Source organism: Arachis ipaensis, chromosome B2 (assembly GCF_059453495.1).
Source record: "Arachis ipaensis isolate K30076 ecotype BB chromosome B2, ASM5945349v1, whole genome shotgun sequence".
NCBI lineage: Eukaryota > Viridiplantae > Streptophyta > Magnoliopsida > Fabales > Fabaceae > Arachis > Arachis ipaensis.
The window spans coordinates 81105965-81178053 of NC_142437.1; positions in this window are offsets into that span (position 1 = coordinate 81105965).

Genomic DNA, 72089 nt, shown 5'->3' on the forward strand with positions numbered 1-72089 from the left:
TGGAGTTGAACGCCAGTTTTTATGCCAGTTTGGGCGTTCAACTCCAGCTTTTGATACTTTTCTGGCGCTGGACGCCAGAATTGGGCAGAGAACTGGCGTTGAACGCCAGTTTACGTCGTCTATCCTTGTGCAAAGTATGGACTATTATATATTGCTGGAAAGCCCTGGATGTCTACTTTCCAACTCAATTGGAAGCACGCCATTTCGAGTTCTGTAGCTCCAGAAAATCCACTTTGAGTGCAGGGAGGTCAGAATCCAACAGCATCAGCAGTCCTTTTTCAGCCTGAATCAGATTTTTGCTCAGCTCCTTCAATTTCAGCCAGAAAAATACCTGAAATTACAGAGAAACACACAACTCATAGTAAAGTCCAGAAATATGAATTTTTCCTAAAAACTAATAAAAATAGACTAAAAACTAACTAAAACATACTCAAAACTATATGAAATTATCCCCAAAAAGCGTATAAAATATCCGCTCATCACAATACCAAACTTAAACTGTTGCTTGTCCTCAAGCAACTAGACAAATAAAATAGAAGACTAATAGGTTGAGAAGCAATAATATCTCAGATTCTAATTAGATGAGCGGGGCTAGTAGCTTTTTGCTTCTGAACAGTTTTGGCATCTCACTTTATCCATTGAAGCTCAGAGTGATTGGCATCTATAGGGACTCAGAATTCAGATAGTGTTATTGATTCTCTTAGTTCAGTGTGATGATTCTTGAACACAGCTTCTTTATGAGTCTTGGCCGTGGCCCTAAGCACTTTGTTTTCCGGTATTACTACCGGATACATAAATGCCACAGACACATAACTGGGTGAACCTTTTCAGATTGTGACTTAGCTTTGCTAAAGTCCCCAATTAGAGGTGTCCAGAGTTCTTAAGCACACTCTTCTTTTTTGCTTTGGACCTTGACTTTAACCGCTCAGTCTCAAGTTTTCACTTGACACCTGCACGCCACAAGCACATGGTTAGGGACAGCTTGGTTTAGCCGCTTAGACCAGGATTTTATTCCTTTTTGGCCCTCCTATCCACTGATGCTCAAAGCCTTGGGATCCTTTTTATTACCCTTGCCTTTTGGTTTTAAGGGCTTTGGCTTTTTGCTCTTGCCTTTTGGTTTTAAGAGCTTTGGCTTTTTCTGCTTGCTTTCTCTTTTTTTTTTTTTCTGCAAGCTTTGTTCTTTGCTGCTTTTTCTTGCTTCAAGAATCATTTTTATGATTTTTCAGATTCTCAATAACATGTCTCATGTTCATCATTCTTTCAAGAGCCAACATATTTAACAGTCTTAAACAACAAATTCAAAAGATATATGCACTGTTCAAGCATTCATTCAGAAGACAGAAAGCATTGCCACCACATTTAACTAATTAGAATTTCTCTTATTAAAACTCGAAATTTTATTGCTTCTTATTCAAAAGATCTACTACTTTATTCATGTTTGCTGATGATGAGAAAAATAAACTATAGCTTAATTGGAGATAAAATCAAAATAGATACTAATTACTACTATATGACTCCTAAGGTAAAATTAAAATAAGAACAGTTATCACAGAGTTAAGGCTAAGATTAGAACTCAACAACCTTGAGGTTTGGGAAGTGGATGTTCCTCTAGTCTGTGAGGTGCTTGGTCCTTCAAGAGAGAATTTCTGGCGCTTCAGTTCCTTTAAATCACGCCCTTGCTCCTCTTGGAGTGGGTTGTTTTTCTGTAGGGGCCATGATCTTAGTGATCACGGATAAGCACACCAAACTTAGAGCTTTGCTTGTCCTCAAGCAAAAGAAAAAGAAGGAGATGGGTAGAAGGAGAGCTCCTCCCCACCATCCTGGCGTTTGAACGCCCAAACACTGCTTGTTTTGGGCGTTCAGCGCCCAAATGCTGATCTCCTGGGCGTTCAGCGCCCATCTGCTGCCATTCCTGGCGTTCAACGCCCAGTGGGTGGCCATTTCTGGCGTTGAACGCCCAATTTGCTACCATTCTGGCGTTCAGCGCCCAGTGGATGCCCATTTTGGGCGCTGAACGCCCAAAATGCCCCTTTTCTGGCGTTTTCTTGCCATTGAGCTCCCTATCTCTATTTTGTGTGCAATTTCCTTCTGTAACCCTGCAAACTTATGCAATTGATTCTTTACCTTAGTGTCAGTGAACTTTATATAAACAAATAAAAAAGAAAAATAGGGCAAAATGCTTAGAGGATTAATGCCCCATGGCTGGGTTGCCTCCCAGCAAGCGCTTCTTTATTGTCTTTAGCTGGACCTTGCTGAGCTTTTAATCTAGCTTCAGCCTTGAGCATTCTTGCTCAATGTTGCCTTCAAGATAATGCTTGATTCTCTGTCCATTGACAATGAACTTCTTATCAGAATCAATATCTTGAAGCTCCACATAACCATATGGTGACACACTTGTAATCACGTATGGTCCCCTCCACCGGGATTTCAGTTTCCCGGGGAATAGCCTGAGTCTAGAGTTAAACAACAGGACCTTTTGTCCTGGTTCAAAGATTCTAGATGACAGCTTTCTGTCATGCCATTTTTTTTATTTTTCTTTATAAAGCTTGGCATTTTCGAAAGCTGTGAATCTGAATTCTTCTAGCTCATTTAGCTGGAGCAATCGTTTTTGTCCTGCTAATTTGGCATCTAAGTTTAGGAATCTGGTTGCCCAGTAGGCCTTATGTTCCAGTTCCACGGGCAAGTGGCACGCCTTACCATACACGAGTTGGTATGGAGAGGTCCCTATAGGGGTCTTGAATGCTGTTCTGTAAGCCCACAGAGCATCATCCAAGCTCCTTGCCCAATCCTTTCTACGGGTATTTACTGTCCGTTCCACGATTCTCTTTAATTCTCTGTTAGAGACTTCAGCTTGCCCATTGGTTTGTGGATGATATGGGGTGGCCACTTTGTGGCGAATTCCATACCGAACCATGGCAGAGTAAAGCTGTTTATTGCAGAAGTGAGTGCCCCCATCACTGATTAACACTCTAGGGACACCAAACCTGCTAAAGATATGTTTCTGGAGGAACTTCAGCACTGTTTTAGTATCATTAGTGGGAGTGGCAATAGCCTCAACCCATTTTGATACATAGTCAACTGCCACCAGAATATAAGTGTTTGAGTATGATGGTGGGAAAGGTCCCATGAAGTCAATTCCCCATACATCAAACAACTCTATTTCCAAGATTCCTTGTTGAGGCATGGCGTAACCATGAGGCAGATTACCAGCTCTTTGGCAACTGTCACAATTACGTACAAACTCTCGGGAATCTTTATAGAGTGTGGGCCAATAGAAGCCACATTGGAGGACCTTGGTGGCTGTTCGCTCACCTCCGAAATGGCCTCCATATTGAGATCCATGGCAATGCCATAGGATTCTCTGTGCTTCCTCTCTGGGGACACACCTACGGATGATTCCGTCTGCACATCTCTTAAAGAGATAGGGTTCATCCCACAAGTAGTACTTTGCATCAGTAACTAATTTTTTCTTTTGTATTCGATTGTACTCTTTGGGTATGAACCTTGCAGCTTTATAGTTTGCAATATCGGCAAACCATGGTGCTTCCTGAATGGCAAATAGATGCTCATCAGGGAACGTCTCAGAGATCTCAAGAAAGGGGAGGGACGTCCCTTCCACTGGCTCTATCCGGGATAGATGATCAGCTAGTTGGTTCTCTGTCCCTTTTCTGTCTCTTATTTATATATCAAACTCTTGCAGAAGCAATACCCATCTAATGAGCCTGGGTTTTGAATCCTGCTTTGTGAGTAGATACTTAAGAGCAGCATGGTCAGTGTACACAATCACCTTTGATCCTACTAAGTAGGATCTGAACTTGTCAATGGCGTAAACCACTGCAAGTAATTCCTTTTTTGTGGTTGTGTAATTTTTCTGGGCATCATTTAAAACGCGACTGGCATAATAAATGACATGCAGAAGCTTGTCATGCCTTTGTCCCAATACTGCACCAATGGCATGATCACTGGCATCACACATTAACTCAAATGGCAATGTCCAGTCTGGTGCAGAAATGACTGGTGCTGTGACCAGCTTAGCTTTCAGCGTTTCAAACGCCTGCAGGCATGCTGTGTCAAACACAAATGGCGTGTCAGCAGCTAGCAGGTTGCTTAGAGGTTTTGCGATTTTTGAAAAATCCTTTATGAACCTCCTATAGAATCCTGCATGCCCCAGAAAGCTTCTGATTGCCTTAACATTGGCAGGTGGTGGTAATTTTTCAATTACCTCTATTTTTGCTTGATCCACCTCTATTCCCTTGTTTGAGATTTTATGCCCAAGAACAATTCCTTCAGTCACCATGAAGTGACACTTTTCCCAGTTTAAAACTAGGTTGGTTTCTTGGCATCTTTTCAGAACAAGTTTCAGGTGATCAAGACAGGAGCTGAATGAGTCTCCATATACTGAGAAGTCATCCATGAAGACTTCCAGAAATTTTTCCACCATGTCAGAGAAAATAGAGAGCATGCATCTGTAGAAGGTTGCAGGCGCATTACATAGCCCAAATGGCATCCTTCTATAAGCAAACACTCCAGATGGACATGTGAATGCTGTTTTCTCTTAATCCTAGGGATCCACTACAATCTGGTTATAGCCTGAGTAGCCATCCAAAAAGCAGTAATAATCATGACCTGCTAGTCTCTCTAGCATCTGGTCTATGAATGGTAAAGGAAAATGATCCTTTCTGGTGGCTGTATTGAGCCTTCTGTAGTCAATACACATGCGCCACCCTGTAACTGTTCTTGTGGGAACCAGTTCATTTTTTTCATTATGAATCACTGTCATGACTCCCTTTTTTGGGATGACTTGAACAGGGCTCACCCAGGGGCTATCAGAAATAGGATAAATAATCCCAGCCTCTAGTAACTTGGTGACCTCTTTCTGCACCACTTCCTTTATGGCTGGATTTAGCCGCCTCTGTGGTTGAACCATTGGTTTGGCATTATCCTCCAATAGGATTTTGTGCATGCATCTAGCTGGGCTTATGCCCTTAAGGTCACCTATGGACCACCCAAGAGCTGTCTTGTGTGTCCTTAGCACTTGAATAAGTGCTTCCTCTTCCTGTGAATTTAAAGTAGAGCTTATGATCACTGGAAAAGTGTCACCTTCTCCCAGAAATGCATATTTCAAGGATGGTGGTAGTGGCTTGAGCTCGGGTTTAGGAGGTTTTTCCTCTTTCAGAAGAAAGTTCAGAGGCTCTTTCATGTCCTCTGAATCCTCCAAATCAGGCTGAACATCTTTAAAGATGTCTTCCAACTCTGATTCGAGACTCTCAGCCATGTTGATCTCTTCTACCAAAGAGTCAATGAGATCAACTTTCATGCAGTCTGTTGATGTGTCTGGATGCTGCATGGCTTTGACAGCGTTCAACTTGAACTCATCATCATTGACTCTCAGGGTTATTTCCCCCTGCTAGACGTCAATGAGGGATCGTCCAGTTGCTAGGAAGGGTCTTCCTAGAATGAGAGTAGCACTCTTGTGCTCCTCCATTTCCAGCACAACAAAGTCAGTGGGAAAGGCGAATGGCCCAACTCTGACAATCATGTCCTCAATCACGCCTGATGGGTATTTAGTGGAACCATCAACAAGTTGGAGACATATCCGGGTTGGTTTAACTTCTTCAGTTAAGCCAAGCTTCCTGATAGTGGATGCAGGAATTAGGCTGATGCTTGCCCCAAGATCGCATAAAGCTGTCTTGGTGCAATCACCTTCCAATATGCATGGTATCAGAAAACTCCCAGGGTCTTTAAGCTTTTCAGGAAAGCTTTTCAGAATGACTGCACTGCATTCTTCAGTGAGGAGAACTCTTTCTGTTTCTCTCCACTCCTTTTTATGACTCAAGATCTCTTTCATGAACTTGGCATAAGAAGGTATTTGCTCAAGTGCCTCTGCAAATGGAATCTTTATTTCAAGAGTCCTTAGATAATCTGCAAAGCGAGCAAATTGCTTATCCTGCTCCTCTTTCCGGAGTTTTTGAGGATAAGGTATCTTGGCTTTATATTCCTCAACCTTAGTGGTTAAAGAAGCCTTTTTAGAGGGGTTGTTATCAGCACTTGTGTGTGTCTGATCCCTCACTGGCATTTGAGTGCCAGAGTCAGAGGCTGGAGTGACGTTAGACGCCAGCTCACTGTCTGTTCCTGGCGCCTGAACGCCAGAAATGTGCCCATTTTGGGCGTTCAACGCTGGATTCTGCCCCATTTGGGCGTTCAACACCAGATTCTTGCCCATTTCTGGCGTTGAGCGCCAATCCTGCCTTGTTTCTGGCGCTGAACGCCAGTTTTGGGCATGGTCTGGGCGTTCAGCGCCAGCCTTCCACCCATTCTCTGGCGTTTTAGTGCCAGAATTATTTTTCCCTGGGCTCTTACTGTCCTCAGGGTAATCTTTGGTGGGTCGCTCATTTCTTGAATTTTTGATGCCTTGAGGTGGGGTATTTAATGTTTTCCCACTTCTTAATTGAACTGCTTGGCATTCTTCTGCTATTTGCTTTGATAGCTGCTGCTTTGTTTGCTTAAACTGTTCGTCCATATGTATATTAGCTATCTTTGTCTCCTGTAACCTGTCTTTGAATTCAGCTAGCTGTTTTGTTAGAAAATCTAATTGCTGATTGAATTCAGCAGCTTGTTTTACAGTACTGAATTCAGCAGTTACTGTTTTAACCTCTTCATTCATGGAAGGGTTGCTGCTTAGATACAGATGCTGATTCCTGGCAACTGTATCAATGAGCTCTTGAGCTTCTTCAATTCTCTTTCTCATATGGATAGATCCACCAGCTGAGTAATCTAAAGACATCTGAGCTCCTTCTGCAAGCCCATAGTAGGAGATGTCTAACTGAACCCACTCTGAAAACATTTCAGAGGGGCATTTTCGTAGCATCTCTCTGTATCTCTCCCAGACATCATAAAGAGATTCATTATCTCCTTGTTTAAAGCCTTGGATGTCCAGCCTTAGCTGTGTCATCCTTTTTGGAGGGAAATATTGATTCAGGAATTTTTCTGTCAGCTGTTTCCATGTTCTTATGCTGGCCTTAGGTTGGTTATTTAACCACCTCATGGCTTGATCTTTTACAGCAAATGGAAACAGTAATAGTCTGTAGACATCCTGATCTATTTCCTTATCATGTACTGTGTCAGCAATTTGTAAAAATTGTGCCAGAAACTCTGTAGGTTCTTCCTGTGGAAGACCAGAATACTGGCAACTTTGCTGCACCATGATAATGAGCTGAGGATTCAACTCAAAGCTACTGACTCCAATGGAGGGTATGCAGATGCTACTCCCATATGAAGCAGTAGAGGGGTTAGAATATGACCCCAGAGTCCTCCTGGACTGATCATTTCCACTTATGTCCATGATGGATCTATGGATATAACTTGGACTGATTTACCTTTTTATTTATTTTATTTATAAGAAGTAAATACTTAAATAAAATAAAATAACTAAAAAGAATTTGAATTTTGAAGTTAAATATTTTTTTTTCGTTTATATAAAAAAAAAGAAATTAATTAGTTAATAAAAAAGAAATTTTTGAAAAAGAGGGAAGATATTTTCGAAATTTAGAGAGAGGGAGAGTTAGTTAGGTAGTTTTGAAAAAGTTAAGAAACAAACAAAAAGTTAGTTAGTTAGTTGAAACAAATTTTGAAAAGATAAGAAGTTAGGAAGTTAGAAGAGATATTTTGAAAAGATATTTTTTTTTTTTGAATTTAGTGAGGAGAGAGAAAAACAATAAGATAGTACAAGATTTAAAATTTTTAGATCTAATGCTCCTTGTTTTCGAAAAATTTGGAGGGAAAACACCAAGGAACACCAAACTTAAAAATTTTTAAGATCAAGACACAAGGAAAACTCAAGAACACTTTGAAGACTCACAAGAACACAAGAACATGAAGGAAGAACACCAAACTTAAAATTTTTAGAAAACCAAACCAAAATTTTCAAAATTCAAAGGGAAATCAACAAGAAAACACCAAACTTAAAGTTTGGCACAGGATTTAATAGAAAAATTATTTTTGAAAAAGGTTTTTTAAAAAAAAAAATTATGATAGCCAATTATCATGAACATAAACACCACGTTCTAAATAACTGAGCTATAAGTTTAAAGTATTTTAACAAGGGATAAATAATAAAAGACTCTAAACCAAAAAAAAGAAAGATTTTTCCTAATCTAAGCAACAAAATAATCCGTCAGATGTTCAAACACGAACAATCCCCGGCAACGGCGCCAAAAACTTGGTGCACGAATTGTGAATCACACTTTTCACAACGCGTACCACTAACCAGCAAGTGCACTGGGTCGTCCAAGTAATACCTTACGTGAGTAAGGGTCGAATCCCACGGAGATTGTTGGTTTGAAGCAATCTATGGTTATCTTGTAAATCTTAGTCAGGAAGTCAATTATGTTTATCAGTTGAATTGTGAATAACCAAGAGAGCATAAATTAAAGGTTACTTGTTGTGCAGTAAAGGAGAATATGTTGGAGTTTTGGAGATGCTTTGTCTTCTGAATCTCTGCTTTCCTCTGTCTTCTAATTCACGCACGCACGTCCTCCTATGGCAAGCTGTGTGTTGGTGGATCACCGTTGTCAATGGCTACCTTCCATCCTTCCAGTGAAAACTACGCTCACGCGCTCTGTCACAGCACGGCTAATCACCGGTTGGTTCTCGATCCGGTTGGAATAGGATTTACTATCCTTTTGCGTCTGTCACTAACGCCCAGCCTTCAGGAGTTTGAAGCTCGTCACAGTCATTCAATCATTGAATCCTACTCGGAATACCACAGACAAGGTTTAGACTTTCCGGATTCTCATGAATGCCGCCATCAGTTCTAGCTTATACCACGGAGATTCTGATTAAGGAATCTAAGAGATACTCATTCAATCGGATATAGAACGGAGGTGGTTGTCAGGCACACGTTCATGGTTTGAGGAAGGTGATGAATGTCACGAATCATCACCTTCATCACAGTTAAGCGCGAATGAACATCTTAGATAGGAACAAGCGTGTTTGAATGGAAAACAGAAATACTTGCATTAATTCATTGAGACACAGCAGAGCTCCTCACCCCCAACAATGGGGTTTAGAGACTCATGCCGTCAAAGAATACAAAGTTTAGATCTAAAATGTCATGAGATACAAAATAAGTCTCTAAAAGTTGTTTAAATACTAAACTAGTAGCCTAGGGTTACAAAATATGAGTAGACTATGATGGATGATGCAGAGATCCACTTCTGGGGCCCACTTGGTGTGTGCTGGGCTGAGACTTAAGCAATCCACGTGCAGAGGCCATTTGTGGAGTTGAACGCCAGTTTTTATGCCAGTTTGGGCGTTCAACTCCAGCTTTTGATCCTTTTCTGGCGCTGGACGCCAGAACTGGGCAGAGAACTGGCGTTGAACGCCAGTTTACGTCATCTATCCTTGTGCAAAGTATGGACTATTATATATGGCTGGAAAGCCCTGGATGTCTACTTTCCAACGCAATTGAAAGCACGCCATTTCTAGTTCTGTAGCTCCAGAAAATCCACTTTGAGTGCAGGGAGGTCAGAATCCAACAGCATCAGCAGTCCTTTTTCAGCCTGAATCAGATTTTTGCTCAGCTCCTTCAATTTCAGCCAGAAAAATACCTGAAATTACAGAAAAACATACAACTCATAGTAAAGTCCAGAAATATGAATTTTTCCTAAAAACTAATAAAAATAGACTAAAAACTAACTAAAACATACTCAAAACTATATGAAATTATCCCCAAAAAGCGTATAAAATATCCGCTCATCAGTAGTGCCATCGTACAAAGTCATATCTGGAAGTTTGAAGTCCTTAGGGATTTTGGTTTTCATGATTTCCCTAGTGAATGGATCTTGATCCTTGCGAGAGTTATCCTCAGGGGTGGACCGAGTAGCTTTGGCATTGAGATCGGTTTCGAGTTTTAGAAGTTTATCTTCTAATTCTCGGCGTCGCCTTACCTCTCTTTGTAGATCCATCCCAATTTCTTGTTGGTACTGGGTTTCTTTTTCAAGTTTCTTTAAACGATCTTGAAGCGCTTCTATCACTCCCGGATTTGATGAGTTTTTGTCCCCGTTAGATTCCGGGGTATCTTTCAGCGTATTGCCCGCGTTTTTGTGTGGTGTTCTATCCTCTAGATCTGAATCGTGGTCGTTGTCATGGTCGTCCGCCATGGTGATGGGATGACTTCCAAGGTCCCCAACAACGGCGCCAATGTTCCGAGGGTTACTTGAAACTGTAGGTCGATCTCGGACGAGATCTTCTGTGCTGGTCGGAGATGATGTGTCCGGCTGTTGAGTGGCGGCCGGAGCTGTCGTGTCCGACGTGTTGATCTAGCTGCACTGCTGATCCCTTGTCACCGGAGGGTAGGGGGTACCTGCAAGGGACTCCAATGCTTAAGTTAGCAAGGGTATTAGCAGGTTTTTATGTAGAATCAGAGTATGAGTTATACCTGGGTGCTCCAGTGTATTTATAATAGTGTGGAGTGACCTTCTTTAGATAAGATAAGTTAGTTATTTTATCTTTATCTTATCTTATCTTTGAGTGAGGTCAGCTTATCTTCAAGGGAACCTCCCTTCTCTCTGTAGGCTTGGGATGCCTTTGGATTTGGGTCGTATTCCTTAAGTTGGGCCCCTTTTTGGGCTTTCCTGTCGATTTGACCGAGCTCTTTGAGAAGAGGTCGGATAGCCTGACCTGAAGAGGTCGGTCGCTTTGTTACTGAACATCCCGGATCGGATATCTCGACCCAGGGTGTGAACAGGAGGTGAGTATGGTCTTAGATTTTTGCCCCTTATAGTGATCTTTCTTCTTGTCTTCTCATGAATGAGCTCCACATGCTCTAGAGACAGGATATGACTCACTGTATGTGGTATGACTGGTTTCTTAGTGAAGACAACTCTTATTCCAGGTGAGAGGCCTTCAGTTGGGACTTTCTTGTCCCTCCAGCCTTTAGGTACTTTCTGCCTAGTACCTTTGTTCTTAGAACTTGTTGATGGCTGCCCAATACCAAACTTAAAATTGATGTTTGGGGGCTCTGCAAAGCTCTGTACAGAAAGAGAGGGTTGGAACACTAGGTATTACACCATTGTCTCAGAATCGGGATTCGACATCTTGATCAAGATGTAGTCCTCCCCTAGTTGGAAAACCATTTCTCCCTTTGCCACATTAACCATGGCTTTTGCAGTTGATGAGTGGATATTTTATACGCTTTTTGGCATCACTTTCATATAGTTTTTAGTAGTTTTTATTGAGTTTTTATTAAGTTTTTATAGGTTTTAGTGTTAAATTCACATTTTTGGATTCTACTATGAGTTTTTGTGTTTTTGTACAATTTTAGGTATTTGCTGGCTGAAATTAAGGAGCTGAAGCAGAAGTTAGATTCAGAGACAGAGAAAGCACTGCAGATGCAATCCGGATCTGACCTCCTTGCAGTTGGAAGAGCTTTTCTGGAGCTATGGTGGGTGCAAAAATTTGATCAATTAAGAAATCAATATAAGAAATACGTTGCGAGTATAGCTCTTAACCAGCAAAAATTTGCCTCGTCAATTTAGAAAGGTTGTCACAAAATTAGAATAAAAATACTGGGAGTATGAGTCCCAGGTCGTCTCCCAACAAGTTGACAAAAAGGGTGCTATCTTATTAATCAGGAGTTTTCCGAGAAATTTGAGAGTTGAATGACAGAAAATAAATAATTGTAAATTAAAAGGAAATTATATATTCTAATTAAAAAGCCTTGACTGGGAAATGATTAATTAGAAGTTCCATCCTTGTTGGAATTCTCTCAAGTGTAGTGTAAAGAGGTTGTTATTTTCACTTAGTTAACCCTTACTAAATAAAGGAAAGCCAAGTGATTGAGCTAACTCTTATTCGCAAATCCTAGTCCTCTCCCTTGAGAAGGTCTAGCGTTTGTAAATACAGAATTAGCCAACAACTTCCAATTTAACTGATCACTTGAGCATTCCAACTCAAGTGTCTCCTTTTAATCAACCCCCATGTCAAGTTGGAAATCTACTCCATTGACATGAGAATTACTTGCATAGATTTAAATAAGGAATAAAAGGAAGACATGATAAACAATAACTACAATTTAATTAAAAGTAAAAGTAATCCATTGCATTAATAAATTCTAAAGATAATCCAATTGTAACTCTAAACAAGAATTAAGAATATAGAATAATAAAAGAGTAAGAAAACAAACTAGAATAGTATCTTCAATGGAGGTAATGACTCTTCAATATCCAAAGCAAAAGCAATAAACTATGAAACTATGAATGTAAAGAAAACCTAGAGGAAGAGTAATTTTCTCTCTAGATTCTGATCTAAAAACTAAAACTATACTAATGAGAATGTGTCTTGAGTCTCTGCTTGTTCCCTAGCTCTAGTATGTGTTTTTGGGCCGAAAATTGGGTCAAAACTCGGCCCGAAATTGCCCCCAGCATTTTCTGTTAATTCTGCAGATTGCACATGTCACGCGTACGCGTCGCTGGTCGTCTTGGTGTGTCACGCGTACGCGTCAAGCACGCGCACGCGTCTTCTAGCAGAACTCCAATCCACGCGTACGCGTCAGCCACGCGCACGCGACACTGCAAATTTTTCCATGTCGCTCGCACGCGTGAGCCATGCGTGCGCGTCGATGCTCGCTGGTTATCTCCTTAGTTTCTTGTGTTCCTTCCATTTTTGCAAGCCTCCTCTCCATTCTCTAAGCCATTCCTGCCCTATAAAGCCTGAAACACTTAATACATGGATCACGGCATCGAATGGTATAAAGGAGAATTAAAATACACAAATTAAAGACTTCTAAGAAGCAAGTTTTCAACCATAGAACAAAACTATGAAGGAATTATAAAATCATGCAAATCATATGAATAAGTGAGTAAAGACTTGATAAAAACCACTCAAATGAGCACAAGATAAACCATAAAATAGTGGTTTATCAACCTCCCCACACTTAAACATTAGCATGTCCTCATGCTTAGCTCAAGGAGATAAAATAAATGAGTAGCGAAAAGTAAGACTCATGCAATGCAATGCAACCTATGTATGAATGCAACTACATGCTAAGATGATTCTGTCTACTTGGTTAAAAATAAATAGGTTATTCAAGACAAACATAAATCAAATTTCACTAATTCAAATTATACAATAAAAGACAAGTAAACTTGTAAGAAGACAGCTCATGAAAGCAGGGAACATAGAATCAAGCATTGAACCCTCACTGATGGTGTATGTGCATTCTAATCACTCAAGTGTATAGGGTAATCCACTCTAGTCTTCTCTAGTCATGCTTTCTAAACTTTGTTCTTCACCTAACCAATCAACAAGTATTTAATGTATCAATGCAAATATCATGAGGTCTTTTCAAGGTTGTAATGGGGCTAAGGTAAAAGTGAGGGTATATATATGGCTAAGTGAGCTATAAATTGAATCCTTGATCAACCTAAGCTTTCACCTATACATACACACTCTATATAACTTCTAAATTCATGCCTATCTACCAAAAAATTCCCACTTTTGCATTACATACACATACATCAACCCTTCTTTTAATTTGTATCACCTATGCATTGATCTTTTCATTAACTTAACATTGGAGTAATTTTTTCCCCTTATTCATTTATTTATTTATTTATTTGAATTTTTTTAAATGTAAACATAATTTATCAATGCACATGGATTTTTAATTTTTCTGGTCTTACATGAGTAGGTACCCAAATTCCTAATATTTTATCATGAGTAGAAACATAACATATTCCCTTATTAACCCATGTTCCCATAGTTTTTCCCACACTTAGTTGATACACAATCTCTATCTTAAGCTAACCAAAGATTCAATTTGGGGTGATTAATTTGTTTTTCCGCTTAAGGCTAGTGATGTGGTAAAATATAGAACAAAGGGGATAAAAAGGCTCAAATTGGCTAACAAAGGTGATTTAAAAGGGTAGACTTATTTGGAATAAGTGAGCAAAAACAATTAATGGCCTCAATCATATGCATACATATAACACATTAAACATTGGACATATAGGATGGAACAAAATAAAAATTATAATCATAGAGAAGAAAACACACAAGAATGAAATATTATGGTTAAATAGTGTAACCATGTAATTAAGCTCAAATCTCATAGGTTGTGTGTTCTTTGCTATAATTTATGTTCCAATTTACAGTTTTCAAACAAATTTAACACAAAATTTTAATTTAAATTAGTGAAATTTTTTCTTTTCAAAAATAGGGTTGATAAACTCCGATTTTGTGGTTTATCTTGTGCTTATTTTGGGAGATTTTATCACCTTTTCTCATATTTATTCAATGAAATAGCATGGTTTTGCAATTCTCCCTTGATTTGTTCTTAAATGTGAAAACATGTTTTTTAAGCCTTAATTTTGCCAATTTTAACTCACTTTAATTCCATTCTATGCCTTGATGTGTTTGTTGAGTGATTTTAGGTTCATAAGGCAAGTATTGGATGGAAGAAGTGAGGAGAAAAGCATGTAAATTGGGAGAACTCATGAAGAAATGAAGGAACCGTAAAGCTGTCAAGCCCGACCTCTTCGCACTCAATCGACCATAACTTGAGCTACAGAGGTCCAAATGAGGCGGTTCTAGTTGCGTTGGAAAGCTAACATTTGGGACTTAGAAATGATATAAAATTTGCCATATGTTGCCTGATGCATAGGGGCGCGCATGCGCCATGTACGCGCGCGCCGATGGAGCACGTGGGTCCACTAAAGAGAAATCGTGGCCAGTGATTTCTGAAGCATTTTGGGCCCAATCCAACTCATTTCTGATGCTATTGAACCCAAGGATTGAAGGGAGAATGAACCAAGAAGTCATAGTTTAGTTTTCATCATGTTTTAGGGTAGAATTCTAGAGAGAGAAGCTCTCTCTTCTCTCTAGAATTTAGGGTAGTTTAGGTTTAATTTTCTCAAATCCAATTTTTAATTCTTGTTTTGATTTAGTTTCTCCTTTTAATTTCTTGTTGTTACATCTCTACTCTTCTAGTTTTACTTGTCATTTCCTTTATTTTGTTGCTTTTATGTTCATGAATCTTGTTGGATCTTGTTTACATTTAATGAAATTTAATGTTTGATGTTATTTTAATTGTTGATTTGAGTTGTGATTTACTTTCCTTGCAATTGTTAGTTGTTTGATTTTATTATTTCTTGCACATTTACCATGCTTTCCTTTTATGCCTTCCAAGTGTTTGACAAAATTCTTGGAAGGATGTTAGAGTAGATTTTTAGCATTCTTGGCTTGGAAAGAGTAATTAGGCAATCTTGAGTCATGAAAACCCAACTCATGTTGGTGATCTAGAGTTGTTAGCTAATATTGTTTCCATTGACGCTAATCTTTTGCTAATTTAATTAGTAAGTTGATTAGGACTTTTGGATTGAGATTAGCTAGTCTTGTTAGACTTTCTCAAATGGAAGATAATATGATACTTTCTTCCAATGTTGGAGATGATGTAATAAGATAAATTCTTGTTTATTATTGTGGTATGATTGATTAATCTTGTTTGACTTTCTCCCTATGTGAAGATGACATGATACCTTCTTCCGTTTGTTGGAGTTGACTAAATAAGGCGAATTAATCATTATATGACTAGGATAGAAAGCCTATGATCTCAACACTTGCCATGAATGTCTCTCTTTATTACTTGCTTTCTTTAGTTACTTGTTTGATTTACTTTTCTTGTCATTTATTTTGCTACCCCTCTTATCAACCAAAAACTCCCTTTACCCCTTCATAGCCAATAATTATTCAATTCATTGCAATTCCTTGTGAGACGATCCGGAGTCTAAATACTTCGGTTAATTCTTAATTGGGGTTTGTTAATTGTGACAACCAAAATTTTTGATGTGGGAATTGTTTGTTGGTTTGGAGCTATGCTTACAACGAAGTAATTCTTTCTATAAGAAGAAAATCTAGACCATCGAGCAAAACTCATTCATCAAAATGGCGCCATTGCCGGGGAGTTGCAATGGTGTTATATTATTGGCTATTGTATATATGTGAATATGTTTGACTTTTGCTTATTTGTTAGTTTTTGTTAGCTTTAGGACTTTGTTGCTTATTTTTTGTTAGTTTTTGTTTTTGTTTGCTACTATGAATTCTCATCACTTTGGCTATGAGTTTGGTTCAAATTATGTTGTAGGGAATGGAAGCTACAATGAGGATGTGCATCAAGGATGGAACAATCAAAGATGGGAGGAGCCTCAAAGGATTGATCAACCTTCTTGGCAACCACAACCTCCGGTTTCTTATGGGTATAATTCTAATCCTAATGCATGTCAATCTAATGGATGTGGTGACCCTTATTGTGATTGTCAACAACCACCACCACATGCCTATGAACCACCCCCTCAACATGACTTTGAACCACCTTACTCACAAGCCCCCTATCACCAAACACCTCATTATGACCCCAACCCTTATCCATTATACCAACCACCTTATGAACCATATGAACCACACATGGAACCACCACCATTCCAACACAATTACTCTCAAGAACCACCTCCATATACACCATCTCCATACCCTTACCAAAATGAACCACCTTCCAACTATAATGCCTTTCCCTCAAACAATGAACCCTCTCTTCCACCACCGCCCTTCGATGAAGCCTCCATGTTGGAATTGAGAGATCTTGAATCTCATATCTTAAGGCAACAAGAGGAGGATGAAAAGAAGTTTAGAGAGCTAGGAGCCAAGATGGTTATCCTAGTGGAAGCCGTTAGCAATATGGCCTCCTCCCGACTAAGCCTAAGCAACCAAGGCACTCCCATTGACAAATGTGGAGAAGCAATTAAGGAGCCTAGTGAGGGAGCGAGTTTAGAGCTTCAAGGTGAAGAAGAGGAGTTGAAGCAAGGAGTGCAACAAGAGGAGGAAGTTAAGATAATTGAGCCGGAAGAAGTGGTTGAAGCCTTTGAAGAGGTTGACCAAGAGATGGATTCAATCATTGAAGAATTCTTATGTACAATTGAATCCTCTCCAATTGGGTTTGACATGGAGATCAAAGAAGAAGATGCACAACCTCTCATGCCTTTGGTGAGCAATGAAGAAGAAAATGAAGTGGAAGCAAGCCACCAAGAGGAAGAGGTTGAAGTTGAAGAAGCTTGTGAAGAGGTGGAGGGTAGTCAAGAAAGAGCACAAGGGCGTAGACCTCGCATTGGCTAAGTGTGGGGAGGTCCCCCTTCCTAAGTCACCATCATCCAACACAACATTCAAGTGGGTAAAATTCTTCACACTTATTTATTTTTCAACCAAGTAGAACATGCATGCAAATACTTATTACTATGCAATCTACCCTATCTTAAACAAAAGAAAAATAAATAATTTATTGGTATTAAGAAAGAGAATTTACCTCCGAAAGTCAAGTACTGACTGACCTCCCCACACTTAAAGCTTGGCACCATCCTCGGTGCCATCAGTCAAGAACAAAAGGGGGCTAGTAACAGCATCTCCACAGTCACGATTGTCATGGCTCCCTGTGCTAGTAGATGAAGTGGAGTCCGGAGTGTCTGGTTCTTCTTCAGGTGGGTGGTTGCCAACAATCAGCTCCTTGAGGTATGTAAATTGGCGCTTGTTACGACGCTCCATTCGCTTTGCCTGCCGGTCTAGTCGGTCTAACCTCTGAATTATCTGTAGTAGTAGCTGATTTGTTGAAGGTTCTTGTGATGTGGAAGGAGAAGGGATATCTTTCGCCAGTTCTATGGTACGGTTGATAGTGGCTGCTGGAGGTCTGATGTACTTCCCGTTGGGGACGTACTGATCATCCCGTGGAATCATGGCCTTGGTGTCTCCAGCTCTATAGGAAACTCTGGCTGCTGAGACTAGATCTGAAACCAAGGCGGAAAAAGGTAGGTTGCTCGCAATTTGTACGTGTCCCATGGCATTTCGGATGTGCCTTGGCAAGTTGAGAGGTTGGTCTGTAAGGATACACCAGAGTAGAACAGCCATATCTGCAATGAAGGAGGACTCGTAAGTGCTCAGAAAGACGTAATGGGACATAATCTGTGCCCATACTCGAGCCTCCAAGGTGAGTGCTGAAGCCAAAATGCCCTTAGGTTGGGATCGATTGTATCCATAGATCCATCTGTTGCCAGGTTGTGCTATAACTCTGAGAACGGCGTCCCAGTCAAATTGGTATGTCTGGCGCTTGAAAGAGGCTTCTTGGAATTCGTCCAATCCTTCTGAAGCAGGGGGAAGATCTAAAGCTCGCTGAATGGCTTCTTCAATTATGGGGACTTTTTTCTGACGGACATAGATAGACTGCAGGGTTGGCATGTGAAAATTGGAGTAGAATTCGACTACCCATGAAAGATTGACCTGCCGTGGCTGTCTCCGTAAGAATCCCCATTGTCTGCATTCAATTCAGGGCTCAACAAAATCAACAATGTGGGTCAGGAGGATGAGGACGTGCTCATTGTTGTAGTTCCTCTCAGCCAGAATGGGGAACATCTGCTCACAGTAGCGGTTAGCGAACTGCGCAGTGTCCTTTGCTGGAAAGGCTTTCTCTTTTTCATCAACCTTGATGATCATCTTGACTCGCTTTGTTGAGGGCTTTACTGATGTTGAAGATGGTTCCGTAGCTAGTGCTCATTTTGTTCCTTTCCTTACCGGTGGTTTGGGAGTAGCTTTCTCTTTACCCTTCTTGGTGGCCATCCTGAAAAGGAAAAAGGAAAGTAATATTTAAAGCTAAGGGTTAGAGCAAGGAAGGGACGGTACAAGTGATAATCAATGCCAAGGTAAAGAAGGATGTCGTTAACACATGGTCGCGACTACATATGCTAAGTTCATCAATGGGAATATAGCAAGTGCATGTTATGGCAAGTAGATGCAAGATGTTTATTAGCATGCCGACAAAGGAATGAGTAGCATAGATCAAGCATTAATTACCAAAATGTATTATCACTCGTAACAAACTGACCATCACATTTGTAATGACAATTATATTCAATAAATAAAATATTTAAGGGGTTTTGTGAAAAATAGGCATTAGAGTAGAATCATAGAATAATTTAAAAATGCACAATGCCATACGGGCTTTTTCACAAACACTTAGCATGCATGGTAAATATGTTATTGAAAGTATTAGATTTGAACATGCAAGCAACCCTAAGAATTAATATTTAATCGTCAAACAATGCCTCAATATATCCACAAGTAAAATATAGAAGAAAACAATCACCCAATTAAATTTCTAACACCAATTAAAAGGATGTAAAAAGAAAAGAAAGATAAAGAAAACATAGATAATGAACATAAAAAGAAAAAGAAGAAGAAAACATAAATAAAAATAATAATAAAAAAGTAAAAAGGGAAGAAGATGAAGAGGGAGGGAGAAAGTAGTAGAAAGTAAGAAAGAATAAAGAAGAAAGAAAGATAATAGAAAGATAATTAGGATTGGGGGGTGGGAGATTTGAAATCAGGCGCTGAGGTGGATTAGCTGTGCGTTGCTTGCGACGCGTATGCGTGCATCATGCGTTCGCGCGGGTTGCGCTATTTTCAAGTGACGCGGACGCGTCAGGGACGCGTACGCGTGACCTGAATTGTGCTATTGGCGCGAGAGCAGCCTCGCGCACGCACAACTCCCTGTTCAATTCGCACAGTTGCCAAAAATTCAACCGACGCGTGCGCGTGAGGGATGCGCACGTGTGGATGGCCTAGAGGGGAAAATGATGCGTACGCGTCAGGGACGCGCACGCGTGACGTTCCTTTGTGCTCCTAGCTCCATTCTAGCATCAAGCCATCACAACTTTCTGTCTATACACATTTTTACGCCGATTTGTAGGATCACGCGTACGCGTGGGTGACGCGCACTCATGGAAGGTTGATTTTGCAAATGACGCATATGCGTGGGAGTGTTTGTGCCTAAAGCACGCCTCCAGCCACGCTCCCGCGTAACTATCTGTTTCATTCTTCTTTGTTTCGCATGCACACATGACGCGTACGCGTCAACGACGCTCGCGCGTCGTGTGCTCTTCTTTTTTTTATGCAGAATGCAAAATGAGGATGCTAATGCAGATGTTATGAATAACACTAATAAACATAAAGGAGAATAAAATAAAATAAAACTAAGACTGAAAAGGAACGATCATACTATGGTAGGTTGTCTCCCACCTAGCACTTTGCTTTTATGTCCTTAAGTTGGATGGTCTTCAGGCTCATTCTGCTTCTGTTGGTGGGTCTTCCAAGAGGAAGACTTCTAACTCTTTGTGTTCCTTCATCCTTTCACCATGATAAAGCTTTAAGCGATGTCCATTGACCTTGATGCAATTGGAACTTGAAGGATGACGCAGGTGGAAGACGCCATATGGCTCTGCTTTCTCCACTCTGTAGGGACTTTTCCATCTGGATCTTAGCTTTCCTGGCATGCGTCTTAGCCTGGAGTTGTAAAGGAGAACCAGATCTCTTAGTCTGAACTCTCTTCTCTTGATATGCTTGTCATGCACAGCCTTCATCTTCTCTTGGTATAATCTGGAGTTGTCATATGCTTCGAGTCGAAGGGTCTCTAGTTCTGCCAGTTGCAACTTTCTTTCAGCACCAGCTTGCTCGAATCCCATGTTGCACTCCCTCACAGCCCAAAAAGCCTTGTGTTCCACCTCTACTAGAAGGTGGCAAGCCTTTCCGTACACTAAGCGGAAGGGGCTCATCCCAATGGGTGTCTTGTACGCTGTCCGATACACCCAGAGCACATCAACAAGTCTGGTGCTCCAGTCCTTCCTATGAGGCTTTACTATCTTTTCCAGAATGCGCTTTATTTCTCTATTAGATACCTCTACCTGCCCATTGGTCTGGGGATGGTATGATGTTGCTACTTTGTGAACAATCTCATGTTTCTTCAGTAATCCTGCTAACCTCCTGTTACAGAAGTGAGTGCCTTGATCACTCACGATTGCTCGTGGTGATCCAAAGCAACATATAATATAGTTTCTAACAAAGAAAACAACAGTGTTAGCATCATCAGTGTGGGTAGGAATTGCTTCCACCCATTTAGAAATATAATCTACAGCTAACAGTATATAAAGGTAACCCACTAGAGTTTGGAAATGGACCCATGAAATCAATGCCCCAAACATCAAAAATTTCACAGAAAAGCATAATCTGTTGAGGCATCTCATCCCTCTTGGATATATTACCAAACCTTTGGCATGGGGAACAAGATTTACAAAAGGCAGCATGATAAACCACTATTTTATGGTTTATCATGTGTTTAATTGAGTGGTTTCATCAAGTCTTCACCCACTTATTCATATGATTTGCATGGTTTTACATTTTCCTTCCTAATTTTGTTCTATAATTAGAAACTTGCTTCCCAAGCCTTTAAATTACCAAAATTAATTCCCCTTTATACCATTCGATGCTGTGATATGTGTGTTAAGTGCTTTCAGAGATTACAGGGTAGGAATGGCTTAGAGGATGGAAAGGAAGCATGCAAAAGTGGAAGGAATAAAAGAAACTGAAGAAATTGCAAAGCTGTCCAGCCTGACCTCTTCGTACTCAAACGATCATAACTTGAGCTACAAAGGTCCAAATGAAGCGATTTCAGTTGCGTTGGAAAGCTAACATTCGGGGCTTAAAAATGATATATAATTTGCTATAGTTGTCCTGAGGATAGATGATGCGGACGCGTGCATCACACGCACGCATCGCATCTGCGAAAATCAGCGTGACAGAATTCACAATCAGCGATTTCTGGGCTGTTTCCGGCCCAGTTTTCAGTCCAGAAAATACATATTAGAGGCTATAAAGTGGGAGAATCCATCCATTCATTCAACAATTCATACAACATTCAGAATAGAGAATTTTAGGTTTTAGATGTAGTATTAGAGAGAGAGAAGTTCTCTCTTCTCTCTTAGGTATTTAGGATTAGGATTCCTCTTAGTTTAGGGTTATTTCTTCATTCCAGGTTCAATGTTCCTTTAATTTATGTTCTCTTCTACTTTTATTCACTCTATTACTTTAGTTGCTCTATTTCACTTGGTAATTATTTATTTAGCCAAATTGGCTTATGAACTTTTCATGTTAGATTTGAATATTCTATTTAAAGCAATTTGAGGTATTTCAGATTTATGATTTTAATTTAGCTTTTTACATTCTTAGCTTTAATTGATGAATTGATTAAGAGGAGACACTTGAGTTGGAATGCTCAAGTGGATAGTTAATTTAGAAGTTGTTGGCTAATTCTCTATTTACTAACGCTAGACCTTCCCAAGGGAGATGACTAGGATTTGCGAATAAGAGTTAGCTCAATCACTTGACTTTCCTTTATATAGTAAGGTTTAACTAAGTGAAAACAACAACCTCTTTATACTACACTTGAGAGAATTCCAACAAGGATAGAACTTCCAATTAATCATTCTTTCATTCAAGGCTTTTTATTTTAATTACATATATTCTCTTGTTAATTTTCATTGCTTTAATTTATAATTATTTATTTGCCCATTGCCCAAACTCAGCATTCCCCAGAAAACTCATAACCAATAATAAATACACCTCCTTGCAATTCCTTGAGATACGACCCGAGGTTTAAATACTTCGGTTATAAATTTTATTGGGTTTTGTTACTTGTGACAACCAAAGTTTTTGTACGAAAGGAATCTTTACTGGTTTAGAAACTATACCTACAACGTGATTATTTTTATAAAATTCTTTACTGGCAGGAATCCTCTCATCACAACAGCATCTTTAAAAAGAGTAGGCCACCAGAATCCACAGTCTAAAATTTTTCTAGCTGTTCTTTGATGGCCAAAATGTCCTCCACTCTCAAAAGAGTGGTAGGCCTCTAAAATGGACTGGAATTCTAATTGGGGCATACACCTTCTAATTACCTGGTCAGCACCACACCTCCATAAATATGAGTCATCCCATATGTAATATTTAGACTCGCTTTTTAGCTTGTCTCTCTGATGTTTAGTAAAATTAGGAGGAAAAGTATGGCTAACTAGATAATTAGCTACATGTGCATACCAAGGAACTACTTCAGATACTGCATGCAAGCTATCAAATGGAAAAGCATCATTGATAGGAGTGGAGTCATCCTTAATGTGCTCAAGGCGACTCAAGTGTTCTTCCACTAAATTCTGGTTACCACTCCTATCCTTAGTTTCTAAATCAAATTCTTGCAGCAATAGTATCCAACGTATCAACCTTGGTTTGGACTCTTTTTTAGCTAATAAATATTTTAGAGTTGCATGGTCTGAGTACACTACCACCTTAGTACCAAGTAAATAGGCTCGGAGTTTATCCAGAGCAAAAACAATAGCCAGAAGCTCTTTTTCAATGGTGGTGTAATTAGATTGAGCAACATCTAAGGTCTTAGAAGCATAAGTAATTACGAAAGGATCCTTACCTTTGCGTTGAGCCAGCGCGCTCCTACTGCATGGTTGGAGGCATCAAACATAATCTCAAATGGCTGGCTCCAGTCTGGTCCTCTCAGAATTGGAGCTTGAGTGAGGGCAGTTTTCAGCTTATCAAATGCTTGCATGCAATCCTCACTGAACTCGAACTCAACATCTTTCTATAGCAGTCTGGATAAAGGCAATGCTACCTTACTGAAGTCCTTAATAAATCTCCTGTAGAAACTTGCATGGCCAAGGAACGAACAGACTTCCCTCACGGGGGAGGGGTAAGGTAAACTAGAAATGACATCTACCTTTGCTGGATCTACAGAAATACCAGTATTAGAAACAACATGGCCTAGAACAATTCCTTGTTTTACCATAAAGTGACATTTTTTAAAATTCAATACAAGGTTTGAACTAACACACCTGTCTAATACTCTAGCTAAACTATCCAAGCAAAGGTTAAACGAATCACCGTATTCACTGAAATTACCCATAAAAACTTCCATATAGTTCTCAATAAGATCTGAAAAGATACTCATCATGCATCTCTGGAAAGTAGCCGGTGCATTATATAAGCCAAAAGGCATTCTCTTATATGCATACGTTCCAAAGGGACATGTAAAAGTAGTCTTTTCCTGATCTTCAAAAGCTATATGAATTTGAAAGTAGCCTGTATAACCATCTAAAAAGCAGTAATGGGATTTACCTAACAGGCGATCAAGCATCTGATCAATAAAGGGAAAGGGGTAATGATCCTTGTGAGTAGCTTGATTGAGACATCTATAATCAATGCAAACTCTCCATGAATTCTGCACTCTAGTTGTCAGGAGCTCTCCATGCTCATTATTTATTGTTGTGACTCTAGACTTTTTGGGGACCACTTGTACTGGACTGACCCATTCACTGTCTGAGATGGGGTAGATGATATCTGCTTCAAGTAGCCTGATCACTTCTTTCTTGACAACTTCTAAGATGGTGGGATTCAATCTTCTTTGGGGTTGACGGACAGGTTTTGCTCCCTCTTCTAAGAATATTCTGTGCTCACAAACTCGAGGGATAATGCCTACTATATCCGCCAAGCTCCACCCAATTGCTTTCTTGTGTTTTCTCAGCACACTGAGCAGCTGCTCATCTTGTTGGGGAGTGAGTTCCCTTGCAATGATAACTGGGAGCTTCTGATTATCCTCAAGGTAAGCATACTTGAGGTGGGATGGAAGGGGCTTTAACTCCACTATCTGCTCATGGCTGGGCTTTGGATCATCTGAAATTAGTGATAATGGCAAAGTGTCCTCATTGTGTTCAGAGGGTGTCCCCACACTTGGTGAACTTCAGCTACAGTTTCATCAATGATGTTGCACTGGAAGATATAATGATCTTCCAGAGGGTGCTTCATAGCTTCATTTAAACTGAAACTTACAGCTCTGCCATCTATTTCAAAGGAGTAAGTTCCTGAGAAGCCATCCAGCTTGAACTTTGAAGTCTTCAAGAATGGTCTTCCAAGCAGGATTGATGATGGTCTTCCTGAGTCATTAGGAGGCATTTCCAAGATATAGAAGTCAATGGGAAATGTGAGCCCCTTAATGCTCACTAGCACGTCTTCCGCAATTCCAACCACTGTAATAATATTTTTATCTGCTAACACAAAACGAGCTGCCGACCTTTTTAAGGGAGGGAGCCTCAAAGCATCATATATAGACAATGGCATTATACTAACACACGCTCCTAAATCACACATGTAGTCAGAAAATATTACACCTCCAATGGTACAGTTAACCATGCATGGACCTGGGTCACTACATTTTTCAGGTATACCCCTCATTAAAGCATATATAGAACTACCTAAAGGAATAGTTTCTAGTTCATTAATTTTATCTTTATGTATGCATAAATCTTACATAAACTTTGCATATTTAGGTACTTGTTGAATAACATCAAAAAGGGGAACAATTACCTCAACTTTTTTAAAAATTTCTACCATTTTGGGATCAAGTTCCATCTGCTTCCTGGACTTCCTTGCAAGGTTTGGAAATGGAATAGGAATGGCGCCATTTGCAACTTCTGTGTCCTTTGGTGCTCCATTCCTTGGCTGAACTACTTTTTCTTCAATCATGTCTTGTACTTCCTCTTCCTCTTCAGCATCTTCTACTCCAACTAAGTCTTCAACTGGGGCGTGTTCTTGTGGACTTGGCTCCTCCTGGTTCCTCTCTTGTAGTGTGGTTCCGGACCTCAAAATGATGGCATTGATGCCACCTTTGGGATTAGGTAAGGGTTGAAAAGGAATTCCACTGGAGCTTGAAGGCTAGTTGGTGGGAGTAGGTAATGAATCTATCCGGGAGACGAGAGCTTGTAAAGTGGCATTCAGACCATTTAGAGTAGAGTTCAGTGTAGTCTGCAAGTCTTGTTGTCCTTGTGCAAGAGAACGAAGCATCTCGTCATTTGATGAGGAAGGAGGGTAAGTGATTTGAGGGGCCTGTTGTTGGTTGTGCTGGGGTCCTTGGGACTGCCTTAGGTGAGGTGCTCTGTAAGGCTGGTTCTTATTCTGCTATCTGTTGTCGTTGTTCCACCTTTGATTTCTATTGTTGTCTCTACCTCCTCCGTTATAGTTGTCCCTCCAGCCATGGTTGGAATTATCTCTCCAACCCTGGTTGGAGTTGTCCTGCCACCCTTGGTTATAGTTCCCACCTTAGTTGTAGTTGCCGCCTTGTTGATTGTATCCTTGATTCGGGCGGTCATAGAAGTTATGAGTAGCTGCCACAGTGTTGTCTTCTTGTTGGAGCTGCGGGCACTCATCAGTGTAATGACTATAATCAGCACAATTTCTGTATACTCTTTGGGGGACCAACTGTTGGCTTTGTTGTGGTGAGGGAGGCTGAGTTTGTTGTTGATTCAATTGCATCTGCTTCAGTAGGTTGGTCATTTCACATATAACTTGTGTGACGACAGTAGTCTCACTGCTAGAGGAGACCTCTGCAACAGCCTTTGAGTGGCTGTTCCTGTGCCTGTGATTCAGAGTGGACTCAGCTAAGTCGTTAATCAGTTTCCATGCTTTATCTGCGGTCTTGTACTTTTTCAGAGAACCATTACTTGCACCATCCAATGTAGTTTTATCCCGAGGCTTCATTCCTTGAGTGAAGTAGCTGATCAAAACTAACTTGTCAATCATGTGATGGGGGCATGCGTCCAGAAGATTCTTGAAGCACTCCCAGTACTCATAAAGAGCCTCCGATTCATCCTGAATAATGCAGGAGATCTTTTTCCTCAATCTATCTGTAACTTCAGCTGGAAAGTGTTTTTCCAAGAATTCTCTTCTGAGCGTATCCCAGTTGGTGACGGTCGCTTCAGGTTGAGTATAGTACCACTCCCTCGCCTTTCCCTCAAGAGAAAACGGGAAGGCGGTCAGCAAAATAGAAGTTTCATCTACACCATGAGACCTAATAGTAGAACAGGCTGTCTGAAAATCCCTTAGGTGCTTGATAGGCTCCTGAGCAGGTAAACCATGAAACTTGGGTATCAAGTTGATTAGTGTAGTCTTCAGTTCAAAATCTGCAGCCAGATTTGGGTGACGCACTTGATACGGTGGCAGTGTAAAATCTGGGGCTCCTGCCTCATGGAGAGTGATCCTCCTGGGTGCCGCCATGTTACCTGCGCATAAATCAACTAAATTAGTAGTAGAGGAGCTTATTTCTTCCTCAGATAGCGCTTCAGATTCACCCTCAGAAGAGACTGGTGAATTGATAATAATCACTTCACCACCTTCAGAGGCTAACCTACGCCGAGCTCGCCTAATACGTGAAAGAGTTCTTTCAATTTCAGGATCAAATGCAGCTAAGCTCGGATCAGGTAGTGAACGCGTCATTCAATGAAAGAAACATACAGCTCATGGTAACAAAATAAAATAAAATACACAAAATTTGAAAATATGTACACTAATTAATAATTTAGCACACAATTGCAACTCCCCGGCAACGGCGCCAAAAATTGGTGGGTGCAGAAATCTGACCAATTAAGAAATCAATATAAGAAATACGTTGCAAGTATAGCTCTTAACTAGCAAAAATCCGCCTCATCAATTTAGAAAGGTTGTCACAAAATTAGAATAAAAATACTGGGAGTATGAGTCCCAGGTCGTCTCCCAACGAGTTGACAAAAAGGGTGCTATCTTATTAATCAGGAGTTTTCCGAGAAATTTGAGAGTTGAATGACAGAAAATGAATAATTGTAAATTAAAAGGGAATTATATATTATAATTAAAAAGCCTTGACTGGGAGAATGATTAGTTGGAAGTTCCATCCTTGTTGGAATTCTCTCAAGTGTAGTGTAAAGAGGTTGTTATTTTCACTTAGTTAACCCTTACTAAATAAAGGAAAGTCAAGTGATTGAGCTAACTCTTATTCGCAAATCCTAGTCCTCTCCCTTGGCAAGGTCTAGCGTTAGTAAATACAAAATTAGCCAACAACTTCCAATTTAACTGATCACTTGAGCATTCCAACTCAAGTGTCTCCTTTTAATCAACCCCCATGTCAAGTTAGGAATCTACTCCATTGACATGAGAATTACTTGCATAGATTTAAATAAGGGATTTAATTAAAAGTAAAAGTAATCCTTTGCATTAATAAATTCTAAAAATAATCCAATTGTAACTCTAAACATGAATTAAGGATATGGAAAAATAAAAGAGTAAGAAAACAAACTAGAATAGTGTCTTCAACGGAGGTGATGACTCTTCAATATCCAAAGCAAAAGCAATAAACTATGAAACTATGAATGTAAAGAAAACCTAGAGGAAGAGTAATTTTCTCTCTAGATTCAGATCCAAAAAATAAAACTATGCTAATGAGAATGTGTCTTGAGTCTCTGCTTGTTCCCTGGTTCTAGTCTGTGTTTCTGGGCTGGAAACTGGGTCAAAACTCGGCCCGAAATTGCCCCCAGCGTTTTCTGTTAATTCTGCAGATTGCGCATGTCACGCGTACGCGTCAATCACGCATACGCATCGCTGGTCGTCTTGGTGTGTCCCGCGTACGCATCAAGCACGCGCACGCGTCTTCTAGCAGAACTCCAATCCACACGTACGCGTCAGGCACGCGCACGCGTCGCTGAAAATTTCTCCATGTCGCGCGCACGCGTGAGCTATGCGTGCGCGTCAATGCTCGCTGGTTATATCCTTAGTTTCTTGTGTTCCTTCCATTTTTGCAAGCTTCCTCTCCATTTTCTAAGCCATTCCTGCCCTAAAAAGCCTGAAACACTTAACACGCGGATCACGGCATCGAATGGTATAAAGGAGAATTAAAATACACAAATTAAAGACTTCTAGGAAGCAAGTTTTCAACCATAGAACAAAACTAGGAAGGAATTGTGAAATCATGCAAATCATATGAATAAGTGAATAAGGACTTGATAAAAACCACTCAAATGAGCACAAGATAAACCATAAAATAGTGGTTTATCAAGCTACAGAAGACCAAATCGAGCACTCTCAATGGCTATGGAAATCTGACTTCCAGAACTTTCTAGAAATATATAATAGTTCATACTTTTCTTCGGATTAGAAGGCCCAAAACTAGCATCCAATGCCAGCTTCCTGCCCCCTTCCAGGCGTCCAGCGCCCAAAAAAGCAGAGACCAATGTACAAGCACCCAAAGAGGACCCCCTAGCTGGCATTCCATGCCCAGAGACCCCAAAGCACGTGGATCTCACAAAGCTCAGCCAAACACTCACCAAGTGGGCCCCAAAAGTGGATTTTAGCACTAAATAGACTCGTTTACCCTTACTAGTTATCTGTTTAGTATTTAAGGGATTTTATTTATGTAATTTGAAGCTTAATCACCAACTTCGCGTATCATATACATTTTTACTTCATTATGAGTTTTTAAACCTCCTAGGTTGAGGGGAGGAGCCCTGCTGAGTTCCATGAATTAATAAAAGTACTATTGTTTCTTCTTCGATCCGTGTTTGATCTATCTCTAAGATGTATAATCTGATCTTCATCGTGGTGAATAGGATGATCTAACCAATTAGCTATATTCATCACATTAAGACAAACATGCCTGACAAACACCCGTGTCTGCTTGGGTTTGTGTGAATACGTGACTGAAAAGCACGAGCCAACAACTATGTTTATGCATCTCTCAGACGGCTAATCCACGACTTCGTTGGGGACTTCTCGAGACACCAGTTCGACCAATTTCTGGGGAGATTAGGGTCTCCATGGTATAGGCTAGAATCCTAAGAAGCAGCATCCTCTGATCTAGAAGATTCGACCTTGTTTGTAGCGTTTTAAGTAGGATCGCCAAGAGAATGGACTGCTATGCGCTTCACCCTTCGTCAGATTGGATGACCATGACCAATGGCGTTCAATCTGTAGCAGAGGAGATCAATGACCACGGCCTATGGCATTGATCGCATACAGCCTGTCATAGAAGAAGATCATTTACAAGCAAAGAAGATAGTAGTACTAGAGTTAATTTAGAAAGACAAAGCAACTCCAAGCCTTAACCCTAGTCCTATCAGTATTTTCTACCTCTTTTGCTTTATTAGTTATATGTCTTTATAGTTTTATGATCATCATATTTCAACAACCTTCTGATTTGCCTGACTAAGACCTGCAAGATAATTATAGCTTGCTTCAAACCACAATCTCTGTGGGATCGACCTTGACTCGCTCAGGTATTACTTGGACGACCCAGTGCACTTGCTGGTACTGCTATACGAAAGTGTGGGGATCGTACGCACCAAGTTTTTGGCGTTGTTGCTGGGGATTGTTGAGTTTGGACAAACTGACGGATTGTCTTGCTCCCTAGATCATAAAACCTTTTTCAAAAATATTTTTCTTTTCTTTGTTTGATCTTTGATTTTATTTGAGTCTCTTTGTTTTGTGTTTTTGTTGAGCCTTTTATTTTTATTTTTTTTCTCTATTTTTCGAAAACTTCAAAAATATTTTTCTTTTCCTTGTTCAATTTTTGTTCTTGATTTGAGTCTTGTGTTCGTGTTAAGTCTTTTATTTTTATTTTTTCTTTTCTATTTTTTTTGAAAAGTTTAAAAAAAGGTTTCTCAAAAATATCTTTATTTTCTTTGTTCAATTGGTTAGAGCGTTATGCTTATGTTCTTGGTAAAATTTTGTGTTCTTTGAGTCTTTCTTTCTAAAAACAAAAATTTCAAAAATATTTTCTTTGGTTAAAATTGGTGTCAAGTCTTTAAGTTTGGTGTTTACTTGTTTATTTTTTTTATTTTTGAAAATTGTGTTTTGATTTTCTAAAAATTTTAAGTTTGGTGTTCTTTTTATGTTCTTGTGTTCTTTGAGTCTTTGAATTTTGTTCTTTGTGTTCTTGTGAGTCTTCAAAGTGTTCTTGAGTCTTTTATGTGTTTTGATCTTAAAATTTTTAAGTTTGATGTCCCCTTATGTTTCCCTCCAAATTTTCGAAAATAAAGGGGTGCTAGATCTAAAAATTTTAAGTTTTGTGTCTTTTGTGTGTTTTTCTCTTTCATCATAAAATTCAAAAATAAAAAAATATTTTTTCTATCTTATCTTTTAACATAATTTTCGAAATCTTATCTTTTTAAAAATCAAATTTCAAAATCTTATCTTTTTAAAAATCAATTTCAAATCTTTTTAATTTCTTATCTTATCTTTTTCTAATTTCACATTTCAATTTTAAAATCTTTTCTTATCCTATCTCTTATCTTATTTTAAATTTAAATCTTTTCATATTTTCTATTTTATTTTAAATTAAAATCTTTTCTTAGTTAATATCTTATCTCCTCTCTCATCTTTTTCAAAACCACCTAACTAACTCTTCTCTTCTTAATTTTTGAAAATTACTTCTATTCTTCTCTCTCTTCCTTTTCAAAACTACCTAACTAACTCTCTTCTCTCTTAATTTTCGAAAACTTCTTCTTCTTCTCTCTCTTCTATTTTCGAAAATTTAGCATTTAAATTTTTAAATCATTTTAAATTAATTGATTTAAATTTTCGAAAATTAATTAATTAAATAAATAAAATAAAAACAAAAATATTTTAATTCTTATTTACTTTTTCTATTTATACCTCTGCTATTCCTCTCACATCTATATTATTTGAACTCTACCCCCTCTCTATTCTTCCTTCTCATCTTCTATCTTCTTTTATTTATTGTTATCCCCTATTTTCAAAGTATACTTCTCTCTCTTATTCTATCTTCTCTTTTATTTTCTTTTTTCATATCTCATTGGAAGCTTTTTTGTCTAAGTGGTACAAAAAGCTTTCTTCTTTTCTTTCTTTTTCTTTCTTGTTTTTGACCAGGAACAGGGATAAAAAATCACTCTTAACTCCTGATCCTGAACCTGAGAAGACTCTGAGGAGTCGTCTACATCAAGCTAGAGCACAACACTCAGGAAGAGACCTTTTAGAAATTTTTGAACAAGAAACAGAGGACATGGCCGAACCACAAAGGAGCCCAGAAAGGTTCTTGGTAACTTCACCAAGCCTACCTCTGACTTTTATGGCAGAAGCATTGTTGTACCTTGATAAACTATTATTTTATGGTTTATATTGTGTTTAATTGCGTGGTTTTATCAAATCTTTACCCACTTATTCATTAAATTAGCATGTATTTACAATTTCTTCCCAAAATTACTCCATGCTTGAAAACTCGCTTCCTAGAGATTTTTAATTATGTATTTTAATTCTCCTTTATTCCATTCAATGCCGTGATCTATGTGTTAAGTGTTTCAGGCTTTATAGGGCATGAATGACTTGGAGATTGGAAAGGAGGCTTGCAAAAATGGAAGGAACACAAGAAATTGAGGAGATGACCAGCGAGAAGTGACGCGGACGCATGACTCACGCGACCGCGCGAAATAGAGGAAATTGCAGTGACGCGCTCGCGTGCCTGACGCGAACGCATGGATTGGAAACTGCACAAGTGACGCGAAGGCGTGGACGACGCGCACGCGTGGCAAGGCAAGACGCTGGATGACGCGATCGCGTGACGTGCGCGATCTGCAGAATCTGCAGAATTCACTGGGGGCAATTTCGGGCCCTGTTTTGACCCAGTTTTCAGCCCAGAAAAGCATATTAGAGCCAGGGAACATGCAGAGACCACAGACAACATTCATTCGGCATAATTTTAGTTTTTAGATCTGATTTTACTCCTCCGCTAGGTTTTCTCTCTACACATTCATAGTTCTTAGGATTTTGATTTTATTGCTTTTTGGATTGGGATATTGAGAAGAGTTATTACCTCCATCAAGACTTCATCATTCTAGTTTGTTTCCTTACTTGTCACTTACTCTTTCATATCCTTATTTTATTCAGAGTTACTATTGGATTATTTTTAGAATTTATTAATACAAGAACTATTTTTATTTTTATTGATCCTTTTGATTATTATTTATCATGTCTTTCTTTATTTTTCCTTCTTATTTCATGAATTTCACAATCATAATGAGCAACTACTTCCATAACTTGATTGGGAGTTGATTGAAAGGAGGACCTTGAGTTGGATGCTCAAGAGTAAAATTATAATTGGGATTAGCGTTGGGTTGCCATCTAATCACTGACACTAGTCCTTCCCAAGGGAGAGGATTAGAACTTGTGAATAGAAACTGACTTCCAACTTGCTTGACTTTCCTTTATCCGGTAAAGGATAACTGAGCAGACAACCTTCAATTATCAATTGATCTTGAGAGAACTCCATCAAGGATAAGGCTTCCAACTAATCTACTCCCGGTCAAGGTTTTTATTTAAATTACATAAATTCTCTGATTTAATTTCTTGTCTATCAAACTCAACCCTTTTGGAAAACATCTGATTAATAAAATAGCACATCTTTCTGCAACTCGTTGGGAGACGGCCTGGGATTCATACTCCCAGTATTTTAATTCTAATTTTGTGACAACCCTTCTAAATTGATAAGCGGAATTTTGGTTGGTTGAGAACTATACTTGCAACGCATCTCTTATAATAATTTCTTAACTCGCCAATTTCCGCCACGTCAATCTTTGGCGCCGTTGCTGGGGAGTTGCAATAGAGTGCTAAGTTATTGATTGGAATTTATTTATTTGCATTTTATTTTATTTTGCTACTATGAGATGCATGTTTCTTTTATTAAATGACGCATTCACTTCCCGATCCAAGCTTGCCAGTATTTGATCCTGAGATTGAAAGAACTATTTCACGTATAAGGCAAGCTCGACGTCGGTTAGTCCTCCCAGAGGACGAATCTGAAACGTCACGTAAGAGAGAAACAAGCTTCCGTTCTACTGATTCGGTTGATTTACGTGCAGGTGACATGGCAGCACCTAGGAGAGTTACTATCCAGGAGGCTGGGGCCCCTGATTTTACAATGCAACCATTTCAAGTGCATCACCCAGCGGTGGCTATAGATTTTGAAATAAAGACTGCACTGCTCAACTTGATTCCTAAGTTTCATGGCTTACTTGCTAAAGAGCCTATCAAGCACCTCAGGGATTTCCAAGCAGCCTGTTCTACTGTCAGGCGTGATGGTGCAGATGAAACTTCTATTCTGTTAAAAGCCTTCCCATTCTCTCTTGAGGGAAAGGCGAGAGAGTGGTACTACACTTAACCCGCAGTAACTGTTTCTGACTGGGATACGCTTAGAAGAGAATTTTTGGAAAAATTCTTTCCAGCTGAAGTTACTGATAAACTGAGGAAAGACATTTCCATGATTGTTCAAGATGAGTACAAGACTCTCTATGAATACTGGGAGCGCTTCAACAACCTTCTAGAAGCATGCCCCCACCATATGATTGACAAGATAGTGTTGCTCGGCTACGTCACACAGGGCATGAGGCCCCAAGATAAGACCACATTGGAAAGTGCTAGCAATGGGTCTATAAAAAAGTACAAGACCACTGATGAGGCATGGCAATTGATCAGCGACTTAGCTGAATCTACTAGGAATCACAGACAGAAACAAGGCCGGTCAAAAGCTGTTGCGGAGGTATCTTCTAGTAAGGAAACTGCTTCTTTGACTCAGAGTATATGTGAAATGACCAACTTACTGAAGCAGATGCAGTTGAATCAAGAACAAGCGTAGCAAAGCCAACAATTAGTCCCACAGAGAGTGTGTGGAATCTGTGCTGATTATAGCCATTATACTGATGAATGTCCGCAGCTCCACCAGGAAGACAATACTGTGGCAGCCACTCATAACTTCTATGACCGCACCAACCAAGGATACAATCAAGGTGGCAGTTACAACCATGGATGGCAGGACAATTCTAACTAAGGTTGGAGAGATAATTCTAACCAGAATTGGAGGGACAACAATAACAGAGGAAGCAGAGACAATCAAGGATATCATAAGTGGAATAATAACAACAACAGGCAGCAGAACCAGAACCAGCCTTATATAGTACCTCACCTGAGGCAGTCCCAAGGACCACAACACAACCAACAACAAGTTCCACAGATCACTCAATCTAATTCCTCTCCGAGTGACGAAGCGCTTCAATCCATTGCGCAAGGACAAAAGAACGTGGAAAGTTCATTTAATGGCCTAGCATCCGCTATACAAGCTCTCATCTCTCAGCTAGCATCACCCAATACTTCAAATACTCAACCTGCAAGCTCCAGTGGGATTCCTTCTCAACCCTTACCCAATCCAAAGGGTGGCATCACTGCCATCACCCTAAGGTCCAGAACCACACTGCAAGAGAGGAATCAGGAGGAGCCAATCCCATCAGAACACGCCTCAGCTGAAGAGGTGGTAGAAGTAGAGGATGCTGAAGAGGAAGAGGACATACAAGACATGGTTGAAGAAGAAGAAGCTCAACCACAGAAGGAAGTACCAAAGGATGCAGACCCTGCAGAAAATGCCATCCCTATTCCATTTCCACAAATTGCAAGGAAGCCCAGGAAGCAGATGGAACTTGATCCCAAAATGGTAGAAATATTCAAAAAGGTTGAGGTAACTGTTCCCCTTTTTGATGTTTGATAAACCACTATTTTATGGTTTATCTTGTGCTTAATTAAGTGGATTTTATCAACTCTTTACCCACTTATTCATACTATTTGCATGGGTTTACATTTGCCTTCCTGATTATGTGCTTTGATTGAAAACATGCTTCTTTGATCCTATATTTGCTTATTATTAATCCTCTCTTATTACCATTAGATGCATTGATATGTGTGTTAAGTGATTTCAGAGATTACAGGGCAGGAATGGCTCAGAGGATGGAAAGGAAGCATGCAAAAGTGGAAGGAATACAAGAAGTTGGAGAAACTGCTAAGCTGTCCAGCCTGACCACTTCGCACTCAAATGGCTATAACTTTAGCTACAGAGGTCCAAACGACGCGGTTCCAGTTGCGTTGGAAAGCTAACGTCCGGGACTTCGATTTGATATATAATATGCCGTAGTTGCTCTAACGCTAGGCGACGCGACCGCGTGACCCATGCGGCCGCGTTGCAATGACGGAAATCCAGCGTGGTTAAATTCGAGACCAGCGAATTCTGGGCTGTTTCTGACCCAGTTCTCGACCCAGAAAACACAAATTAGAGGCTATAAAGTGGAAGAATACATCCATTCATAGGAAGGCTCACACAATTAACAATTTTAGGAGTAGATGTAGTTTTTAGAGAGAGAGGTTCTCTCCTCTCTCTTAGGATTAGGATTTAGGACTTCTCTTAGTTTTAAGAGTGACTCTCTATCCAGGTTCAACGTTCTTTTTATTTATTTCTCCAATTTAATTTGTATATCAGATTTAAGTTCTTTTGTGAATGCAATTCGAGGTATTTTCAGACTTAATTTTTCTTTGCTTTATTTATATGAATGCTTTTAATTTAATTTAGATATTTTCCCTTTTGGTCTTGGTTAAGAAATCAGTAACTCAGGAATTATCCAACTCAATAGCATAATTGATAATTGTTATCCTTGCTAATTGAATTGATCTTCAATAATCCCAATCTTTTCTTAGGAATTAACTAGGATTCAAAGATCTAACTAATTAGTCGCTTGACCTTCCCTTGTTATAGCAAAGGTTAACTAAGTGGAATTAAGATTCAGTTTTCATCATCATCGATAAGGATAACCAGACTGGACTTCCAATTTCTCATACCTTGCCAAAAGTTTATTTTACAGTTATTTATTTATTTTATTTGTCATTTAAATATATCTGTGCTCATTGCCCAAGCTCCAAAATCCCCAATTTACAAAACTCATAACCAATAACAAGAACATACTTCCCTGCAATTCCTTGAGAAGACGACCCGAGGTTTGAATACTCGGTTATCAATTTCAAAGTGGTTTGTTACTTGGGACAACCAAAACATTTGTACGAAGGGATTTCTGTCGGTTTAGAGACTATATCTATAACGCGACTGTTTTTATGAAATTCTTTACTGGCAAAAATCCCAACGTCAAAATGGCGCTGTTGCCGAGGAATTGCAAACGTGTGCCTTATTATTGGTTATTGTAAATATTTTATTTTTGCTTGTTTATTTGTTTTTATTTTCGTTTTTATTTTTGCTTTTTCTTAAGTTAAGAGGTTATTGGTTTTTATTTTATCTTATCTTATTTCAAAAATCAAATTTCAAAATTCAAATTTAAAAATTTTCAAAATTCAAATTTAAAAATTTTCAAATTTTAAATTTCAAAAAATTCAAAATTTAATTTTTAAATTCAAAATTTCAAATTTTAATTTTTAAAATCAAAATTTAAATAACCTTTTAATTTAAATTTATTTTTATTTTTGTTTTTAATTTTTATTTACTACTATGAACTCTCACCCCTTTGGCTATGAGTCTGGTTACAGTTATGTTGCAGGAAGAAGAAATTACAATGAGAACAGGCATCAAGGTTGGAACAATCAAAGATGGGAGGAGCTACAAGGATTTGATCAACCCTCATGGCAACAACCACCTCCAGTGGACTATCAACAACCACCACCATATGCCTATGAACCCTTTCCTCAACATGACTTTGGACCACCATACTCACAAACCCCTTTTCACCATTCACCTCCATATGACCCTAATCCGAATCCACCATACCAACCACCTTATGAGCCAAATGAACCCTCCTATCCACCCCAAACCTCCATGGAGAAAGCACTTGCCGATCTAAACTCCACTATACAAGCTCTCGTCGCCCAAATCAGACCACCAAATACCTTCAACAATCAACCCTCAAGCTCTAGTGCACTTCCTTTTCAACCACATAATGATCTTTTCATCCCATCACCACCCTCCATGGAAGAGCACCCACATCCATCAATCCAAGAGCAAGATTATCCCAATTATGCTATTGATATGGAACAGGAAAGAAGGAATCATCTTCGCGAATCCATACTTCATAAAGAGCTAGAGGAGGCCCTACGGGTAAAGGTAGGAGAGACCCTTGAAGATGAAAGAGTAGTTGAAAGGAGTTGTCATGGAAAGAAAACCATCGAGGATGAGTACAATTTTATACTTAAACAACTGGACAAAGCAGCAATTATTAAAAAAGAAGATGTGGTTGCAGACTTAAGAGATGCTGTACCTCCATTGGAAAGTCCAGTCATAGAGCCTCCTTCCATGCCCTTGGTGAGCAATGAAAAAGAGATTGAATTGGAAGAAAGCTACCAAGAGAAAGAGGTTAATATTGAAGAAACTTGCAAAGAGGTGGAAGTTGTCGAAGAGCACAAGGGAGTGGATCTTGAAATCACCTTGCCAAATTTATTGGAGTCTCCTCCCCCTAAGTTGCCATCATCCTTCACAACATTCAAGTGGATAAAATTCATATCCCTTAGCTTTCTAATTCCACTTGAATATGGGCTACTGGAGACGGATGGTCAACTTAGAACTCTTTGTGGCATTAAGAGTAAGAGAAAGATGGTCAGTGGTAAGAACTGTCCTGCAAGGTTCAACATGGTTGCATACTCAAAGTTTAATTGCAAAGGTTGGTGTAAAGCTCAACTGAATGGGTCTAGGAAGTTGGTTGGCCGCTTTAGTGAAAATTCAGATTGCTTGCCACCCGGATGGAATCATGATAATCAACTCGAAGACGGGTGCAAAAGCAAGGTTTGGGACCCCGGAATTCATTCTAACAATCTACACTCTTGGGGCCTTGTCACTTGCTTTAACTTACTTGAAGGTTTTTGCGCCTAGTTTGGGACCACAGAGGCCATTGGAATCACAAACACTGGTGGAGATTCCTAGATGAATACAAGCATAAGCCACCATAATAGGGAGCTCACCAAATGTCCAACTTAAGGACTCTAACTAAAAGTGCTAGGTGGGAGACAACCCACCATGGTATGATCGTTCCTTTTTCATTTTTAGTTAGTTTTATTTGTTTTTGAGTTTTATTTTATTTTATTATATTGAACCTGGAGTTTTGCATCACATTCATATTAACACTGTATTCTGCATATTTTTTTTTCAGAGTTAAAAAAAAAAAAAAGCACGCACGTGACGCGACAGCGTCGCTGACGCGTCCGCGTCACCAGTGCATTAGGAGGAAAAGAAATTGAATAGAGAGTTACGCAGGAACAGGGCTGGAGGCGTGCCAATGGCACAAATCGTCCCACGCGACCGCGTTGCTGATGCGGCCGCGTCATTTGCAAAATAGCTTCCCCATGCGTCCGCATCACCCACGCGACCGCATGGCCCTGTAAATCGACGTAACAAGCGTGTATGGCTGAAAGTTTAGTTGGAATTGGGCTGGATCCGTGCTAGTAGCACAAGCCCTACCACGCAAACGCATCACCCACGCGTCCGTGTCATATTGGAAATAAGGCAACCCGCGCGATCGCGTCGACCACGCGATCGCGTCACCCTGGATTTTGGCAATACTGAGTTTTGAACAGAGAGTTGTGCGACCGCGAGGCTGCACTCGCGCCACTAGCACAAATCGAGTCACGCGATCGCGTGCCCCACGCGTCCACGTCACCCAACCTTATCGCGCACCACGCGACCGCATCACCCACGCGACCGCGTCGCCAGCGTCGCACAACCTATCCAGATTAGTGCCAATTTTCTTATCTTTTCTTTTCTAATCCTAATTTCTTCCTTCTCTCTCCTTTCTCACTTTCTTTTTCTTCTTCTCATCCTTTTTCCCTCTCATTTTATTTTATTTTATTTATTTGCATACTTTCATTCATTGCATATTTTTATTTTTCTAAATTTATTATTTCACCATTGGTGTTCAAATGTTCTTATTCAACTGTTATTTCTTTTCTGGTATTATCTTGGTGCTTATGACTTGTTTTATTCTGGTTAGGTAATATTATTTAAATCAATGCCAATATTTTATACCTGTATTACTTTTGTATTGATTTTTAATTTATATTATCTTTCCTTCTCCACTCTCTTCCCCATTGTTGCATATTCTGCACCACTGATATGCCATGGCTTCTATTATTTTCTCACTTACATGTTGTAGCTACCATGTAAATGAGACCCTTTTCATTTGGCATTAACCCAACCATACTTCATTTATTTTCTTATCTCTATTATTGGGTTACCTTTCTTCCCTTTTTCTTTCAGGATGGCCACCAGGAAGAGAACCGGAAAACGTTTACATGGGGAGACAGACAAGTCCATCTGCAATCCTTAGAGAAAAGCAACAGTTGAAACAACCCGTCCACCTACACATCTCAGCATGCACCGAGGACGGTACAATCTTTAAGTGTGGGGAGGTCGATACCGATCTCCGTCGGTTAGTACATCCCTGTCTCAACACCAATGTTTTAATTTTCTTCATTAAATTAGTTGTTGCATTTGCATATATATTTGATTTTATGCATTTAGTTACTGCTTGGTTAAAATAATAAGTTTCTTTTTAAGACCCTATCTTTGAAAAATTTCACTAATTTAAATTGAAAAAAAAAATTATATTAAAACTTGTTTGAAGTTGTATTTAGAACATGGTTTTTGAGTTAAAGAACACACAACCTGTGAGATTTGAGCTTATTTATATGGTTACATAATTTAACCATAAATATATTATTCCTGTGTGTTTTCTTCTTTATAATTGTAATCTATATTTTGTTCCATTCTATATGTCCATTATTTAGTGTATTTACATGCTTGCATATGATTGAGGCCATTGTTTGATTTTAGCTCACTTATCCCAAATAAGCCTACCCTTTAAATCACCCTTGTCAGCCACTTTGAGCCTTTTAATCCCCATTTATTCTATACTTTACCACATCACTAGCCTTAAGCAGAAAAACAAATTAAAAACCCCAATTGAATCTTTGGTTAGCTTAAGATAGAGATTGTGCATCAACTAAGTGTGGGGAAATTGTGGGAACATGGGTTAATAAGGGAATGTATCATGTTTCTAATTTATTTGAATATTGGAAATTTGGAAACCTACTCATGAAAAACCAAAATAGAAAAATAATAGAAAATCCATGTGCATTGATAAGTTATGTTTATTTCTCTACAAAAAAAAAATAATATAAGTAAATAAATAAGGGGACAAAATTATCCCAATATTAAGTTTAATAAAAGATCAATGCACATGTGATAAAAAAATTAAAGAAAATTTGGTACATGAGTATGGGAATTATACAAAAGTGGGAATTATGGGTAGCTAGGCATGAATTTAAAAGTATATAGAGTATATGTATATTAGGTGAGAGCTTAGGTTAATTAAAGATTCAATTTATAAAGCTCACTTAGCCATATATATACCTTTACCCTTACCTTAGCCCCATTACAACCCTGAAAAGACCTCATGATGTTTGCATTGGTACATTAAATATTTGTTGATTGGTTAGATGAAGAACAAGGTTTAGAAAGCATGATTAAGAGAAGAGTAGAGTGATTAACCCTATACACTTGAGAGACTAGAGTGTATACACTACCAGTGAGGGTTCAATGCTCAATCCCTTGTTCCCTGCTTTCATGAGCTATTTTCTTCTTGCGAGTCTATTTGTACTTCATTTTCATGATTTGAATTAGTGAAATCCAGTTCATATTTGTTCTTAAAAGATTTGTTTACCTTTAACCAAGTAGGTAGAAACATTTTGCATGTAGTTGCATTCATATAGATAGGTTGCATTTCATTCCTCTTTACTCTCTTATAGCTTCTCTTGAGCTTAGCATGAGGACATGCTAATGTTTAAGTGTGGGGAGGTTGATAAACCACTATTTTATGGTTTATCTTGTGCTTAATTAAGTGGATTTTATCAACTCTTTACCCACTTATTCATACTATTTGCATGGTTTTACATTTGCCTTCCTAATTATGTGCTTTGATTGAAAACATGCTTCTTTGATCCTATATTTGCTTATTATTAATCCTCTCTTATTACCATTAGATGCCTTGATATGTGTGTTAAGTGATTTCAGAGATTACAGGGCAGGAATGGCTCAGAGGATGGAAAGGAAGCATGCAAAAGTGGAAGGAATACAAGAAGTTGGAGAAACTGCTAAGCTGTCTAGCCTGACCTCTTCGCACTCAAACGGCTATAACTTTAGCTATAGAGGTCTAAACGACGCGGTTCTAGTTGCGTTGGAAAGCTAACGTCCGGGGCTTCGATTTGATATATAATATGCCATAGTTGCTCTGACGCTAGGTGACGCGACCACGTGACCCATGCGGCCGCATCGCAATGACGGAAATCTAGCGTGGTTGAATTTGAGACTAGCGAATTCTGGGCTATTTCTGACCCAGTTCTCGGCCCAGAAAACACAAATTAGAGACTATAAAGTGGAGGAATGCATCCATTCATAGGAAGGCTCACACAATTCACAATTTTAGGAGTAGATGTAGTTTTTAGAGAGAGAGGTTCTCTCCTCTCTCTTAGGATTAGGATTTAGGACTTCTCTTAGTTTTAGGAGTGACTCTCAATCCATGTTCAATGTTCTTTTTATTTATTTCTCCAATTTAATTTGTATGTCAGATTTAAGTTCTTTTGTGAATGCAATTCGAGGTATTTTCAGACTTAATTTTTCTTTGCTTTATTTATATGAATGCTTTTAATTTAATTTAGATATTTTCCCTTTTGGTCTTGGTTAAGAAATCAGTAACTCAGGAATTATCCAACTCAATAGCATAATTGATAATTGTTATCCTTGCTAATTGAATTGATCTTCAATAATCCCAATCTTTTCTTAGGAATTGACTAGGATTCAAAGATCTAACTAATTAGTCTCTTGACCTTCCCTTGTTATAGAAAAGGTTAACTAAGTGGAATTAAGATTTAATTTTCATCATCATTGATAAGGATTACTAGACTGGACTTCCAATTTCTCATACCTTGCCAAAAGTTTATTTTACAGTTATTTATTTATTTTATTTGTCATTTAAATATATCTGTGCTCATTGCCCAAGCTCCAAAATCCCCAATTTACAAAACTCATAACCAATAATAAGAACATACTTCCCTGCAATTCCTTGAGAAGACGACCCGAGGTTTGAATACTCAGTTATCAATTTCAAAGGGGTTTGTTACTTGTGACAAACAAAACGTTTGTACGAAGGGATTTCTGTCGGTTTAGAGACTATATCTACAACGCGACTGTTTTTATGAAATTCTTTACTGGCAAAAATCCCAACGTCAATGTTATTCAGTAGGTACCTAAATACGCAAAGTTTCTAAAAGATTTATGAATACATAAAGACAAAATTAATGAATTAGAAACTATTCCTTTAGGTAGTTCTATATCTGCTTTAATGGGAGGTATACCTGAAAAATATAGTGATCCAAGTCCATGTATGGTTAATTGTACTATTGGTGGTGTGATATTTTCTGACTGCATGTGTGATTTAGGAGTATGTGTTAGTATAATGTCTTTGTCTATATATGATACTTTGAGGCTCCCTCCCTTAAAAAGGTCGGCAGGTCATTTTGTGTTAGCAGATAAAAGCATTATTATAGTGGTTGGAATTGCTGAAGATGTATTAATGAGCATTAAGGGACTCACATTTCCCATTGACTTCTATATCCTGGAAATGCCCCCTAATGACTCAGGAAGGCCATCATCAATCCTGCTTAGAAGACCATTCTTGAAGACTTCAAAGGTCAAGCTGGACGCATTTTCTGGAACTTATTCTTTTGAAATAGATGGCAGAATAGTAAAATTCAGTTTAAATGGAGCTATGGAGCACCCTCTGGATGACCTTTCTATCTCACAGTGTGACATCATAGATGAAACCGTGGCTGAAGTTCACCAGGAGGAATTAGAAGATAAGTACACAGGACGAGGTCCAAGTGTGGGGACACTTTCAGAGGACAATGAGGGTACTTTGTCATTATCACCAGCTCCGGATGATCCAGAGCCTGGCCATGAGCAGTAATTGGAATTAAAGCCCCTCCCTCTACACCTCAAGTATACTTACCTTGAGGACAAGCAAAAGTTTCCAGTTATTATTGCAAGGGAACTCACTTCCCAACAAGAAGAACAGCTACTCAGTGTGCTGAGGAAACACAAGAAAGTAATTGGATGGAGCCTGGCAGATATAGTAGGCATCAACCCTCAAGTTTGTGAGCACAGAATATTCCTAGAAGAGGGAGAAAAGCCTATCCATCAACCTCAGAGAAGACTGAATCCCACCATCTTAGAAGTTGTCAAGAAAGAAGTGACCAGGCTACTTGAAGCAGATATCATTTACCCCATCTCAGATAGCGAATGGGTCAATCCAGTACAAGTGGTGCCCAAGAAATCTAGAATCACAACAGTAAGAAATGAGCATGGAGAGCTTTTGACAACTAGAGTGCAAAATTCATGGAGAGTTTGCATTGACTATAGGCGTCTCAACCAAGCCACTCGCAAGGATCATTACCCCTTGCCATTCATTGATCAGATGCTTGATCGCCTGTCAGGTAAATCCCATTATTACTTTTTAGATGGTTATACAGGCTATTTTCAAATCCATATAGCTCCTAAAGATCAGGAAAAGACTACTTTTACTTGTCCTTTTGGCACTTATGCTTATAAGAGAATGCCCTTTGGCTTGTGCAATGCACTAGCTACTTTCCAAAGGTGCATGATGAGTCTTTTCTCTGACCTTATTGAGGACTGTATGGAGGTTTTTATGGATGATTTTAGCGTTTAAGGTGATTCATTTAACCTTTGCTTGGATAGTTTATCTAGAGTATTAGATAGATGTATCAGTACAAACCTTGTATTGAATTTGAAAAATGTCACTTTATGGTAAAACAAGGTATTGTACTAGGACATGTTGTGTCTAATACTGGCATCTCTGTAGACCCAGCAAAGGTGGATGTTATTTTCAGTTTACCTTACCCCTCCTCTGTGAGGGAAGTCTGTTCATTCCTTGGCCATGCAGATTTTTACCGGAGATTCATTAAAGACTTTAGTAAGGTAGCACTACCCTTATCCAGACTACTGCAGAAAGATATTGAGTTCGAGTTCAGTGAGGATTGCAAACAAGCGTTTGATAAGCTGAAGACCGCCCTGACTCAAGCTCCAATTGTGAGAGGACCAGACTAGAGCCAGCCGTTTGAAATCATGTGCAATGCTTCCAACCATGCAGTAGGAGCAGCGTTGGCTCAGCGTGAAGGTAAGGATCCTTTTGTCATTGCTTATGCGTCTAGGACTTTAGACACTGCTCAGTCTAACTACACTACTACTGAGAAAGAGCTTCTTGCTATTGTTTTTGCTCTGGATAAATTCCGAGCCTATTTACTTGGTACTAAAGTAGTAGTTTACTCAGACCACGCAGCTCTAAAGTATTTATTAGCTAAAAAAGAGTCCAAACCAAGGCTTATACGTTGGATACTGCTACTACAAGAATTTGATTTAGAAATTAAGGATAGGAGTGGTAACCAGAATCTAGTGGCAGACCACTTGAGTCGCCTTGAGCACATTAAGGATACCGCCACTCCTATAAATGAAAATTTCTCGTTTGATAACTTACAAGCTGTATCTGAAGTAGTCCCTTGGTATGCGCCTGTAGCTAATTATCTAGTTAGCCGCACCTTTCCTCCAAACTTTACTAAGCATCAAAGAGACAAGCTGAAAAGCGAGTCCAAATATTATATATGGGATGACCCATATTTATGGAGATGTGGCGCTGACCAGGTAATTAGATGGTGTGTGCCTCAATCAAAATTCCAGTCCATTTTAGAGGCCTGCCACTCATCTGAGAGTGGAGGACATTTTGGCCCTCAAAGAACAGCTAGAAAAATCGTAGACTATGGATTCTAGTGGCCTACTCTTTTTAAAGACGCTACTGAATTTTGTAAATCTTGTTCCCCATGCCAAAGGTTTCGTAATATATCCAAGAAAGATGAGATGCCTCAACAGACTATGCTTTTCTGTGAAATTTTTAATGTTTGGGGCATTGACTTCATGGGTCCATTTCCAAATTCTAATGGTCATTTTTATATATTATTAGCTGTAGATTACGTTTCTAAATGGGTGGAAGCTATTCCTACCCGCACTGATGATGCTAACACTGTTGTTTCCTTTGTTAGAACCCATATTATTTGTCGCTTTGGATCACCACGAGCAATCGTGAGCGATCAAGGCACCCATTTCTGTAACAGGAAACTAATCGGATTACTGAAGAAGCATGGGATAGTTCATAAAGTGGCAATAGCCTACCATCCCCAGACTAATGGACAAGCTGAGGTGTCTAACAGAGAGATAAAGAGTATATTGCAGAAGATAGTCAAACCTCATAGAAGAGACTGAAGTACCAAGCTACAAGATGCACTCTGGGCGTACAGAATAGCATACAAGACACCCATTGGGATGAGTCCCTTCCGCTTAGTTTATGGAAAAGCCTGTCATCTCCCAGTTGAGGTAGAGCACAAAGTCTTTTGGGCAGTAAAGGAGTGCAATATGGGATTTGAGAAAGCCAGAGCTGAAAGGAAGTTGCAACTGCAAGAATTAGAAAGCCTTCGCCTAGAAGCTTATGAGAACTCAAGGCTGTACAAGGAAAAGATGAAGGCTGTGCATGATAAGCACATCAAGAGGAGAGAGTTCCAACCTGGGGACTTTGTCCTCCTTTACAACTCTTGACTGAGGCTCATGCTAGGCAAGTTAAGATCAAGATGGGAAGGTCCATATAGAGTAGAAAAGGCTGAGCCATGGAGTCTTCCATCTGAGTCATCCTTCAAGCTCTGAATTCATCAAAGTTAATGGACATCGCTTAAAGCTATATCATGGTGAGAAGGCGACGAAACCCAAGGAGCTAGAGATCTTCCTCTTGGAGGATCCACCCACAGCAGAAGACTGAGCTTGTGGAGCATCCAACTTAAGGAAGTTAAAGCAAAGTGCTAGGTGGGAGACAACCCACCATGGTATGATCGTTCCTTTCTTTATTAATTTTCTTTTTCAATAACTCTTCTCATTATTCACACATTCATTTTGCATCTTCATTTGCACATTTGCATATTAAAAAAAAATAGGGGGGCTCGCAACGCGACAGCGTCGCCGACGCGTCCGCGTCGCAGGTGAGTAAGAAAGAAAAATAAATCGAACAGAAAGTCACGCGGGAGTGTGGCTGGAGGCGTGCCTTTAGCACAAATTGATCCACGCAACCGCGTCGCTGACGCGTCCACATCATACGGCAAAAATGCCTCCCACGCGTCCGCGTCACCCACGCGGACGCGTGATCTGGAAATCGACATAAGAAAGGGTGCATGGCCGAAAGTTGTGCTGGAGTGAGGCTAGACTGGCGCTGGACGCACAGTCCCTACCACGCGAACACGTACCCCACGCGTCCGCGTCATATCCCAATATTGGCCACCACCCAAACGCGTCACCCTGGAATTTGGCAATAATGAGTTTTGAACAGAGAGTTGTGCGAGCGCGAGGCTGCCCTCGCACCAGTGGCACACACGAGTCATGCGTCCGCGTGACCGACGCGACCGCGTCGATTCATATAAGCACCATCCGCGCGAACGCGTACCCCACGCGTCCGCGTCGCTTGCGCCGCACAGCTTATCCTAATCTGCCAACATATCTTATCTTTCTCTTCCACTAATCCTACTTTTTCTTTTCCCTCATTATTTTCCTCCCCTTTCTTCTTCTTCCCTCTTCCTCACTCTTTACTTTCTCTCTCTCTCTCTCACCACCATTATCAAGGTTTTTCTTTTCTTCTTCCCTCCTTACTTTTCTAATCTTCTTCTTAATTTATGTTTTCTTCTTCTTTTCTTTTTTTTTCCCTTTCATTATCCATGTTTTCTTTTTCTTTCTTTTTTTTAATTGGTGTTTGAAATTTATTAGGGTCATTGTTACTCCTTATGATTTGCTTGTGGATTATTAAGGACTTGTTTGGCAATTATATATTAATTTTTAAGGGTTACTTGCATGTTCAATTTAATACATTCAATAACTTATTTATCATGCATGCTATGTGTTTGTGAAAACGCCCATATGACATTGTGCACCATTTTGAGACTTCTTTTAATCTACTACTCTATTTGCTTGCTTTTCACAAAAACCCTTCTTTTATTTTCTTATTTAAATATAATTGTTATTCCAAACAGGTTATTAGTTTGAAAGACTCGGTAATCTAACTTGGACATTGAATGCTTGATCTATGCTACTCATGCCTTTGCCTGCATGCCAATAAACACCTTGCATTTAATTGTCATCATATGCACTTGCTATATTTCCATTCATATTTTTCACATGTAGTCATGACCATGTGTAAACATCATTCATCTTTTACTGTGCATTGATTACCACCTTCCCCGCCCTCTCCCTTGCTCTATCCCTTGACATTTTAACATACTTTCTCTTTTCTTTCTTTTAGGATGGCCACCAAGAAAGGCAAAGAGACAGCCACTCCCAAATCAACAGCAAGGCGAAGAACCAAACAAGCTTTAGTGGTAGAGCCATCTTTGACTGCGGTTAAGCCCTCAACAAAAAGAATTAAGAGGATTATAAAGGTTGATGAAAAAGAAAAAGCCTTCTCAGCAAAAGACACTGTGCGATTTCCCAATCGTTACTGTGAGCAGATGTTTCCCATCCTGGCAGAAAGGAGTTACAACAACGAATACCTTCTTATCCTTCCGACCCGTATTGCTAAATTTGTTGAGCCGCAAATTGAAAGCCACGACAGGTCAATCTTTCTTGGGTAGTCGAGTTCTACTCTAATTTTCACCTGCCAACCCTACAGTCTGTCTATGTTCGACAGAAGCAAGTCCCAATTACAGAAGAGGCCATTCAACGGGCTCTAGATCTTTCCCCTACTCCTGAAGGACTGGACGCATTTCAAGAGGCCGCACTCAAGCGCCAGATGTACCAATTTGACTGGGACGCTGTTCTCAGAGTTATCGCACTACCTAGCAGCAGATGGATCTACGGATACCATCGTTCCTGACCTAAGGGAATATCGGCTTCTACACTTACCTTGGAGGCTCGCGTATGGGCACAAATTATGTCCCATTACGTCTTTCCGAGCACTCACGAGTCCTCCTTCACTACAGACATGGCCGTTCTACTATGGTGCATCCTTACAGACCAGCCTCTAAACCTACCAAGACACATCCAGAATGCTATGGGACACGTACAAATTGCGAACAACTTACCTTTTCCCGCCTTGGTCTCAGATCTTGTCTCAGCAGCCGGAGCCTCCTACAGAGCTGGGGACACCAAAGCCATACTTCCACGGGATGATCAATACGTCCCTAACGGGAAATATATCAGATCTCCAGCCGTAACTACAAGCCAGCCCACTGAACCGGCTGAAGACATTCCTTCTTCAACACCACAAGCACCTACAACAAACCAACTGCTCCATCAGATACTTGAGAGGTTGGATCGGCAGGAACACAAAGCAAAGCTAAGAGAGCGCCGTAACAAGCGCCGATTCACATACCTCAAGGAGCTATTTATGGGAAAGTACAAAGATATAGACACCCCGGACTCCACTTCCTTTACCAGCACAGGGAGCCATGACGGTCCCGACTGTGGAGATACTGCTACCAGCCCACCTTTGTTCCTGACAGATGACATCGAGGACGGTGCAAAGCCTTAAGTGTGGGGAGGTCGGTCAGTACCTGACTTCTGAAGGTAATTTCTCTTCCTTAACACCAATAAAATAGGATATTTAGTTAGTTTTTCTTTTGTAGAATAGGATAAATTGCATAGTAATAGGTTAGTTGCATGCATGTTCTACTTGATTGAAAAGATAATAAGTTTCTTCTAAAACTCTATTTTTAGAACAAAATTTCACTAATTTTAATAAAATTTTTTATGTTAAATTTGCTTGAAGTTGTATTTGGAACATGATTTTTGAGCTAAAGAACGCACAACCTGTGAGACTTTGAGCCTAAATACATGGTTACATTATTTAACCATAATTATTTTATTCTTGTGTGTTTACTTCTCTATGATTGTAATCTATATTTTGTTCCATCCTATATGTCCAATGTTTAATATATTTATATGCTTGCATATGATTGAGGCCATTATTTGTTTAGCTCACTTATCCAAATTAAGCCTACCCTTTAAGTTACCTTTGTTAGCCACTTTGAGCCTTTAAATCCCATTTGTTCTTTATTTTACCACATTACTAGCCTTAAGCAGAAAAATAATTATATATCCTAATTGAATCTTTGGTTAGCTTGAGATAGAATTGTGTGTTAATTGGGTATAGAAAAATTGTGGGAACAAAAGATAATAAGGGAATATGTCATGATAATTTAATGGGAATTTGGGTACCTACTCATATGAAACTATAAAAGAAAAATTAAAATTCTATGTGCATTGATAAGCTGTGTTTATTTTAATGTCAAAAAAAAATATTCAATAATTAAATAAGGGGACAAAATTACCCCAATGCTAAGTTAAATTTCAAAGATCAATGCATATATAATAAAATTAAAATAAAAGTTGATACATGAGTATGGAATGTGAAAGGAAAAATTTTGGGTAGCTAGGTATGAAATTTAAGTTATATAGAATATATATATGTGTGTGTTAGGTGAAAGCTTGGGTTAATTAAAGATTCAATTTATAAGCTTACTCAGCCATATATATATATATATATATATATATATATACCCTTACCTTGGCCCCATTACAACCTTGAAAAGACCTCATGATGTTTGCATTGGTATATTAAATGTTGTTGATTCGTTAGGTGAAGAACAAAAATTAGAAAGCATGATTAGAGAAGGATAGAGTGATTACCCTATACACTAAAGAGATTAGAGTGTACATACATCATCAGTGAGGGTTCAATGCTTAAATTCTATGTTCCCTGCTTTCATGAGCTACCTTCTTGCATTTTTATCTATTGTTACTATAAAAGAATTGAATTAGTGGAATTTGATTTGTGATTGTCTTGAAGAGCTTATTTACTTTTAACCAAGTGGACAAAGAATCATATAGTTGCATTCATATGTATAGGTTGCATTGCATGAGTTTTACATGTTCCTACTCATTTATTTTATCTCCTTCAACTAAGCATGAGGACATGCTAATGTTTACGTATGGGGAGGTTGATAAACCATTATTTTATGGTTTATATTGTGTTTAATTGCGTGGTTTCATCAAATCTTTACCCACTTATTCATTAAATTAGCATGTATTTACAATTCCTTCCCAAAATTACTCCATGGTTGAAAACTCGCTTCCTAGAGATTTTTAATTATGTATTTTAATTCTCCTTTATTCCATTCGATGCCGTGATCTGTGTGTTAAGTGTTTCAGGCTTTATAGGGCATGAATGACTTGGAGATTGGAAAGGAGGCTTGCAAAAATGAAAGGAACACAAGAAATTGAGGAGATGACCAGCGAGAAGTGACGCGGACGCATGACTCACACGACCGCGTGAAATAGAGGAAATTACAGTGACGCGCTCGCGTGCCTGATGCGAACGCATGGATTGGAAACTACACAAGTGACGCGAAGGCGTGGACGACGTGCACGCATGGCAAGGCAAGACACTGGATGACGCGAACGTGTGGATGACGATCGCGCGATCTGCAGAATCTGCAAAATTCGCTAGGGGCAATTTTGGGCCCTGTTTTGACCCAGTTTTCGGCCCAGAAAAGCATATTAAAGCCAGGGAACATGCAGAGACCACAGACAACATTCATTCGGCATAATTTTAGTTTTTAGATCTGATTTTACTCCTCCTCTAGGTTTTCTCTCTACACATTCATAGTTCTTAGGATTTTGATTTTATTGCTTTTTGGATTGGGATATTGAGAAGAGTTATTACCTCCGTCAAGACTTCATCATTCTAGTTTGTTTTCTTACTTGTCACTTACTCTTTCATATCTTTATTTTATTCAGAGTTACTATTGGATTATTTTTAGAATTTATTAATACAAGAACTATTTTTATTTTTATTAATCCTTTTGATTATTATTTATCATGTCTTTCTTTATTTTCCCTTCTTATTTCATGAATTTCACAATCATAATGAGCGAGTAGTTCCATAACTTGATTGGGAGTTGATTGAAAGGAGGACTTTGAGTTGGATGCTCAAGAGTAAAATTATAATAGGGATTAGCGTTGGGTCGCCATCTAATCACTGACACTAGTCCTTCCCAAGGGAGAGGATTAGAACTTGGGAATAGAAACTGACTTCCAACTTGCTTGACTTTCCTTTATCCGGTAAAGGATAACTGAGCAGACAACCTTCAATTATCAATTGATCTTGAGAGAACTCCATCAAGGATAGAGCTTCCAAATAATCTACTCCCGGTCAAGGTTTTTATTTAAATTACATAAATTCTCTGATTTAATTTCCTGTCTATCAAACTCAACCCTTTTGGAAAACATCTGATTAATAAAATAGCACATCTTTCTGCAACTCGTTGGGAGACGACCTGGGATTCATACTCCCAGTATTTTAATTCTAATATTGTGACAACCCTTCTAAATTGATAAGCGAAATTTTGGTTGGTTGAGAACTATACTTGCAACGCATCTCTTATAATAATTTCTTAACTCGCCAATTTCCACCACGTCATACTTGCCATTGGAGCTAACAATTTTGAGCTTAAGCCTCAGTTAGTCTCTCTTTTACAGCAGAACTGCAAATTCCATGGACTTCCATTGGAAGATCCACATCAGTTCTTAGCTGAATTCTTACAGATCTGTGATACTGTAAAGACTAATGGAGTTAATCCTGAAGGCTACAAGTTGGTGCTCTTTCCCTTTGTAGTAAGAGACAGAGCTAAGCTATGGTTAGATGCCCAACCAAGAGAGAGTCTTGACTCTTGGAAAAAGCTAGTTAATGGTTTTCTAGCTAAATTCTTTCCTCCTCAAAGGATGAGCAAGATTATAGTAGAAGTTCAAACCTTCAAATAAAGAGAAGGTGAATCCCTATATGAAGCTTAAGAAAGATACAAGCAGCTGATAAGGAGATGTTCTCCTGACATGCTCTTAGAATGGTCCATCATAGGCATGTTCTATGATGGCTTGTCTAAGATAACCAAGATTTCATTGGATAGCTCTGCAGGTGGATCCCTCCACTTGAAGAAAATACCTGCAGAAGCAAGAGAACTCATTGAAATGGTTACTAACAACCAATTCATATACACTTTTGAAAGAAATTCTGTAAACCATGGAATCTCTCAGAAGAAATGAGTTCATAAAGTTGAGACTCTGAATACCATCATGGCTCAGAATAAGATCTTGACCCAACAGGTCAACATGATCTCTCAACATCTAACTGGGATGCAAATTATAGCTGGCAGTAATCAGGAAGCTTCTCTTGAATAAGAAGCTTATGATCCTAATTAACCCACTATGGAGGAGGTGAATTATGTAGGAGAACCCTATGGAAACACTTACAACCCTTCATGGAGGAACCATCCTAACCTCTCATGGAAGGATCAACAGAAACCTCAGCAAGGTTTCAATAACAATCAAGGTGGAACAAACCAGAATAGGTTCGACAATAGGCCACCATTCCCATCTTCTCAAGGGAACATGGAGACCTTTAAGCAGAACCTTTCTGACTTAGCCATTTTGGTCTCCAGCCTCACTAAGACCACTCACAGTTTTATTAATGAAACAAGGTCCTCCATTAGAAACTTGGAGGTACAAGTTGGTAAACTGAGCAAGTGGATCCCTGAGACTCATCCTGAAACTCTTCCCAGAAATACTGAGGTTAATCCTAGAGGAAAGTACAAGGCCATAACCATGGAAGACATGGCTAAATCAGAGGAGAATGGGAAGGCGTTGAACGCCAGTGAAGAAGCCTTCACTGGGCGTTCAACGCCCACAATGGCAGCAAGCCTGGCATTAAACACCAGTGAGGAACCACTCACTGGGCATTTAACGCCCATCCTAGCAGAAGAGCTGGCGTTGAACGCCAGCCAGGGAGTACTGGCTGGGGGTTCAATGCCCAAACACCAAGGCTTCCTAGCGTTGAACGCCAATGAAGAACCCCTCATTGGGCATTCAACGTCCAACCATGCAGCCATCCTGGGGCTGAACGCTAGTAAGGAACCCCTCACTGGGCATTCAATGCCCATAACCCCAAGGAAGCTGGCGTTGAACGCCAGCAAGGACATCCCTACAGGGTGTTCAACGCCCAGAAGGCTAGAGGAACTGGTGTTTAGCACCTGTCTGGATGGATGATGAGTCCATATGTGATGGTATATTTTGACTCAATTTGGATGGATTCTAGCACATGAACTCACACTTAAGCACCCAAATAGCATACTTTTTTGTTTGATCCCTAATTTGATCCTAAATGTACAAACATGAAATTTTGTGCTTTAATAGAGCAATTTAATCCCACCCTTTGTGCCATTCGATGCCGTGATATGGTTTGTGAGTGATTTCAGGCCTTGGAGGCAAGAATGGATAGCCAAAAGTGGAAGAAGGCATGTACAAGGGAGAAAACATGAAGAAAACAAAGAAAAGCACACACAGCAAAGTGTGCGTGCGCACAGGCCTGCATGCGCGCGCACAAGCAGAAATTTCCATGTGTGCGTACGCACGCACCCGTGCGTACGCACAGGTCAATTTTTAGCCGCATGTGCGGACGCACACGTCTGTGCGTCCGCACAGGTCCCTGGACATGATTTCATTAATGAGGCATGTGCTGCACAAATTTGGAGGCCTCTTGGCCCATTTTGGAAGGCTGGATTGCTGTTTGGGAGTGCTATATAAAGGAGAATTGACCACTTATCAAAGGGGGGAGGCATTAGAGAAATTTTTTCATAGTTTTCATAGTAATTAGGAGTAGGAGTAGTGTAGAGTAGATTGCTCTCTTAGGGTTTGCAATTTTCAATTTCCATTGTAGCATTTTATAGCAAGCTTTAATTTTGATTTTACTTCTTCAATTGTAAGTACTCTCAATTTTCTCTTTAATTCAAGCACTTCTACTTTCACTTCCTTTTGGTTCAAGTTACTTTGTCTATATTGCAATTTTGTGTTTCTTGAAGTTTTGATTAATAAATTTTACATTTTATGCTTCATTTATGTTTGATTGCTTGTTTATGTTTGGTTTTGTTGATAGTTGGTTATAGTTTTATATTTTACTTTGCAATTTTCCATGTTTTACTTTTATGCACACAAGGTGTTTGTGAAAATGCCAACTCTAGATTTTGAGTAGATTTTCCCACCTTGGCTTGTGGTTTGAGTTCCTAGGATACTAGAGTCATAATGTCCGACACTTAGCGGTAATTCTTGGGTAGTTAGTTGGCTCTTGTTTCCATTGACGCTAGCCTTTTATCAACTAGTTTGGTAAGTTGGTTAGGACTTATGGACTAAGGTCAATTATGCTTACTTGACTTACTCCTCGATGGTTGGGATTGACTAGGCGAGATTGACTCATGATAATTACCTTAGTTGTGGTTATGGCATTGATAGGATTCTTTGGATCCTCATTCCTAATTCAAGGTTCTTTTATTGCATTTTCACTAGTTTTGATCCTATTTACCTCTACTTGCTTCAATTACAATTTTGATCATTACTTAGTTCTTTTAATCTTTCATTCTTTAATTGCACAAAACCCATTTTGTTCTCTTCACAACCGAAAGAAGTAACATTTCATTTGCATTCCTAGGGAGAACGACCCGAGGTTTAACTACTCTCAGTTTAGATTAGAAATTGTAAACTTTGATCGAGCATTACTTGTTGGTTGAGAACTATACTTGCAATGAGGTTATTTCTCCTTTACCGAGAAGGAATTCTCAACCGATGAATTTGTTTGCATCAAGTTTTTGACGCCGTTGCCGGGGATTGCAAACGGTGTTATATCTTTTGGTTGTTGTGAATATGTTAATAGTGTAAATAGCTCTTTTTGGTTGTTTGGTTGTTTTTGTTAGTAGATTTTTGTTTATATTTTCTTAATGAATTTTTCACACCATTGCCACAATGCACCCCAATGGAACCCAAACACTTGCCTATATGGTCACCAACCTTATACACCATCAACCCACTACATGCAAGACCCTTACTCCCATGAGTTTGATTGTCAACCTTCATCACCTCAGTCCTCATCTTCATATATGGATCAAGCCACACAAGTACTTTTCATGCTCATTCAAGAACAACAAGAGTTCCAGAAGAAGCAAGAGCAAGTCATGTCTACCTTAGCCAAGGCTTTGGGTCATTTAGCTTCATTGCGTTCATGCCACAAGCAAGAAACTCTAGTGGATGAATGTGTGGAACCAAGTGAAAAGTGTAGAGTGAAAGAAGAATTGCAAGATCAAGGAGAAGATGTCAAGTCACCACATGAAGTGCAAGAGGAGATAAATGAAGAGTGGATAGGAATTGATCAAGAGAATTCCATCATTCAAGATTTTTTGTCCAACTTGGGTAATTCCTTTCATGACCTTCATGAACCTCTATCATTAGATTTGGAAGGAGATGTTGATGTGGACTTCACACAACCTCCAATATTTGACTTGAATGATGATGAAGAAGATTCAAAAGAGGTTGAGGAAGATATTAGTTGCCAAGAAGTGAAGTTAGTTGTGCAAGAATGAATTGAGTGGGTGAAGAATTCTCCAACAAGATTTCTAGGCCCACATCAATATGCCGTTTTAGAAACGGATGGTCAACTTCGAACCTTCCTTGGAGTAGTGGATGGTGAAAAGAAGAATGTTGATTGGCAAAGAAAAGGAAAGTTCATCAAAGGAGCCAGCTCAATTTTGGTGCATAAGTCACTTTAGTGGATTCCGGGGAGTACACAAGCATTCCAATGGTGATAGAGGAACTCAAGTATGGGATCTAGACATTAATTTCAAGAATCAATACTTAAGGATCATAGTTGCTAGCTTGAAGTCTCTTATAAGTTTGATGTAACTTAATTGGGACCCCGGAGGTCGAGTCAATAGCAAACATGGTTGGAGATTCAAGGAGGAGTGAAAGCATAAGCCGCCCTAGCAAGGATCTCTCTAGCAAGTCCAACTTAGGACTATAAACCAAAGTGTTAGGTGGGAGACACCCCACCATGGTAATATCCTTCTAACCCTCTCTCTTTTAGCCTTTGTTTCATGAATAATTGGTTATTTTGCTTGGTTGGTTGGTTTTATTTTGATGTTTGTTGAGCAATTTTGGTAAAATAAGGTATTTTTGGGAGTTTTGTTATGTTCTGGGACTTGAAAACCTATTTGGGATGTCAAGTTTAATGCCTTAGAGCCAAAATTTTTGTTGCAAGAGTAGAGACCTGTGCGTCTGCACAGACCTGTGCATACGCACAGCGCTCTTATTTTCCCATCCCTGTGCGTCCGCATAGCAGTATGCGCATGCACGCCCCCAAGAGCCCTCTCTGTTCGCAGCACACGCACGGCTTGTGCATGTGCACACCACTTCCTTTTCCCTTCTATGCGTCCACACAGCACCTGTGCAGCCGCACACGTTAAAAAAAATCGTGCGAGCGCACACCCTTTTGTGCGCCCGAACAGCATGAACAACACCCCCTGGTCGCAGCGCATGCACAAGCTATGCGTATGCACCCAAACTTTTTCCCTCTTCTGTGCGTCCACACGCTCTTTGTGCGCCAGCACAGGTTGCGTTTCACCTACTGCTCGCAGCGCTCGCACGATCCTGTGCGCACGCATACCCCCCTCTTTCTCCCCTGTGTGCGTCCGCACACGACCTTGTTCATCCGCACAGGTCACTTTTCGAACGTTAATTCGAAAAGATCAGGGGATCGCGCTTCATTTCCTTACCTTACCCCAACCCCTTCTTCTTCTTCTCTGAACACACACACTTACCCAACCCCTCTTCTCCCTCCACCCAGCGACCAACCACCGCCAGCGACCACCCTGCCATCGCCGCCACGCACACTCTCGCTCTCTCTCTCTTCCCTTCTCTCTTCTTCTTCTCTTTCTCCCATATTTCCCCTTTTCTCTCTCTTCTCTATCTCTGTACTCTGCGCCAGCGCTGCCCTAGGCTGCGCCTCTTCGATTCCGATGAGTAGCCACCAGCAGCGGCGAACCCCTGTGCCGCTGCGCCCCTCTCTATCTCGCCCAACCTTCCTTCATCCTTCCTTCTCTATCTGCTTCCAGGTTTTATTTTCGGCCTTGTTCCATTTCTTTCCTGCTACATTTTTCTTTACTACTTCTTTTTAGTTTTGATTTTTAATTCTGCTTTAGTTCCTAGGTGGTTTTTAGGTTAGCTGATTTACAGTTTTCTGGATTGAATATGGATATTGATGCTGGCTTAGTATTTTGAATTGTTTCCTGGGCTGGATGATGATTGCTTTGTCTGAGAATGAATATTTTTTTTTTGCCTGCACTTTGAATGAGGCAATGTATATTGATGAACTGTGATTATTGCTCATAACTTTTGCACAGGTTATGCTCATTGAAATGCTGAATAAATTTTTGACTCATCTTCTATGTCTGACCAACACAGATTTTGAATTTTGTTTCAATTTGCATTGCTGTTTTCTGATTGTGCAAAAAAATTCCTGCATTGTTGTTTTCTGCTTGAACACCATTTTGAACCTGAACTTATAGCTTTGTGACTTCTACTGGTGTTCTTGCTCTTATGCATATTAGATTCCATTAAATGCACTGCTAACTGAGCACTTATTTGATTATTCGTACTAACACATCAAACTGTAATTACAAGCTGAAACTTATTCTGTTTGATGCATTTTGCAAGTGCATAGCATGCTCATTTGCTGCAACATGTACATACTGCTCATTTCCTTTTGCTTAAATACCAAACCATCCTTAAACTTCCAATTTTGGAATTTGTTTGGTGTCATTGGCAGCAGTACATGCATTGCTTTCTATGTGAATTGATCAAATGCTTATCCATGTGTGTTTAACATCAATGACCATACACTTAGCCACTTGTTCCTTGAGGTTTTTGAGCAATGCACTTTGTTTTTCAATCAAGCATTGCTTTGGACAAAAGGCTATGTATATGTGATCAATTCCTACTTTTTCAACATGGATGAGTGCAAGCTTTCACTTTGACTTTGATTTTTGCCATTTGTGCTAATTTTTCCAAACTCTTTCAATTTCCAAGGCACAATGGCACTAACCAACCTCTTTGAACTCAATTCACATACATAATAAACCTAAGTCCTATGTATGCTTTCATTGTTTGTTCATTCATTCATTTATTACTTAGGTTGCTTGATTTTGGGAAAATACATTCTCTTTTCAACATTCTACGATTTTACGCATGTTTTCCATGATTGAGTATTTATTTATCTAACTGGCTCTTAATTGAATTGTTTGATTATATCCTTCTTCTTTCTGTGATTTTATCTGTTCCCTGAGTTGTATTCTATTTTTGTCTTTTTCAGGATGGGCCGCAAGGGCAAGGAGAAAGCCAATCCCTTGGCTCGCCCTCCACCTGTGCCTCCCAGTGACCATCCAGACACTTTCATTAATTTCGAGGCCCAAGAACAATATAAGAAGCTAGAAAAGCGCGCCTTTTATTATGAGAGGAAGCTAAACCTGCCCGAGAAATATGCGGATACAATCCTTGACAGAATAAATTTTTATCATTAGGGATTCGTAAAATCTGACCCGGTGGAAGTGAATGAACACCACGTCAAGGAATTTTATGCCAATCTCCTCAAGAGGGATGCCCAAACCGTTTTTCTAAGAGGTGTCACCTTAGACACCTCTAATACTGCTTTAGAGGCCCTCTTAGACCTTCCGCATATTCCTCCGGCTAGGGACGCTTATACTCAAATAATGACGGACGTGACCACGGACAAAATTTCTTTGGATGAGGTCCTGAAAAAGATTGGCCAGCCTGAGGCTACATGGGAATACAGCAAGGGAGAGCAGCCTGTACCTCGAGCATTGCGTGCACGGACCCCAACCCAGAGGCAAGGATCTGGCAGCAGATCATTGCCGATTACATCCTTTCGAGCACGCATGCCACTCATATCAGGATCCGTGTGGCAGTTCTTCTATGGGCTATTCTGGAGGGGAAGAGGATCTCTGTTCTTCCCCTCATCAGAGAGTCGATGATGAAGGTGAACCTACAGCAGAAATTCAACATTCCCTTGCCATCTCGCATCACCAGATTAGCAGCTCTATCTGGTGTAGAGAGACGTCCTACAGACTAGACATCTGTCTACATCAGTAAGCAGCCGTATCTACCATACAGAGATTATGACGGGCTGTCTCAGAAGAAGAGGAAGACTATTGAGCCTCCATCAGCAGCAGCAGAGCCTTCAGCACCTCCTTCAGCACCCGCACCCATACCCCGACCTCAGACACCATATGAGATGTGTCGGGAGATCCTTCAGGCCATCCACCGTTATGAGCGTCACAACGATCACCGCCTCCAGTGGATAGTGGCGAAGTTTGAGGGTAGAGACCCTGGGCCACCTCATCCAGATACACCAGAACCAGAGGCCGAGGAGCCTACATCTGAGGAGCCAGCAACTGAAGCAGGCCAGGTAATCTAGCCACCTGAGCAGAGACCTGAGGAGCACATGACTGAGGAGGTAGTAGTTGACAGAGCTGAGGAGCATAGAACCGAGGAGCCACGAGTTGAGGAGCCGATAGCTGTACCCGAGCCGAGACCTGAGGCAGCTGACCAGGCAGTTGGCCCGCCAGCAGCACAGACCACCGCATAGCCATCCAGCGCCATCATCGTCTACCAGCGTCATTGATAAACCCATATTTTATGATATATTTTGTGCTTAGTTTGAGTGATTTATTCAATCCTTTTCCCACTTATTCATGTTAACTGCATGGTTTTACTTTCCCTTCCTTATTATGTGATGTATGTGAAAAACATATTTCCTATGCTTTTAAATTAATTATTTTAATCACCTTTAATTCTATTCGATGTCGTGATTAGTGTGTTGAGTAGTTTTCAGATCTTCTAAGGTAGGAATGACTTAAAGGATGGAAAGGAAACTTACAAAAATGGAAGTAAAGCACAAAACGGAGCTTCTGAAGAAACTGGCATCCACACGATCGCATGGACGACGCGATGGCGTGCCAAGCGCGAATCAACAGCGACGCGGCCGCATGACTGACGTGACCGCGTGGCAAGGAAAAGCTCTGAATGACGCGACCGAGTGACCCACGCGGACGCATGACAGAGGCCACGCACCAGAAATTGCAGAAAACGCTCATTGCGAATTCTGAAGCCCTTTTTGGCCCAAATCCAAGTCTAGAAGGCATAGACCAGAGGTTATGAAGTGAGGGAATGCATCCATTCAGAGGGGAGACTCCACTTTAGTTTAGTTTTCATGATTTAGATTTAGTTTAGAGAGAGATTCTCTCTCTCTTTAGTATTAGGATTTAGATTTAGGATTTTTATTCACTTTCAGGATTATCTCTTTTGATCAGGTTCAATATTCCTTTTATTTACTTTTGCAAGCTACTTTATGAATCCTTTCATGTTACAGATTACTCTTTTATTAATGTTAATTGAGGTATTTCAGTTTAATATTGATTTCTTTTATTCATGCTATTGTTGCTTTTACTCTGAAGACATCCTTATTCCAAATAGATTTACTTTTCTCCTTTTGGCCTTGGTTAAGAAATCAGTAACTCAGGAGTTATCAAACTCAAACGTGATTGATAATTGTTATCTTTGTTAATTGAATTGAACTTCCATAATCCCAATCTTTTCTTAGGAAATAAATAGGATTCGAAGATCGAACCAATTAATCCCTTGACCTTCCTTTATCTTAGTAAAGGTTAACAAAGTGGAATTAAGATTCAACCATCATCATCATTGATAAAGATAGCTAGGATAGGACCTCTAATTTCTCATACCTTGCCAAAAGTTTGCTTTACAGTTATTTATTTATTCTAATTGCCATTTAATTTACTTGTCATCAAATTACTCGTTCCTCATTCTTGAAACCCCAAATTTACAATCTCCATAACCAATAATAAGAACAAACTTCCCTGCAGTTCCTTGAGAAGACGACCCAAGGTTTGAATACTTCGGTTAACAATTTATTTAAGGGGTTTGTTACTTGTGACAACCAAAACGTTTGTATGACAGGACTTTTGAAGGTTTAGAAACTATACTTGCAACGAGGATTTATCCGTAAATTTCTAGACCACGCAAAAGTTCTCTCGTCAAAATGGCGTCGTTGTCGGGGAACTACTAACGTGTGCCTTATTATTGGTTATTGTACATATTTTTCTTTTACTTGTTTGTTTATTTCTATTTTTCCTTTTTTAATTTTACTTGCTACTATGAACTCTCACCTCTCTCGCTTTGAGTTTGGCTCTAACTTTGTTGAAGGAAATAGAAGTTACAGCAGGAATATGCATCAAGGTCAGACCAATCAAGGATGGATGGAGCCAAGAGGATCTAATCAACCCTTTAGGCAACAACACCCTCCAAGATATCATGGACAACGACCATTCTACAATACATACCCAGCTGATAGATATGGTGGACAACCTTGTAACTACCAACAAGCCCCACCCCGTGCCTATAGACCATCCTCTCAACATAACCTCGAACCACCACACTCACAAGCTTCTTTTCGCCATTTGCCACCATATAATCCTTCCTTACCCCAGTTCCAATCCAATCACTCCCAAGCACCACCACTTTCCTATGTATCATGTCCAAATCCACCACCCCGAGAATCAGAGGTTCGCCTCAAGGCAACAGTAAATAAACTTCAAGTAACCATTCGACAACTGGATCAAGCAGTAATTCAATTAGTTTCTAGACGCGCAAACATTCAAGGACCAACCACAACCCCATGTGGACAATCTAATGAAGAGCGTAGCATGAAGGAGACACTAGAAACTCCAGTGGACAAGACAGAGCATGAATTCATGCTAGAACAAGTAGAAGAAGCTGTCATAGTACAAGAAGAAGAGTTGGTTGAAGATCTAGGAGACGCTGAACCTCCATGGGAATCCAGAGCTGAAGAGAAGTCCGTCAAGGACATTACAGATAATGCTAAGGAGGATAGCGCACAATCCCAAGGCAAATCGTTTACGAAGAATCAGACGGAATAATCCAAGAAGCAAATTCTCTTGATGATGATAGTCACAAGTCAAGTTCTCTTAGTAATGAACTTGCATCTGCAAGTGAGTTCTCTGAGATCGACAAATCTTTCCCAAATGAATACGAAGATGATGCAGAGGTAGATTTCTCTCAACCTCCAATCTATGACTCAAGTGATGAGGAAGACATAGAAGACTTTGACCAGGGTGATGATGCATTTGAAGATCCTTGCAAGGAAGTGGAGGAATTCACAGAAGATTACCAGGGAGTAGAACTTACAGAACCACTGGAAACACCTATCCCAAGGCCATTACCACCTAATACAAGCTTCAAGTGGGTACAATCCTTAACCTTTAACTTTACTTTTTCACTTGAATACAGTTTACTTGAAACAGATGGCCAGCTTAGAGCTCTCTGTGGCTTTAAGAGTAAGAGTGAAATGGCTCGTGCTCAGAGCTGGTGCACAAGGTTCAATAAGGTTCCACGCTTCAACTCGAAGTGCACGGATTGGCATCAAAATCAATCGAATGGATCTTGGAAAACGTTTGGTTACCATGGTGAGAATTTACTTTTTAAACCGCCCGGAAGGAAACATGGAGACCAAGACGGAGGCGGATTTAAAAACAAGGCTTGGGATCCTAGAATCTATTCTGACATTCGTCACCCCGGGAGCCCGAAAATCTGTTTGAAGATGCTCAGAAGCTTTACATGCCTAGTTTGGGACCCCGGAGGCTATTGGCATTCCAAGCATTGGTGGAGATTTTTGGATGAATTTAAACACAAGCCACCATAACAGGAAGCCCTTCCAATGTCCAACTTAAGGACTTTAACTAAAAGTGCTAGGTGGAAGACAACCCACCATGGTATGATCGTTCCTTTTGCAATTTTAATTTTATTTCGTTTTGTTTGTTTTTGAATTTTATTTTTATTTTATTGAACCTGGAATCATGCATAGCATTCACATTAAGCATTGCATTCTGCATACTGCATTAAAAAAATGCCACGCGACGCGACTGCATCAGCGACGCATCCGCGTCGCAAGGAGAGGGGAGAAAATAAAAACGAATAGAGAGTTACGCTGGAGCGTGGCTGGAGGCGTGCCCGTAGCACAAATCGTCCCACGCGATCGCGTCACTGACGCGTACGCGTCAAGTGGGAATACTGGCCTCCCACGTGACCGCGTGCCCCACGCGGCCGCATGACCAGGAATTCGACGTAATAATGGTGCACAGCCGAAAGTTGTGCTAGAATGGTGCTGGACTGGCGCTGGACGCGCAGTCCTTCTCACGCGACCGCGTGCCCCACGCGGCCGCGTCACATCTTACTAAGTGCCCACTCACGCGATCGCGTGCCCCACGCGATCGCGTCACCCAATATTTGGCAACTAATATGATTTTGAACAGAGAGTTGTGCGAGCGCGAGGCTACCCTCGCGCCAGTAGCATAAACTGTGTCACGCGACCGCGTGACCGACGCGACCGCGTCAATCCTTATAAGTGCAAGTCACGCGACCGCGTGCCCCACGCGTCCGCATCGATTGCGCCGTACAGTTTATCCTAATTTGCCAAATATCTTATCTTTTCTTCCCCAATCCTAATTTCTTCTATCTTTTCTTCTTTCTTCTTTCTTTCTTACTCTTCTCATTCCTCTTATCTTTTATTTTATTTTATTTCTTTGCATACTTTCATTCAATGCATTTTAATTTTGTGCATATTTTTATTTTCTTTTCTAAAATTATTGGTGTTCAAATGTTCTTATTCAACTGTTATATCTTTTCTGGTATTATCTTGGCACTTAGTGACTTGTTTACACTGTTGGGTAATATTATTTAAATCAATGCTATTCTTTTATGACATTTGAATTCCTTCTTGCATTGACATGAACTTATATTGATATTTTACCCACACTCCTTCCCTTGGTTGCATATTCTGCACCACTGGTATGCCATGGCTTCTATTGTTTTCTCACGTACATGTTGAAGCTTCCATGTAAATGAGACCCTTATCATTTGGCATTAACACCCATATTTTATTTATTTTCTATCTTTTGGGTTACTTTTCTTCTTTTTCTCTTCTTTTAGGTTGGCCACCGAAGATGGAAAAAGATAGAAACCTCTAAAAAGGGAAGACAAACAAGTCCATCTGCACAATCCTTGAAGGAAAGCATCAGTTGGAAAAATCCGTCCACCTGCACATCTCAGCATGCACCAAGGACGGTGCAACCTTTAAGTGTGGGGAGGTTGATACCGATCTCCATAGGTTAGTATTTTCTTATCAACACCAATATTTTATTTCCCTTGTTAATTGTTGCATTTGCATATTTGATTGCATATTTATTTGATTTTGTGCATTTAGTTACTACTTGGTTAAAGTAATAAATTTCTTTTTAATGACCCTATTTTTGAAAAATTTTCACTAATTTAAAATCAAAACTTTTGTGTTAAACTTATCAGAAGTTGTATTTGGAACATGGTTTTTGAGCCAAAGAACACACAACCTGTGAGATTTTGAGCTTATTTACATGGTTACATTATTTAATCATAAATTTTTATTCCTGTGTGTTTCCTTCTCTATGATTGTAATCTATATTTTGTTCCAATCTATATGTCCATTATTTAGTGTATTTACATACTTGCATATGATTGAGGCCATCGTTTGATTTTAGCTCACTTATCCCAAATAAGCCTACCCTTTAAATTAACCTTGTCAGCCACCTTGAGCCTTTTAATCCCCATTTATTCTGTATTTTACCACATCACTAGCCTTAAGAAGAAAAACAATTAAATATCCCAATTGAATCTTTGGTCAGCTTAAGATAGGGATTGTGTAACAATTAAGTGTGGGAAAACTGTGGGAACATGGGTTAATAAGGAAATGTATCATGTTTCTAATTTATTTAAATATTGGGAATTTGGGAATCTACTCATGAAAAACCAAAATAGAAAAATAATGGAGAATCCATGTTTATTGATAAGTTATGTTTGCTTTTATGATTCAAAAAAAAGAGAAAATATATATATATATATATATATATATAAGGGGACAAAATTACTCCAATATTAAGTTTAATAAAAGATCAATGCACATGTGATAAAAAAAATTAAAGAAAAATTGGTACATGAGTATGGGAATCATATAAAAGTGGGAATTATGGGTAGCTAGGCATGAATTTAAAAGTATATAGAGTATATGTATATTAGGTGAGAGCTTAGGCTAATTAAAGATTCATATTATAGCTCACTTGGCCATACATATATCCTCACCCTTACCTTAGCCCCATTACAACCTTGAAAAGACCTCATGATGTTTGCATTGGTACATTAAATATTTGTTGATTGATTAGATGAAGAACAAAGTTTAGAAAGCATGATTAGAGAAGAGTAGAGTGAATTACCCTATACACTTGAGAGACTAGAGTGATATACACTACCAGTAAGGGTTCAATGCTTGATTCTATGTTCCCTACTTTCATGAGCTATCTTCTTACAAGTTTACTTGTCTTTTATTATATAATTTGAATTAGTGGAATTTGATTTTTATTTATCTTAGAGAACTTATTTATTTTTAACCAAGTAGATAGGAACATCTTAGCATGTAGTTGCATTCATATAGATAGGTTGCATTTCATACATTCTAGCATTCCTCTTCATTTTTATAGCTTCTCTTGAGCTTAGCATGAGGACATGCTATTGTTTAAGTGTGGGGAGGTTAATAAACCCATATTTTATGATATATTTTGTGCTTAGTTTGAGTAATTTATTCAATCCTTCATCCACTTATTCATGTTAATTGCATGGTTTTACTTTTCCTTCCTTATTATGTGATGTATGTGAAAAACATGTTTCCTATGCTTTTAAATTAATTATTTTAATCACCTTTAATTCCATTTGATACCGTGATTAGTGTGTTGAGTAGTTTTCAAATCTTCTAATGTAGGAATGACTTAAAGCATGGAAAGGAAACATACAAAAATAGAAGGAAAGCACAAAACGGAGCTTCTGAAGAAACTGGCATCCACGCGATCGCATGGACAACGCAATCGCGTACCAAGCGCGAATCAACAGCGACGCGGCCGCATGACTAACACGACCGCGCGCCTTAGGCAGAACGCATATGACGCGGTCGCATGACTGACGCGACCGCGTGGTAAGGAAAAGCTCCGAATGACGCGACCGCGTGACCCACGCGGACGCGTGACAGAGGCCACGCACCAGAAATTGCAGAAAACGCTCATTGCGAATTCTGAAGCCCTTTTTGGCCCAAATCCAAGTCCAGAAGGCATAGACCAGAGGTTATGAAGTGAGAGAATGCATCCATTCAGAGGGGAGACTCCACTTTAGTTTAGTTTTCATGATTTAGATTTAGTTTAGAGAGAGATTCTCTCTCTCTTTAGGATTAGGATTTAGATTTAGGATTTTTATTCACTTTTAGGATTATCTCTTTTGATCAGGTTCAATATTCCTTTTATTTACTTTTGCAAGCTACTTTATGAATCCTTTCATGTTACAGATTACTCTTTTATTAATGTTAATTGAGGTATTTCAGTTTAATATTGATTTCTTTTATTCATGCTATTGTTGCTTTTACTCTGAAGACATCCTTATTCCAAGTAGATTTACTTTTCTCCTTTTGGCCTTGGTTAAGAAATTAGTAACTCAGGAGTTATCAAACTCAAACGTGATTGATAATTGTTATCTTTGTTAATTGAATTGAACTTCCATAATCCCAATCTTTTCTTTGGAAATAAATAGGATTCAAAGATCAAACCAATTAATCCCTTGACCTTCCTTTATCTTAGTAAAGTTTAACAAAGTGGAATTAAGATTCAACCATCATCATCTTTGATAAGGATAGCTAGGATAGGACCTCTAATTTCTCATACCTTGCCAAAAGTTTGCTTTACATTTATTTATTTATTCTAATTGCCATTTAATTTACTTGTCATCAAATTACTCGTTCCTCATTCTTGAAACCCCAAATTTACAATCTCCATAACCAATAATAAGAACATACTTCCCTGCAGTTCCTTGAGAAGACGACCCGAGGTTTGAATACTTTGGTTAACAATTTATTTAAGGGGTTTGTTACTTGTGACAACCAAAACGTTTGTGTAAGAGGACTTTTGAAGGTTTAGAAACTATACTTGCAATGAGGATTTATCCGCAAATTTCTAGACCACGCAAAAGTTCTCTCGTTAGTCATCACTACCTACCACCGCCAGGCGGGGGAGCTTCACATGGTTGATTTCCCCCCCCCCCCACGATCGATTGCTTTGAGCACTGAGGACAATGCATGATCTAAGTATGTGGGAGGAGCTTCTATTTTTGGGTGTAAATATTCTCTTCTAAACACTTCTATTTAGTTTATTTTCAATTTTTATTATGCTTTTGTGGATATTGACAGTACTTTACTTTTTCCCATTGCTTAGCACTTTTGGGTATATATATATATTAGTCGCCTGTAGTTATCTTTAATATTACATTTCCAGTTTTGGTATATATAGTTTGCATCTTTATATTGCTTGGTATATAGTATAGATATAGATTGTGATTGGATGATGTGAATAGCTTATGCCTGGTTTATCTTGATCCTAATTGTTCATGTTACTTTTTGCTTGTTGAAAATTAGGAAAAAACTAGGAAATTTTGAAAAATTTTGCATCCATCACATCATACATACATATAGGAAAAAACTTTGGTGAAAAACAACAAATTTTCCAAGAATTTTGTCAAGGGCATTCTATTGAATTGATTGAGAAAACTGTTTTCAAACTTGCTTGAATGATTTCTTTTGGAACATAGAAGAGTAAAGAATAAATACCTTGTGAGTCTTTGAGCTATATTGAGTGGTTACACACTTGAACCACTAATTTTGTTCATTGTGTGATATATCTCTTCTATGATTGTGATTTTGGTTTTGCTTGATTCTATATTTCCATTTATTGATGTCTTGAATTGCATTGAGCATTATTGAGGCCATCTTTGATAAAAGCTTACTTTACCCATATAGCCTTACCCTTGCATCTACCATTGTTAACCCCTTTTGAGCCTTATTCTCCCCATTGTTCTTGATATTAGCACATCACAACCTTAAGCAGAAAATCATGAATTACCTTGGATTGCATCCTTGATTAGCTTAGGTTAAAGAAGTGTGTTTCATGTAAGTGTGGGTGAATCTTTCGGGAAACATTGGTGGGGAATGAAAATGTTTAATTTGGGTATCTCATTGAAAAATTTGGAAAATGGGAACATTCATGTATGAACTACTTAACCATATGCAATTCTCACTTCAAAAAAAAAATCCTTCATCATAAAAGGGCGCAAAGTCACCCAAAAGGGTAAACAAATGGATAAAGAATTACATATGTGATGTTTATGAGATAAGCATACATGAATTAGTGAAAAGAAATTATGGAAGGTTATGATTGCATTTGGTTTTGATTTGATTGATATAGGTTGATGTGGATACTTAAACTAATCAAGGATTCAACCATTTCGGTCCACTTAGCCATATCTATCCCACCTTTACCCTAACCCCATTACAACCCCAATAAGTCCTCATGATAATTTCATTCATGCATCACTTGTTGTTGATTGTTAGATGAAGAGCAACTCCTTGAAAGCATGATTAGAAGAGACTTGAGTGAATTGACCCTAAGACACCGAGTGATTAGAGTGTATACACACCTAGTGAGGGTTCAATTACTCAACTCTATGTTTTCATACTCCTTATCATGTATTCTTACAAGTTGCTTTACTTTGATGAGTTGAATCTATTCTTTAGATTTTGGATGCATTGGATTAATTCTTTGCTTAGCCCTAATTATCTATACTTGCTTTGGAATTTGATTGTTTGTTTTCACCAATTTCAGATAGATAGATAGATAGATAGATATATAGATAATATTTACATACTTGCATGTATATAGGTAGTTGCATTTAACAAGTTGATTACCCCTTTGATCATTCTCCTTATCAGTTGAGCATGAGGACATGCTACTGTTTAAGTGTGGAGGAGTTGATGAGTCCATATTTGATGGTATATTTTGACTCAATTTGGATGGATTCTAGCACATGAACTCACATTTAAGCACCCAAATAGTATACTTTTGTGTTTGATCCCTAATTTGATCCTAAATGTACAAACATGCAATTTTGTGCTTTAATAGAGCAATTTAATCCCACCCTTTGTGCCATTCGATGCCGTGATATGGTTTGTGAGTGATTTCAGGCTTTGGAGGAAAGAATGGATAGCCAAAAGTGGAAGAAAGCATGTACAAGGGAGAAAACATGAAGAAAACAAGGAAAAGCACACACAGTGAAGTGTGCGTGTGATAAACCCATATTTCATGAGTTCTTTTGTGCTTAATTAGAGTGATTTATTCAACTCTTCACCTACTTGTTCACATTAATTGCATGGTTTTACATTCCCTTCCTTATTATGTCATATTGTGAAAAACATGTTTCCTAAGCTTTAAAAATTAATTATTTTAATTACCTTTATTTCCATTCGATGCCGTGATTAGTGTGTTGAGTAGCTTCAGGTTTCCTAAGGCTGAATGACTTAAAGGATGAAAAAAGAAACATACAAAAATGGAAGGATAAGGCAAAACGGAGCTTTAAGGAAACTGGCATCCACGCGATCGCATGGATGACGCGATCGCGTGCCAGAAGCAAAGAAGCAGCGACGCGGATGCATGACTGATGCGACCGCGCGCCTTGAGTAGAACACCCACGATGCGGACGCGTGACTGACGCGACCGCGTGGAAAGGAAAAGCTCCAGATGACGCGACCGCGTGACCCACGCGGACGCGTGACAGAGGCCACATATCAGAATTTACAGAATACGCCCCCAGCGATTTCTGAAGCCCTTTTTGGCCCAGATCCAAGTACAGAAAGCATAGATTAGAGGTTATAAAGTGGAGGAAGGCATCCATTCAGAGAGAGCTCGCCAATTTCTAGTTTTCATGATTTAGATTTAGTTTAGAGAGAGATTCTCTTTCTCTCTTAGGATTTAGGACTTCTTCTTGTTTTGGGAGTAACTCTGGATCCAGGTTTTAATATTCTTTTATTTCAATTTTACTTTTATTTATTTGATTCCAATATTTGAATTGATTATTATAATTTAATTTATGAATTACTCCATGTTACAGATTTCTATTTGAATTAATGATATCCGAAGTATTTTCAGTTTATGATTGTTCTCTTCGATTTAAGTTGCCATTGCTTCCCATCTAAGGACACTTTTATTATTCCAGCAATTTAGTTTTTCTCCTTTTGGTCTTGGTTAAGAAATTAGTGACTCAACATTATCAAACTCAGCATAATTGATAATCGTTATCTTGCTAATTGATCTGAACTTCAATAATCCCAACTTTTTCCTAGGAAATAAATAGGATTCGAAGGTCAAACTAATTAGTCCCTTGACTTACCTTTGCTTCATAGGTTAACTAAGTGGAATTAAGATACAACTTTCATTATTGTTGAGAGGGATAACTAAGTTGGACTTCTAATTTCCCTTATCTTGCCAAAAGTTGTTTTACAGTTATTATTTATTTTTAATTGCCATTTAATTCACTCGTCATTTAAATTACTTGCTTCTCACCTTCTAAACCCCGATTACAACCTTTATAACCAATAATAAGAACATACTTCCTCGCAGTTCCTTGAGAAGACGACCCGAGGTTTGAATACTTGGTTAACAATTTTTAAGGAGTTTGTTACTTGTGACACCCAAAACGTTTGTATGAAAGGACTTTTGAAGGTTTAGAAACTATACTTGCAACGAGGATTTATCCGCAAATTTCTAGACCACGCAAAAGTCTTCTCGTCAAAATGGCGCCGTTGCCGGGGAACTGCTAACGTGTGCCTTATTATTGGTTATTTTAAATATTTTTCTTTTGCTTGTTTATTTATTTTTGTTTTTCCTTTTTATTTTTATTTGCTACTATGAACTCTCACCCCTCTCGCTTTGAGTTTGGTTCTAATATTGTTAAAGGAAATAGAAGTTACAGCAGGAATGTGCATCAAGGTCAGACCAATCAAGGATGGATGGAACCAAGAGGATCTAATCAACCCTTTTGGCAGCAACACCCTCCAAGATATCATGGACAAAGACCATTTTACCGTGCATACCTAGCTGAAAGACATGGTGGACAACCTTGTAACTACCAACAAGCCCTACCCCGTGCATATGAACCATCCTTTCAACATAACCTCGAACCACCACACTCATAAGCTTCTCTTCACCATTCGCCATCATATGATCCTTCCTTACCCCAATACCAATCCAATCGTTCCCAATCATCACCACTTTCCTTTGTATCATGTCCAAGTCGGGCAAACCGCGAAGCAGAGGATCGCCTAAAAGAAACAGTAATTAAATTTCAAACAACCATTCAACAACTGGAGCAAGCACTAATTCAATGGGCCACTAGGCGCTCAAATATACAAGGATCAACCACAGCTCCATGTGGACAGCCCGATGAAGAGCGTAGC